We start from the raw sequence: 72,089 nt of genomic DNA, 5'->3' as shown, positions 1-72,089 counted from the left end.
ATCAAGAACAAATGCCAACATGAGTAACTGAGAAGTAGATAGGCATGGCGTGTGAAGCAGCTTAAGTTACTTAATAAAGGCAAGGTCTCTGAACCAGATTTTACAACAGTTAACATCCTTTCAGAGTATGCTTATGCAATAGCCCCATACCTGCAAATCATATACAACCACTCACTTGTCAAAACATCCGTACCTAAAAATTTTGAATTTGCACAAGTACACCAACGAAGAAAATAGGAATTATCCGTAGAATTACAGACCCATATTGCTAAAATAGATTTTCAGTATTATCTTCGAATATTTACTGTGTTCGAACATAATGCGCTACCTCGAAATAACCGATTTAGTAACAAACAGCCGACAAAAATTCATAAAGTATCATTCATGTGAAACTCAATTAGCTCTTGGTAGAACCTAGTGCATTGTGTGAGATAGTTCATGAGAAGTACGGTATGTAACTAGTGAGGACTGAATTAACAGTGGAGCAAACTGACAGCGTGAAAGGGAATGCGAAGGATTTGTGTTTGGGATATACTGAAGTGTGAAAGTGGTACAACACATTCTAGGTGGCTCTTCAGTTGAAACTTCCGGGCTGAGAGGCAGTGGTCGATGTATAAAATTTCCACCTAACGTTTCGTCTCCATCTGCGGGAGACATCTTCTGAGGTCGTCCGGCTACTGCAGTAGCTACCTCGAGCTCCTCTACTCTCTGCCCACCTCACTATATTCGCACGGGAACAGCTTAATTCTGATTGGCTGTTGATCCAAACGACCAGTCAGAATATTCCTTCCAGATCATTCTCACAGCAAAGCTTGGCTTATCCAATCACTAATCTGATAGTAATTAATGTCATTAAAACTTCAATTTATAGTATATTGTTTATTCAAAATAAGGGAAGTTCAAAATATTCTCCTATTTGGTAAATAAACTTATTCCGCCTCTAAATTTCATTCTGGTTGCTTTTATACAACAGGAAACTCACACCGACATACGTCATCTGAATCGTGGTTGCAACATAATTTTCCCACGGTTCGTTTGTACAAGGTCTTAAATAAAATGACATTGAGTTTTAATGTATGTCCCACACATACTCTCTCAATCATTCTCATGCACTCATACAAAAAAACCGTAAGCAAATAATAATTTTGAGAGATTTTTGTATTACGTAATGTAAAGTAACTAAAGTTTTGAAAAGAATTAATTTATTTTATGTGTTGATAACTTTGTAATGGCTTCAAATGATAATGAAAGTCAATTTGTTATTTTTCCTAACTGGGTTTTAAAATATAAGCGTCGGTTTGAGGACTTTTAGGTAATTTTCATTATCCCCAGAATTACAATAAATCAAAATCTGAAACTTTGACAGAATCATTCCATTAATAACGAAAGGCTGTGTACCAAATTTGAACAAAATCGAATAATAACTAATATGGATTATTTAGATAGGTAGAGGGTATGAATTTTCGTACCGACTGAATGTTACTCAAAGCAGTTCAGCGTCAGCTGCGCTGTGAGCAAAGCAAAAAAAAAAAAAAGTAGTCATCCTGCAGTCACCATACCAAACGGCTGCGTGCCTTACTGCAACGAATGTCATCTCGTAATAACTTGCTATGTTACAATTGGAGCACTGAGCGCAACTACCTATTTGTCTAACCCAGGAATTTACAAGACTTTTATAAACTGTCACCGCAAGAGCAATATCCTCGACTGCATAAGCAAGCCGCTAAAGTTAGTTTAGTGTTTGATTCAACAATGTGTGTGAACGTTTTCTCTACTCTTGTGAAACTGACGAAGTTCCGCCAACGTTTGGGATTAACAGGTCTGCGTAACTCCATGTGTTTATACCATAGTTTCAAAAATATTACATTTTCTAAAATCGAAATTTGTATAAGTTTACAAACATCGTAACGTAATGTTAAATGTCAGTATGTTATGCCTTTTTTAATTTTGATCACTGTATTACCACTATGTAAAGTATTTATTTAATCAAGTAATAAATGTAATTACTTCAGCAGAAAAGTAAAAAGTGGAAAACAGACACACATGATAAATTCCTGCTTATAGACGTATGCTGCAATATTCGTCTCTTAGTAGCTGCCCTGTGTTGCAAACACATCTTTCTAAATTCCTGTATGTGCAGCTTCAGCATGTAGCCATCTCACTCACACAACTGCTCGGAATATTGAAGTGGTGTGGGAAGCTGGAGCACTCAGCAGACTCGACTGCACTCGCGAACCATATGCATGCTCTGGCAAAGCAAATGTTGGACAGGCGCGCTTTATAGAGATGAAATGTATGTAAGTCTCCAAGATTGCAAGACCATTGTTACTGAATTAAAATCTTATCTGTTGTGAAGCCACGTTATACTGGGGGTGTACCATTGTCACTGAAGGTAAAATCTCTGTTGTGAGGCCACATTATACTGGTTGTGCTCTTCTGTAATGGCTGGGAACAACAAAGCTAAAGCCCATTGGCGTCGTCACTGTTAAAGTAGCATGAATTCTGTTGTACAACAGATACATTTCCTGAGCCCGCATAAAGGTGTTTGAAGCTGTCACTGGATGCCGAAAGCAGAGAAATAGGTCCTGCTCATGCCGCGTATCACAATCCCTATCTGGGACAAGCAAAGACTACCTGTGTTGCAGAAGGCAGGGCAACGCTCACAAGTTCTACAAAGAGTTGGGCCGAAATCAAGGAGTGCAAACAGCGCAGTATGACAGCACACAATAGATCATTCTGCGAGCCTGCCAGTACGAGCGATATGTGTAACATCAGAGCTTAGCCGTTTCTCAGCGTTCCTAGCACTTACGGAAAACGTGAAGACAAGGAGTGCTGACAGTAAGTGAGATGCTACCGTGGGGACACGTCCGCTGACATCTCTGGACAATTTGGAGGCATGACCAGATCGCCAACTGCGATAACGTTACGTCCACTTAAAATACCCCTATTCCAGAGGTCTCGGACGCAGTAGCTATTCATCCTGCTTACGTCTCTGATTCCGACGGAATGACAGTCTCACTAGTTACATGACAGCTCTGTTGGCGAATCGTGAAGTGTTGCGTGCTGTCGACAGACTTCGCCTCCGACAACAGAGTTAGCTGGCTGAAGTAGAACTTAACCACTGCAAGATACCACTGCTCTTTTTGTCACCTCAATGACTGATAATTTCCCCTGATGAATGGCCGTATCAAGCAAATTTAATGTAACTACTACAATGAGGGTCCACATCAACTGTTAAATGAAAAACACGAAGTATTGTGTTTTAGAAGTAGCTGGCTTCGTTGAATACTATGCAACTATCAGTTTTAAATATCTTAATTACGCCAATCTTGTTTGCATTGGGGCATCAAGCTTCGGATTAAGAAAACAAGCAGGTTCTATATGATTAGTACATTGAGCAATCATCTCAGTGAGATAGCCGTAGTGGCGAGTAAACAGATTACGTCCACACTGGCTAATTATAGTCATGTGACAAACTCACCAACACTTGCAAAATATGGACTGTTAAAGAAGAAGAAAATAAATAAGTACAGTATAACATGGCTATGTAAACAATTATTATTGTTCAAAATAACTTAGTTGCCAACATTCTAAGCTTACACATTGTGTAAATCTCTTTGTATCATAAAAGAAAACATTACTTGTCCATGTAAAATAAGTCCCAAATGAAAACTGTGTCTGTACTGACTGCCGATTACCACCTTCAGCCTGTTTTCCAAGGTGCCTGAATACCACCCTTCTGGTTGTACTGGGTAACGCCTACCTTTCTGTACACTGTGTCGGTCATGTGGATCCTGAACTTCGGCCTTCACGACACCGCCATCCATAATATTCTGCTGGCACTCGCTTAAGCGCACGTCCATCTTTTGCATTAATGGGGTGGACCACATGAGCTGTTGGTACGCCATGGCAGGCTCGCACCTGCAGACTCCAGTTCCAGCACCTGCATGACGTCACTGTTGGATCCTGACCTGCATAATGACCGAAGACGACTTGGTGCCACGTCCACATTCACTGTCACACCTGAGTGTGCAGTTCAACGCTTCATACTGTAAAATTACGTGTGAGAAATATGTATCGAGACTAAGCAGTTTAACTGGCGCCTTCAGGCATATGACAGTTGCTACAACAGATCCCAAGCTCGGCCTCCTGTACATGTAGTGTCGCAATCTCACTTTTTCAGCGTCCAGACGCACTAAAAATCCTGAACCGAGTTGTGGCTACCGTAGTCCTTGGTCATTTCAATCGCTTCTCCGACTATTTTTCCATAAATACCTGTTTCCTTAGGCAGCACATGTACATTGTTGAAATCACTGTCAAACCTACAGTTCTCAAGAAGTTCCGCTACAGCAGATTTCAAACATTGTTTTAGCTGTGTGTGGCATTCGTGTTCCTTAATATGTTCTTTAACAGTCCATCCCGTTTTCCCTATACACACGCTGCCACAGGCGCACATCATTTTGTGACATCCAAAACGTGAAGGTAGTCAGGTGCAACCGTTTTGCACCAGAAAAAAATCTTTAATTTCTCCATATCACTCATATGAAAAGGTTTCCAACGGGATTATGCTCGTGCGAAGGGAATTAACAGACGTTGAACTCGGAATGGCAGACTGAGCTACGTCACGGGACAATCCATTTCGGAAATCGTTAGAGATTTCATTATCCCGAGATCCACAGTGACAAGAGCGCGGCGCGAATATAAACCCCAGACATCACTTTTCACCACGAACAACTCAGTCGCAGACGGCCGTCATTTAACGACTGAGAGCAGCGTTGTTTTTGTAGTGTTATCAGCGCTAACAGACTAGCAATAACCGCAGGAATCAGTGTGGCCGTACGACGAAAGTATAGGTTAGGATAGTGCGACGAAGTTGGTGTTAATGGGCAGTGACAGCAGACGACCAACACGAGTGCCTTTGCTAACAGCACGACATTGCCTGCAGCTCTTGTCTGGGCCGGTGACGATATCGGTTGAGCCCTAGAAGAGCGGAAAACCGTGTTCTGGTCAGATAAGCACCGATTTCAGTTGATAAGAGCTGAGGCAGGATTCGAGTGTGGCACAGCCCCCACGAAGTCATGGACCCAAGACGTCAACAAGGCTCTGTGCAAGCTGCTGGTGGCTCAGTGATGGTGTGGGCTGTATTTACATGGAATGGGTTGGAGCCTCTGATCCAACTGAACCGATCATTGACTGGAAATGGTTATGTTCGGGTACTTGGAGACCAATTGCTCCCATTCATGGACTGCATGTTGCCAGCCTACGATGGCTTTTTAATAGATGACAATGCACGTTGTCAGGGGCCACTGTTCGAGTCTGGTTTGAAGAAAATTCTGGTCTCCTCGAACGATTAATTCAGCCACCCAGATCGCCCGACATGAATTGCATCGGATACTGATGGCACATAATCAAGAGGCCAATTCGTGCAAAAAAACTTCCAAGACGTTCGCATTTATGGATGGCTATTTGAGAGGCTGCATGGCTCAATATTTCTTCAGAGAACCTTCAGTGACTTGTTGATTCCATGCGACATGAATTTGCTCCACTACGACGGGCAAAAGGAGGTCCGATACGGTATTGGAAGGTATCCTATGACTTTTGTCACCTCAGCGTAAGATTCAGTAAATTTACCTTTTAATAAAACATTTTAAATCTTTCTTAGAAGAGAAGAATAATAATTTTCAATATAAATGTTTAGTTACCATTTAGCCAAGCTACTGTGTTTTGCGGATATCGTGTCAAAAATAAATTTGGGAGTAGCGATGAATTCTTTACGAGCTATGAGTATGAAAAATACAAATTAAAGTACTGTGATGTTTTTGGAAATTAATTGGGAAATGTAAGTACAACTTGTCTTTTCATCCGTGCTGCCGAGCTTTCGTTTCTTTTTATGGTGATTTAGTTTCGAGCTGAGGATCTACATCTGCAGCTACATGATTGCGATGCAATTCACATTTAAGTGCTTGGCAGAGGGTTCATCGAACCACCTTCAAGCTCTTTCTCTATCGTTCACTCTAGAACAGCGCACTGAAAAAACGAACTCATAGGTCTCTGTGTTCGAGCTCTGATTTCTCTTATTTTTTATGATGATCATTCCCGCCTGTGTAGGTGGGTGCCAACAAAAGATTTCCACACTCTGAAGAGGAAGTCCGTTATGGAAATTTAATGAGAGGCTACAGTGGCAACTACAAACGCCTTTGTTTTAATGATTGTCACCCCAATTCACGTATCACATCCGTAGCACCCTCTACGCTGTTTCGCTATAGTACAAAGCAGACTTTGATTTGCTTTACTCGCTACATTATCTATATGATCATTCCAACTTAAGTTATTCGTAACTATAATTCCTAAGTATTTGGTTTTAGCTTTGTGTGATGTATTGTGTAATAGAAACTCAGCGAATTGCTTATAGTACTTATGCGGATAATTTCACAATTTTCATTAGGTAGAGTCAGTTGCTACGTTTGGATCATACAGGCATCTTATCTAAATCTTTTGCAGTTTGTTTTGGTCACCTGACGACTTCACAAGACGGTACATGGCAGCAGCATCTGCAAACAAGCGTGAGAGTGCCACACAGATTGTCTCCTAAATCGGTTCTATAGATCAGCAACAGTAGAGCTCCACCTGTTTTACTCGATGACTTTTCGCCAGTTACTACAACCAGTGACCTTTGTAACAGGAATCCAGTCGCACAACTGAGACGATAGTCCATAGGCAAGCAATTTGATTAGAATTCGGTTGTTAGGTACGCTGCCAAAAGCCTTCTGCAAATCTAAAAGTAAGGGGTCAGTTTGACATCCCCTTACAGAAGCCAAAAAATCTACCGCGTACTTCAATGCGAGATGCTTTTAATACTTTCCACAACGAAACTCTGTCTTGGAAGCTGGTAGAAAATCCAAAGAGATTCTGGTCGCATGTAAAGCACACCAGCTGAAAGACATAATCACTGTGCGCTAACACTGCTGATGTTACATCGTGATAATAAAGAGCAAGTTATGTTTCATAAGAACGATATTTTTTGAGTCCATGTTGGCTGTTTGTCATTGCATCATTATCTTCGAGATAATTAATAATGTAGCAAAATGCTGCTGCAAATCGACGTTAGCGATATGTGTCTGTAATTTAGCGGATTACTAATATTTTTTTTCTTCAGTGTTTGTATGACTTGCGCAACATTCCGGTCTTGAGGTACGGATCTTTCAACGAGCGATCTGTGTATGCTACTGCTGAATACGGAGCTATTGCATCAGCATACTCTAAGAGGAACCTGACTGGTATACAATCAGGACCGGAGTCGTTTTCTTTATTAAGAGCTTTAAGCTACATTGCTACACCGTGGGTATATACTTCTACGTAATTGTTGTTGGCAGTTGTTTTTGGTTCGAATTCTGGAATATTTACTTCATCTTCTTTACTGAAGGAATTTCGGAAAACACGTATTTCGTAACTCTGCTTTAGAGGCGCTGTCAAAAGCAACGTCGGCAGTGTTAGCGCACAGTGATTATGTCTTTCAGCTGGTGTGCTTTACGTGCGACCAGAATCTCTTTGGATTTTCTACCAGCTTTCAAGACAGAGTTTCGCTGTGGAAAGTATTAAAAGCATCTCGCATTGAAGTGCGCGGTACATTTTGCGTTCCTGTAAAATTTCGCCAATCTTGAGGGTTTTGCGTTGTTATAAAATTGGCATGCTTTTTAGCTGCTTCTGCAATAGGGTGTTCTGACTTCTTTGTGTGCAATAGGGAATTAGTACTATATCTTATTAATTTATTTGGTATATGTCTCCCAATAGCCGTCGATGCTATTTCTTTGCATTTAAACCACATCTGATCCACGCTTACACATTCAGATCGGAAGGTGTGGACACTGTCTCTTAGGAAGGCTTTAAGATAATTTTTACCTGCTTTTTGAAACGGAGGTTATTATTATTTTTGGTAGTTTTGAATGTTACGGTACGCAGTCCCGCTACAACAACGTTGTCGTCACTAATCACAGTATCCGTCACGATGCTCCATATTTAGTCGTGAGTATTTGTTGCTAACGCAGGAGATCAGGCATATTTTCTCAGTCATTTACATTCCGAGTGGACAACTGGGCTAACTGTGGAAGACAATTTTCTGAGAACGTATTCTGAACGATTTCACTCCCAGGGTTACCAAACTGTGAACAATTATTCAGATAAAAGCATTTCTCCATTCTTTTATCCTTGCTTAGGACAACCAATTAACTTTGTCTCAACGGACGATGATCACAAAATACTTACAGCTGCTCACACGACACACAAGAAATGAAGGAAGGAAGATGATAAAAAACTGAGAAGGAAAAAAATTAATACACCTTGCGCAAGAAGTCAGCTTAATATTTAAAATATACTGCTCAGGAAACATTTTCTCAACATGGGCTTCCAACGCTCCCCCTTCTCTTCTTAATTAGTACACGACGCACATAAGATGCTCTTTAGTGTGTTATCTACTGTATTAACCCATGCGCAGAGCTTCCTAGGTACGAAAAACTTTAGTAGTCATCTACCGAGTCAGGAACACATGTAATCGTTTTATGCATATTGTATTACCTATATCATGATTATTATTACACAATCTCCAGTAAATTTATATTCTTTTCGTAACTACAGAGCTGAGCTGATTTCCATCTATAAGTAGCATGTATTTCCTTTGTTTTCAGGATTTATTATTCAATAAATAAATTGGAGAATTAATGGAATACCTAGTATTAATTTCAGAATAGTACAGTACTTCTTGCATTTCATTACAATACTTCGCTTTGAAGTTTATAGCATTCGACTACCCGAAAATAATAACGATAAGGAAGTTACTGGCTTGCTCCGACACTAAAAGGGGTATAGCTGCGTAAAAAATGCGTCATTAAAATAATCATGTATCCCGTCTTCGTCTACATATAATAAGTTATTTCCTTGGTGATACTGCACTTTTATGAAGCATGTGAATAAGCTTCCTTGTCGACAACATTGCCACATTTACAACTCACAGAAAAGTGGAAGATGAAATATGCTTCACTATCAAGTTATTTGAGTACATGGCTAATTTTTTCGACTTGTTCATAACTTTAGAAAATTCCTTCATCTATTAGGGGTCTGTTTCTCATTTCTTTTGTGCTAGTAAAACTCTGGCAACACTCTTCGCTAGTACAGACATTACGTAACACAGTTTATTCGTTCCAGACCATGCATCATAGTAATGAATGAAGTAACATCAAAAGTGACGCTGTGCGGAAAAGTTTTTAATTACTGTGTTTATATTAATGGTCGTACGCCAGGTAAACAACACGGAACAACGAATGAGCTTTCACATTAAGAATTTATAAGAAATTCTGTGAACAGCGGAAACGCGAAGAAAAAAAATATAAAGAAAGTAAGGTGCCACGACAACGACAAGGGCAGACGCATCGTTACCTGCAAAGTAGGCACTTCTACGGTGACGTCACGAGAGACCTATTACAAGAGATTGTTATTTCCTCGACTGGGCGTTTTTAAGGGAACTCATTATTAATTAATTACTTGCATGGAATGAATAATGCTTCATCCAAAAAAGAAAGCTGACAGGCGGTAATTGAACTGCTGATTACATGTCAACGACAGATAGCCATTTGGCAACTCTGTTGTACTACACGACAGATCAATCAAAAGGTTTCAGCTGCTAGACAGGAATTTGTAACTGTTCCCTTGCCTAGTACAAAGTGATGTCTGCGTGATTGTGCAAGGTATCCACGTAGTTAAGATTAAGAGTAATATTATACGTCGTCTCGATATTTCAGGTACATTACTCCTCATTATTTTTTTTTATATCGTAAGTCCTATGAAGAATACACTGAGGTGACAAAAGTCATGGAATATCTCCTCATATCGAGTCCGACCTCCTTTTGTGGGGCGTAGTGCAGCAACTCGACTTGGCGTGGACTCAACAATTCGTTGGAAGTCCTCTGCAGAAATGTTGGGTCAAGTTGTATCTACCAACGCTCATAATTCAGAACATGCTACCGGACATGTATTTTGTGCACGAACTGACCTCTCGATTATGTTCCATAAATATTCAGTGGGATTCACTTCGGACGATCTGGGAGGCTCAAAATGGTTCAAATAGCTCCAAGCACTATGGGACTTAACACCTGAGGTCATCAGTCCCCTAGACTTAGAACTGCTTATACCTAACTAACCTAAGGACATTACACACGTCCATGCACGAGGAAGGAATCGAACGAGTGACTGCAGCAGCAGCGCAGTTACGGACTGAAGCGCCTAGAAACGCTCGTCCACAGCGGCCGGCTTTTTTCTTACTGGTGTTAGATCTAAGAGGCGAACAATTTCCAGTCAATAATCGGTTCAGTTTAACCAGAGATCCCAGTCCATTTGATGTAAACACAGAGCACACCGTAAAGGAACCACACTAGCTTGCACAGTGCCTTGTTGACAACTTGGACCCATGGCTTCGTTGGGTGTACACCAGACTCGAACCCTGCTCTTAGCTCTTACCAACTAAAAACGGTACTCATTTGATGAAGCCACGGTTTTGCAGTAGTCTAGTGTCCCACCGATATGGTCACGAGCTCAGGAGAGCGCTGCAGGCGGTGTGCTGTTAGCAAAGACACTGGTGTCGGACGTATGTTGCCACAGCCCATTAACGCCAACTTCTCTGCACTGTCCTAACGGATATGTTCGTCGTATGTCCCACGTTGATTTCTGTAGTTATTTTACGAAGTGTTGCTTGTCTGTTAGCACTGACAACTCTAAGCAAACGCCGCAACACTCGGTCTTTAGGTGAAGGCGATCTGTCACTTCGATGTCTGTCGTGAGAGGTAATGCCTGAAATTTGGTATTCTTGATACACTATTGCCACGTGGATCTGGTAACGTTGAATTCACTAACAATTTCCGAAACGCATCTAGCACCAACTTCTCTTCCGCGTTCAAAGTCTGTTAGTTCCCATTGTGCGGCCATATTCACGCCGGAAACCTTTTGACATTAATCAGCAGAGTATAAATGACGTCTTTGTCAGTGCACTACTCTTTGATACCTTGTTTACGATTTACTATCGCCGTCTGTGCATGTGGATATAACTATGCAATTACTTTAGTCGCATCATTGTATTTGTCATTACGTGTGGTCTTAACGCCATAAGAGTTTTCCTTCTATGTCAGCTGTTTCGTATAAAGAAGATTTGATGTATCGCATTTGGTAGCCTTGAAATAAAAGGACGGCAACCTGGACAGCACACTTTTCGATATGACTTAGAAAAAGCACGGCTCAAGGCAATGTCCAAACATCACATGAGTACTGTACGTAAAGACAGTTGTTGTGTATGACGGCAGCATCTCGATTTTCCGCATCTCACCATTCCTACAAGTTGTGTTGCAAACGCTTCGTGAATGGTGTCATAAGACGTATAGAACAAAAGTGACAAATTAAATACAACTATTCGCCTTTGAAATGCGATCCCTTGTTCTGTATATAATTTTGACTAAGTTTGTAAAAGCGTCGGGCTCACCATATTTTTGATCCGATGAAAGCATTGACGTCGAGCGTCTTTGAATAACCGCCGAAATGTGAGGGCGGACGTCTATGCTACACGACCGTGTCACCATAATAATGATTTTCAGAAAAAAATTGATCTCGGCCACTCATCTTATGAAAACTCCAACTGCGTACACCATATTGTCGTGTGCGTTTCTGTCAGTATGTGCTGAACGGGACAACAGGCAACTGCTTTCTGTTTACCCACACTCTTCCGAATGGGAAGATTTTGGAAGTAATTAACTTGTGTACGTCAGTAACTGTAGCTGTTATAATTACTTGAGAGTGAATTCGATCGAAATCTTGCGTTATATAAAAAAAAATATTGGAGCTGCAGCTTGGTGTTTGCTTCCCACCGCATCGGGCACAAAGGCATGTGACACAGAAAAAAGGAGAAAAATGTGGTCTCATTCAACGCTGCGAGTGCCTCGCAGGTCAGAGAATGACGCAAGATGGTAGTGCAGTGTCGTTATCCGGAGACACCTATGCCGCCCAAACACTGGCACGAATGATGTAATTGGGTTCCAGATTGCAGCAGAAAATAACGGCAACTCTCTTGTCTCCTGCTTGAGGTCAAGAGGAGAACAACTGCTTCTTTTGGTGAACTGCAACATGTAATAAAATATCGCTGCTGACCCCATTTATAGCTCTGACTAGAGCTCATTACTTTCTCTCAGTGTACAGCTGGGTATAACGACTGGCAAACCAGTGTTTACTGTTTAGAGGTGTTTTTAGCCGTTACGAGGACAAACACCGGTGTGAGTTCAGTGAAAAGTGTTATATTGGTGGTGGAATCATGTGTTCTTTATCTTGGTATGTTTCGTCAAGAAGCACTATTATTGGAGGAACTGGAAGGTGGTAATTACTCACATTATAAGTGTAAACGCATTCTCTTACATATCTATAGTAAGTCATAAATTTCCATATAGCGTGACTACACACATTTTAACACCTTAATGTGGTTTCGTCATTACTGAGAGAGATACGTCTAGCCAAGACGAATAAACTGTCCAAATGCAAAATTAAAAGTAAAATTAAGAAGATAGGTGAAAAATTATTTAATTTCTTGTTACTAATATTAATGAGAACTTAACATGAAATGACGTTTGATTCCAAATCGTCTAATTTCAACCACTTTCCTACTCGGCCATTACTAGTTTCGATAAAATTTTACGTGGTCATTCACACATGTCCCCAATGAACATTCGCGAAGTTTGACCTTCCTCGAAGCAATACCGGCCGAAATATAATCACAAGTCTTACACTGAGCGAGCGTGAATTTCTGGCGAGTGTGAGCTATTACATATCGGCAGTATTTTGTAGGAAAAAGAACTTTGGCCGTCTTGTACAACGTTATTTGTTCTCTTAAGAGTAATAATGAAAATAATTTTACGAGCCATATTTAGACAGAACATTTTAGGCAAATTCACAACAAAAAGAAAAATCGGCACCCGAAAAAATTTCCAAGTTTTTGCTTCTTACAGCTCAGAGAATAAATATATGAAGAAAGCATAACTTGCCAAGTAAAAATCAAACAACACAAGGTTCTTATCTATAAAGTTCCATTTATGTACCAGTTTCCAACACTGAATAGCCTGCCTGAGTGGCCGAGCGGTTCTAGGCGCTACAGTCTGGAACCGCGCGACCGCTACGGTCGCAAGTTCGAATCCTGCCTCGGGCATGGGTGTGTGTGATGTCCTTAGGTTAGTTAGGTTTAAGTAGTTTTAAGTTCTAGGTGACTGATGACCTTAGATGTTAAGTCCCATAGTGCTCAGAGCCATTTTAACCAACACTGAATAAATTAAGTGCAAAATCTACGATGTTGTAAAAAGATAAATATGCGGTAATTTCGACCTCATTTTGCGAAGCCTGTGTTCCATAAAATTCTCATGACATAGCTCATTAGAAATACCATGGTTTTCAGCCACAAAACAAAGTGTATTTTATCATCCAACGCGAACTAACGATGTTAGATAATTTGAGTCAAGGTTGGGCGCAGAACTAGCGACACGACAAAATGTAAAACTTGAATTCTTATGTCTTGTAGAGTAAACGCATGCTGAACAATAAACATAATAAACAACAGTCCGATAGGACGGGGATATGTAAAACAAAATTTCATTCACTTACTATTTTTCAATAACCTACGAATTAATTTATAAAATGGTGCTTTTAGTGAAAAGGTGGAAATAGTGTATATTCGACACTTCTTTCACGAACGCCGTCTTCTTTCAAGCTAAAAAATGAGAATCATTCGAAACAGCGTGTTTTAAGTCCTGTCAGAACAGTGGGCTTAATTTCCAACAACTTCTAACAATGTTTCATAAATTGAAGCCTGAAAAACCAGGCTGCGAATAAAATTTTAACTTTGGCTACTCAAATCTCATTGATTAAAGGCGTGATAGACATGAATCATTGGACAAAAAAACTTAGAAACATAAGCATTTCCAGTATAAAATATCAGTCACGTACTGTTTTCCGAAGTTTTAGAAAACTAGTTAAAATTTCGCTTTCGCAAAAAATACAAATCCAAATCACTTACAATTTGTTTTAAGGAAATCTGTTTTTCATAATTTATTTCAAACGGGTCACAGTTGGAAAAAAATGGTTCAAATGGCTCTAAGCACTATGGGACTTAACATGTGAGGTCATCAGTCCCCTAGACTTTGAACTACTTAAACCTAACTAACCTAAGCACATCACACATATCCATGCCCAAGGCAGGAATCGAACCTGCGACCGTAGCAGAAGCGCTGTTCCGGAATGAAGCGACTAGAACCGCTCGGTCACAGTGACCGGCGTTTCATGCATCCAGAAAACCACGTTTGATTTTCCTAAGTATGTTAACAGTACCTGAAAACGACGGACACATGTGAGAGAATGTCTCACGGCTACAAGCCACATTGAAAGCTACCTGTTTCCCGTGTTTATTTGCATCTAGTTATTATTATTATATTGGCATGTAATATCTCACTATACTGCGTTGTTAAAAAAAAAATGGCTCTGAGAACTATGTGACTTAACAGCTGTGGTCATCAGTCCCCTAGAACTTAGAACTACTTAAACCTAACTAACCTAAGGACATCACACACATCCATGCCCGAGGCAGGATTCGAACCTGCGACCGTAGCAGTCGCGCGGCTCCGGACTGCGCGCCTAGAACCGCGAGACCACCGCGGCCGGCTACTGCGTTGTTCCATCTTGACATTATCACTACCGGTTCAAGAACAACCCAACTGCCATAAGGGTCATGCAATACCAGCCACAGGTGGGTTTCTCCATCCAGGTTCCCACGCCTGTAATTTGGTTTCTTAATGCACTTTCCAACGGCTTGGCTGAAAATTATTAGTTTATTGTTCAAGATACTGCTCAGGGCTTCCTTGGGAATAATCGCAGTCTGCGTTACATCCTTTTGTAGTTTATTACGTTGACGAGGGTCTGTTTCCAACTGTCAGATGTTGCGTTATTTCAGATCGCTTGCAACGCTGTAGGATGTCTCGACATGTGTTTATTCGAAAACTGACTGACTTTTTGTCGACTCAAACAAAGATAACCAAAATATATCATTTCAATTATGACTCAGCAGCACAGTATCAAAATTATAAGAATTTTGTCAATCCGTGCAGTTCGAAAATGATTTCACCGTTGATACGGATTTTTTTTTGACATACGCCGCCGAAAATCTCTATGTGATAGGACTAGTGGCAAAACTAAACAACTGGATGCTGCATGTTTCTAATGATAATGGATTTTGTTGTCAGAGTATCTAGCGCGAGCATGCTAAGTGTGAAATTAACAGAGCTCTTACTTAACTGATACGTTGACAGTACGTGTGATAATGAATGGTGGATCGGGGACATTATTGACATGCAAACGGATTAAAATGATGTACTAATAAAATATATGCACCCACAAGGCCCGGCTCCTTAATTTTATTTGCCCGAAAGCCTGGATGCATCTTAAGAATTTGTGCAGTTGTCTGGCGCGTCAGACGGTAGCGATCCGGACAGACAGCCCTATACCGCCGTAATGCTTTCACGGCATTACCTTTACATTCACGATATAAAATTAGTATATCCAACTAGTCCTCGTTAGTGTACATGTCTGCACGCTGCGACTGGTGAAGCAGAAATGAGCAGTCTGCAGCGCACATAAATAAACAGGCAAATATGTTGACATTCTGACACAGCGTAGTACGGGTGCTCTTCTTGGCGGTGTTTCCACCTCTAATGGCGTTGCCGGCCATTATGCTTTAACATCTAGGGCATTAGGACATTTCTCAATTTTCTTTACAACCGGTTTCAACGTCAACATTAACAAATGCTAAATCACTGCACTTGTCTCCTGAAGAGCTAGCGAACACAGTTACAAAATGTATACGGTTACATACTTGCTTCAGTATCTCAGTCGATACCACTATTAAAAAAGGGCATGGCCGACTTCCTTCTCCATCCTTCCCTAATCCGATGAGACCGATGACCACGCTGTCTGGTCTCCTTCCCCAAAACAACCAACCAACCACTGCTAAAACATTAAAAAAAATGGATACATTACCCTCGACGCTCTGCCATTTGCCGAAAACCGCGTTTCAACATGTATAACCGTTCACGAAATAAAAGCAGTTTTACATCTTACGTGACTCACCCTGTACACTACACAAACTTGAAACGGCCGAGACTGCACACGAATGCGGGAGACTCAATCCAGTCAGTCCAGCTGAGCACCTCATCAGATGGTTCATGTAAACTCCTGAAACCACCAGGGAAACCTCTGTTAGGGCACTGATTTACACTGGAGCTCACTGTCTCAATATGACCCGAGTCACATATAACGTCAGAGCAAAAGCCGCACTTGTGCACATTGTATTTGCACATGCCTTCTCCTGTCCAATATCTTGTAAGCTTCACCCACATCTCTCTAGTACGATGAAAAGCCGGAACATTAGCAGTTGGTTTGTCAATAAGTTCATGGTTCCGAGTCTCTCTGGTTTGGCACCCACGTTTCTACTCGGCGTCCCAGTTTAACCCAGTGCAGAAAATTTGGACTTCTCCTTGGAATCGTGGTCTTCGGGATAAGAGGCTCGCCTAGGGAGCGAGAGTAAGTCTTTCTGGATAGGGATTGTCTCATTTTCACAAATTTGCTAGCAAAGGTTATAGAGAGCAGCCTTTCGACGAAGGTGAGGTGGATAGATGTTCGTTAGTGTTGGCAGCCAGCACGTACGTGTAGACCTGACTATGCTTCTTATGATTCTCATAGCTGCATTCAAATGAACGTGAACTTTCTTCACTTGCGTGTTGCGGAATCAAAGTAGTGTACAATATTCTGCTGCAGAGTATGCCAACGCAAGGCATGCTCCAAGGAGAACTGATGTGTTTGCTCCCCAAGTACTATCTGGCAGCAGCCTTACTAGATTCACTCTTTATTGTAACTTTTTAACTGTTCTGGAAGGGTATTTATGATACGTCAGCGTTATGCCTAACGAGACACCAAGGTATTCTTGGTTATCGTTACACTCGATTATGCCAAGAGTGCCAAAACGCGCGCTAAGTTTTACTGATACTAAACGGTTAGAGATGGCATAATTTTGTTTTAGAAACATTAAGTTTAAGTCGCCATGTCTTAAAAGATTGACATAGTTTGGTGAGGCTCTTCGTCAGGTGTTCTTCACACACTGAAAAATCCCAATCTGAAACGAAACTACAAAGTCATTTGCTTCTTGGAATTTCGTGTGGTGATACTAATCCGTTCAGGGACACACTATACTGATGGCAGGGTGACAACCTTGTGATGTTGCTTCGTGGATGGTACCTTCTATGGCAGGAAGCGCGCGCGGGTCTTGGCACTCGCAGAACGTTGCACTGCGCTGACGGTCTCCGGCGCCTATTTAGTTGTTTGAAAAGGACTGTAAACAATGCAGTTGTTTCAAACGTAACGTTTTCTTCGTAATATAAAAATTTAATACTTTCTTCTGTAAACATTATGCCTTACGTATCTTCTGTATCTGTATCAATAACGCCTGTGTTAAGTCGAAAGTCATGTTACTGTGAATGCGACTTCGAGCTCTTACATGACAATGGCCTGAGAATAAGGAAGCTGGTTGGTAATTAAACAAATAATATTTGCAGAACATCAGCAAAGCGTTTCCTTATTGATGTTATTGTCTCTTTCTGTTAAGCACTGGTGGAGAATTCAGGTAATGTTAATTCATGCTGTACTTGGCCATTGTCCTGCGGCCATGCATTACATCTATCAAGTGCCAGTAGTAACAGATATTTTTCTGTACTGTTTGCTGAAGATAGTACTCCGAGTTGCTACTTCTTTCTGCTTTCCTTCAATATACCGGGTGATCAAAAAGTTAGTATAAATTTGGAAACATAACAAAACCACGGATTAATGTAGATAGAGAGGTAAAAATTGACACACATGCTTGGAATGACATGGGGTTTTATTAGAAGCAAAAAAAGTATTGCTAGACGCGTGAAAGATCTCTTGTGCGCTTCGTTTGGTGATGATCGTGTACTCAGCCGCCACTTTCGTCAGACCTCAGTCCGTGCGATTATTGGCTTCGGGGTTACTTAAAGTCGCAAGTGTGTCGTGATCGACCGACGTTTCTAGGGATGCTGAAAGACAACATCCGACGCCAATGCCTCACCATAAATCCGGACATGCTTTACAGTGCTGTTCACAACATTATTCCTCGACTACAGCTATTGTTGAGGAATGATGGTGGACATTTTGAGCAGTTCCTGTAAAGAACATCATCTTTGCTTTGTCTTACTTTGTTATGCTAATTATTGCTATTATGATCAGATGAAGCACCGTCTGTCGGACATTTTTTGAGCGTTTGTATTTTTTTTTTGGTTCTAATAAAACCCCATGTCATTCCAAGCATGTGTGTCAATTTGTTCCTCTCTATTTACATTATTCCGTGATTTATTCAGTTTTCAAAATTATACTGACTTTTTGATCACCTGGTATATGTAAAACGTCAGGACCAACTTCGGATAGGTGGCTTCTGTTGAGAGAGGTTTCACAAAATGTCTTTCCTAGTCTCCAAATCTTTCATGTTCCGACAACCGAATTGCCTTCCCTATGCCTGACTGATTAGCACACATTTCAGGAACGGTTGCAAGTAAGTATATGCACACCACTCTGTGTCAAGGATTTTATAGTATCTTTTCTATTTAATAATACCTTAGACTCACATAGTAAAAGGAAGAAGATGTTTGGCTAGGCGACTATTACCCCGCCACGCAGTCAGGATTTTCGTCGGTAACACGCTACCTGCGTGGCGAGGTGAACGCGCAGAAACTGGAGTAGCGAAGGCGGTGCGCCTATATAGGGACGAGGGTCAGTCGGTGTATCGGGCGCGCTGTGTACCCTGGCGGTGTACGGTCAGGCCGCGGCCGAAGGTCAGCCGGTGCCGGCGGCCACGCCCCTCACACGGCGAGCGGACACGGCTAGCTCCGATCCGTGCCAAACGGCGGACCGTTATACCGCGACAGCAGCGGCGAACGCACTGCTGCTCACGAGTTGGCTGCTCGACCAGCGTCAGAAAGCGACACGTCACCCGGAAACAAACTACCTTTGATGAAAGCCGCCCGTTTTATGTAAGCAACAGCGAATGGCTGTCGTTTGGCTAGCGATTTGCACAATTTGAAATTTCTAGTACTCCCTAAAGTTGCTAGTGTTCATCAAGATGAAAAAGACCGAAACTGCCATTGCATATTAGCGATGAGTGGTTAGTCTTCTAAATTGTCATAACCTTGGTCACTAGAATAAACGACAGGTGTCGAGCGCAGATGGTGTGTGAGCTGCGGCGACACTACTAACTATCTCGCCTCAGTGCACCACATAAAGCCTTAAGGAAAGACAATGCATACAGGGTATCTCAAAAAAATGTATGCACCCTTCTTACGACTGTAATACTAATATTTATTAAGTTACAGAAAAATTTCAAAATTAAAAATATTGGAAACAACTACAGAAACCAACCATTTTTCGGAACTGTTGGCCGTTGTGGTTCAGACACGCTTAGATAATTTAATGAATTACTGCGCTGGTAAACCCCTTACTTTATTTGATTTTCAAACAGCTGAGCAAAACTGAAAGTACTAAGACATTTCTGTCTTTACTGATTCTGATCATCACTAAACTGACACACAATATTTTTAGCGCAACGCAATCTGACTTTTAATAATCCCTACAAAAGAATGGTCCTGACTAACAATAACCTATACCTTTGATAAAGCACTTACCTCACAAAAATCTTCGTTACTAGAACTACTGCAATACAGCGAGCGCCAAGACTGCCAGCTAAATAAAAGATTCTAACTACTGAAGGCACTAACTACTGATAGGCATAGTTAGCAAATGAAAGATTTTGATAGAGAGCAAACAATGTATTTACCTTAATAGTGTTCAAAACTCATCATATATATATATATATATATATATATATATATATATATATATATATATATATATATATATATATATATATATCAGTTCATGATACGAAGTATTACAAATTTACTCTTTCTGATAGACACACGTCCAAGTAGTCCGCTTATAGTAACTTCTCAAAACTCTGGCATCTCTCTCTCCACATCCACCACTGCTGACGGCTCACCTCCAACTGCGCAACGCTACGCGCTGTTCACATCCAACTGCCCAACACTACAACAGCGAATATTTCAACGATGCCCACCACCCATAGACTGCACCCAGCACAGCCAGTGATTTTCATACAGAGCGCTACGTGGCGTTACCAAAATAAAAACCTAAACAGACTACTTACACGCTGACCGATGGAATTAAATAATTTTCTAACTGTCGCAATTGGTATTTTCGTATACTCTTTTTCACTGCTTTTAAATCCTTTATTGCGCCTGGTTTGTGCTATAAACATTGTGCTTCACATACCCCCATGGAAAAAATCCATAGGAATCAAATCTGGTGAGTGTGGAGGGTACTCGGTACTGCCTCTGCGTCTCCTCCATCTGTCCTGTAGCTGTTCGTCGAGGTAGACCCTTACGTTACGGTAGTGTGGAGGTGCTCCATACTGCTGGAAATACCATTCTTCATGCCAAAACGTCACTTCGACGCGTGCCATGGATTATGCCTGCAGTAAGCTCAGGTATTTTTCATTAGTCCTTGTACGCCCAAAAAAGAAGATCCAATCAAACCAAATACTGATAAACCACACCACACTGTATCTCCCTGTTGGTTCACGTGGTGTTTCACCCTCACGTAAAAATTTTCAGCAGCCCAGTAGGTACAGTTGTGACGAATAATTAAACCATTTCACTTAATACTTCCCTCATCACTCCAAACAACCATGTATGAAAACTGTCTTTCCTTGTTGAGACCACATATAAAATTGAATACTCGTGTCATGATCATCTTCCTTCTCAGCGTGAAGTACTCTAGAAATGAAACTTTTCTATTCGATACGCTTCGATATGCGATGGACGCTCATTTTTGGAACTCTTGTCTCATGAGTCACTTGCTGCACAGACGTTATAGGAGACTGATGAAACATTTGGATGACTTCTCTTTCTCTCGTAGGACCGTTGAATGATTGTGGTCTTCCTGACTGGCTCTTATTTTTTTCTTCCCTCGACTTAATTCGCAGGTGAGTATGTGGTAGTCATGCTGGTGCGTCTCTTTGAAACTTCATTTTGACCTGTCTTTGCACTTCACTTATGTTCTCAATCTTCAAGTAGCACTTCAGAATAAACTTCCCTTGCTCGAAGTTTAGCCTGCCTTCAGTCATTTTTCAACTGATCACACCTGATAATGGAAAAGAAATTGTAGTTATGAGATGTAAAAGAGTGTACACATTTTTTGGGACAGCCTGTAGATGTTTAACTTATCACACTTGTGAACTTTATCTATTAGTTAAAAACACCACCAAAATTTTCTTTATTTAGACACAAACGCTATCTTACGCTATGTAAGATATACAATGTAAAGACTCCACCCTTGCAATATCCTCACATGACCTTCCGTTACACTGTTCTTTCATAACCACTTGTTATTTACAGTGAGAAAAAGAATCTATAACCACTTTTTGAAAATGTTTTATTTTGAGTCACTCTGTATTACACTGAAAGAGAGAGACCAAGGGAGACGATCCTGTAATTCTCTATTCTTTTTCCATAATTTTCTAATTGAAGGCACATCCATGCATTATTGCGTACGGAGCATTGCTTCATTTCATAGTTAATTTTTTTTTCTTCTACCAGTCACTTCAACAATCGGCAATAGGATCAAATAATAGAGCTGTAATGTCATGGGTCAGGGTCGATATGAGTTAAATGTTTCGTTTGTCCTTGTGTCGTGGGCGTGGTAAGCTATCTGATCCCCTTACTATATCATAAATAGGATGATAGCCGAGCGAATGCAATGCATCGTGTAAACAGCTCATCACAACAACTCCATGTAAACTGAATGATCGGTGTGTTGCAACAAAAAAGCGTCACAGGGAGACAAACAAATTAGAAATGCAGATAAACTGGTTACATTTATATTTCGAGGATCGCCCAACCACGATCAGTTGTAGGAAAATTGTTTGTTTCTGAGATTCAGATCAAGTCTGAGTTTAATGTCATTTATTTATTCTAAGATCTCGACACGTACCACATTAAAACGGTAAGGAATAGGTTTCCAACGGAATGACCACAATGTCTCGTAAGATTAACTGAGAAATTACTCCAGCACAACATTTTAAAAGTCATCTAAAGTACTGAAACACAGAGCTCTCTGAGAACTCAGATTAATCAAGAACGTCCCGCTAACACTGTGAGAAGGTAATTCAGTTACATGGAGGACTGCTTGGGAAAGCAGCTAGTAAGGCAAAGTAAACGAGTCCACGAATCACTAAACAGCACAATAAATCAGCCAATACAATTAGCGTAGCAAATCGCGCAAACTCTGAGCTGCCCAGAAAGTTGATGGCGCTCGCGAGGATGGCCACCAGATAAAAATCACCCCAATCGGCGTCACCAACCTTGTGTCCCATACGGTGCCAGGACAAGAAGACTTGCTCCACTACGGGAGGGTCGCAAGTGTCCGAAATTATCCTTCTCTAAACCTACTCCCCACTGTTTAGAAAACACGTGAAGGAGATAACTCAAAGCTACTGCCAACGTGCTCACCGAAACGTTGCTTCATTTACGCGAACCTTGCAGAAATTTCCCATTCTTGGCTTATAGAACGCATCATAATATGAAAGAAGTTGGTATCAGGTCCATTTTTTCACGCCGAGGCTCTCTGACAGGTAACACTCATTTGAGTCGATAGCAAAAACTAGTGGGAAGGGCAACGAATTCTCTCACTGTGTCGTAGCAGAGCAGTGGCGGCCCCTTCTTAGATCGGCGTACAGGGAGATTAATTCGTCACGCTCAATGATGGAATGGCTCATCGCCTAATTTCCTTCAGAGGAGAAAACCGAATCTGGCAACAAAGAGCTGAGCAAAGGTTTACGGCAACCGATTTCTACATATTGAAATGTTCTGGAGACCCATGTCCCTAGAGCTCTGTGACTGATCTCCTGTAGTCAACACAGACCACAGGACGAATATCTGGGCACGCTCATTTCTTATTGAGGTACCAAGCCATTTACTCTCCTCAAAATAGCCGAGAAACAAGCAGAAAAATAGTCAAATATCGCACGGTGATAAGTGACCTGTCATGTCACGATGTTTACGTGTACAACCTTTGTTATTTCTTTACGGTAAATTCGTTTTTGGTACCCGATATTTTTTCTTATTGTTAGGTTCAAAACTAAGTCCTAAATCGACTCTGGAAGATGGCAGACACCGATCTGGAACAGCATCAGTCTTCAACTTCTATTTCAGAAGAAGATTCAATAGCCGGCCAGGGTGGCCGAGCGGTTCTAGGTGCTACAGTATGGAACCGCGCGACCACTGCGGTCGCAGGTTCGAATCCTGCCTCGGGCATGGATGTGTGTGATGTCCTTAGGTTAGTTAGGTTTAATTAGTTCTAAGTTCTAGGGGACTGATGACCTCAGCAGTCAAGTCCCATAGTGCTCAGAGCCATTTGAACCATTTGAAGATTCAATAGCTTAGTTTTCAAATAAATTTTATAATATAAGTCAACAAAATCTATTTAGCATGGACAAGCGTTAGCAATTGAAAAGGTATCGGTACATTTACAAGCATCTATTCGTTTCTGATTCTTCTAATTTTTCTTGTAAATCACGTGAAACTTAATTCCTAACTTTTTCGCTGTTTGCAGTGGTTAGTACAGCTTGCGACTGCACTTCAAAGCATTATTTTTCATCAAGAAAGTTCAAAACATGCTCTCAGAATCCTTCAACACTTTGATAGCTATAGAGAAGGTGTGCACTTAATCGACAGTCACCGAGACGAATATACATTCAACTAAACAAACTTGTACTCACTCAAAAACTCCATGACAGCGCAGTATGGCATTGCAGCGAGGGCTACAGGGCAGCGGCAGGTTCGGCTGTGATATCAGTTTTGTAGCTTCCTCCTGCGTGTACACTTCGTCTCCCCAACCGTGCCTCCTAGTAACATGATTGAGACTGACAGACAACAGTAAGAGGAACTTTGGCTGGTTGATCAGAGTGAATGTTCATTCCAGGAGACAAGAATGTTCACTGTAAGCAACAAAGCGGATAGCACTCTCTTACACTCCTAAAGTACCTAAAGTGACATTTTTCCTCATTCTCATCTAACAATTCTTTTATCAGCGGCGCTACCATCACGATGAAGTACAAACCATTATCTTTTAATTACAGTTTCTAGTGATGGTTCTTACGAAGAATGTATAGAGTAGTTAGTGTCGCGACACTCAATTCTAAATTCATGTTACACATAACCTAGTACCATATCACAGTAAGTTAACAAAACGCGGCGGAGATATCGTCACTAGACATGTGAGAAGAGACAAGTCCGAGTTTAATATATCATCGTTAAAATTTCATATGGAACTGTTGATCATATAACTCCACACTAAACAATCAGTAAATTAATTTCGAGATCCTGAACTACTTACAGATATCGGGTGAAACATCAAATCAAATTTACTACGAGTAGTACGCGTCATTCTAGATTACCTAGCATATCAAATGGAAAACTCTCCAACCTTAGCAGCTGATAAACTACGAGTCTTACAGTCTGTATTGACTGATGAAAAAGTAATTTTACGCCCGTAATGGGACGCTGAAAAGAAATTTCTATCGATCACCGTGGAACTACAGTTTGAGAAAAGCAGCTCTGACGCAAGAGAAGCAACTGCGCACAATGAGAGAAGCATCCAGGCGAGTTTTGCGCCTCTGTTTATAATGTGAAACTATTACGAGTGTACAAACCAGAAAACAGGTATAAGTGACGACTGAGGAAGGAAGCTATGGCTAGTCGCCTCTACATACATGCTTTAATCAGATACATGAGACCTCCCAACATGTAATTCGTCTTTCTCCGTCTTTCTGAGAAGCCCAGTGTTCTACGGTTGAGGTTAATTTTATATTGTGGCAACCGCTTCATCTAAGAGTACCACCTACACCCAAAGCCCTTATTATTTGTTGCATCTAGTCTAATTCCTGTTTTCCTCTGTAGCTTAGCTTCACAGAAGTTGTTCCCTGACAGCTAAACACGTCTCCTGTCACGCTGTCCCTATATTTAGTTACTGGTTTATACAATTGCTCTTCCTGCAGATTCTGCGGAAAACTTCATTTATCAGTCCGGATAATTTTCAGCATTCTTCTGTACCATCATATGTTAAACATATCGAGTCTTTTTGTTTCCAGTTTTTCGACAGTCCATCACTTACTTTCATATAACGCTGTAATCTAGGCACACTTTCAGTTCCTCAAGTTACGGCCTATGTTTGATACCAGTACACTTCCTTAAGTAAGGAAACTCTGCTTTTTATATCTCATAGTTGTCCGTCAAGCATTATTCTGATGATTCCGAGATAGCTAATCGCAATTACGCTACTCATCAACACTTTCGTCTTGCTTCGGCCTACTCTCGATGCATATTCCGTGTTCGGTAGACTGTGCTTCGCATTCAAAGGGTTCTGTAATTCATTTTCGCTCTGATAGCAGTTTATTCAGAGAATCCTATCACTGACATCCTTTACGCCGGATTTAGATTCTACTCCTGAACTTACCTTTTTGCTTATTCGATATAGAGTTTGAACAGTAGAGGAGTAAGTCTATAGCTATGCCTCAGGCTTTTTTCTTAATGCGAGCAGTTCTCTATTGGTCTTCCATTCTTATTGTTTTCTCTGGGTTCTTTTGTATTTCTCTTGCCCTGTAAAGTGTAACTATTTACCTGAGGATTTAAACCGCGTATTATTTTACGTTGTCGACCTTTGTCCTAGGTCGACAAACCCAAGGACAACATTATGATTATGTTTAAACTGTTATTCTAGTTATGAAACGTAACATCAGAGCTATCATTTCGTTGCTTTCACTTTCCGCAAAAACAGACTGGTCGGTAACTAACAGATCCTTACTTTTGTTTGACATTCTTCCAAAACACTGCTCTGGTCACAACCTTGGTTGTATGGGTTGCCAGGCTGAATGTGCAATGGTTCACGAAGTTATCACTCTCTAGGAAATTGTGTGGATAACATTCTTCAGAAAGTATGATGGAATGTCTCCAGGCTCCGTGATTCTGCAACTGAATAATCATTTCGTTGCTACAACCCCCAGTGACAGTTAAAAATTCCTCTGGAATGTCGTTTATACGTTTTTCCTTGTTTGATAATATACCTTCCAAATCACTGAAAAACTCAGGCTCTAACAGCGGATCTTCTACTTCTCCAAATCGAAATCCATTTATTCTTCTATCACAATATTAGTTTCTCCATTTCGTAGAGGCGTTTGGTGTATTACTTAAATATTACATGTTCTCCTTCTGCATTTAGCTAAAAGACTGATTTTATATATAGATTATATAGAGTGAGGTGTAAAGTACAACCATGTGATGCAGCATATGGCATACGTTTCAACGGACTTAGATCCGACCATAATAGGAAGATTGAGATATTAACGAATGGAAGCTATAATTATATTCAGAGTGTATTGCCTACTGAAATCTGTAACAAAAATGATTGGTACTCATTGTCTGATCAGTTACAGCTGCCGGTTCTAAGACTTTCATGCTCGCACTCATTCGTAATTCTTGATGGAGTTGTGGAATATATTACATGTATGCAGAAGCAAACTTAAATGGAATCGAAAAATTTTGTTTATTCATTTTGAACGGTGAGTCTTGGACGCTGACGCCATACAGCCGAAATTCTACTGCTGACCTCTCTATATGTATAGCATCGCAAGTGGTATTATTTGAGTTGAAAATTAACACATACTGAGTGGGCTCCGTTCGCTGAAATATCAGCACACGGTCCCCAGATTAATGTTACACTCAAACGAGAATCGAAATAGAATTTTAGGAAAGCAAACAGTGCTAATTATCTAATATTTATACAGAGGTAATGTTATACATTTGACATGTCGGAAGAGTGAAATAGCATGGAACTATAAATATGTTGAATGAAGCCACGGTGGATTAAATTTCTTTGAAAGACTCGGGCTCCATAAAATGTCAATCGCTGAGTACTTGAACTCGGTGACATGTAAAATTTCAATGTAAATTGGCATTTACATCGTACAGTAGAAGAGTCGATGGGAAAATGTTTTGCATTTATAAGGACGATGCTAATATTACATTAACCCTAAAATAAATCTTCTTGAAAAAATGTTGCAAAGTAATTTTAAGAAACACACATCACTCGAAAAGTCTGTGCAGTGATAACAAAATTCAATAACGTACTTCTGCCGCCACAGTCTACAAAAACCTTAGTGGAAAGCTTCTTGGATATTATTGTTCCCCTGCAGGCAGAAAGGGAAATGTAGTATTTTAAAAACAGTAATAAAAGAGATTGATATGCTTCAAATGAATGGTATATGAACCCATTTACAATTCAATGATGAAAAATGGATTTTGAATATATTTTTAAAATAGCACAAGGTTTTGATCAAGTAATTCACATTTTAATATTCAGCTTACCAACAGCAACTAAATACAACTTGTGATAGCTTTTTAATGGGATTTTAGTAAAAAGTGTCATACCTCAAACTTTTTAACTGTATGAAAACCTGATAAACATCCTTGAAAATCTGATTCATATCGTCCTTTTTAATTTTAATCTTGCTTAGGAAAGGCATTTGAGCTCCTTCTCATATTACATTCTGAGTAGAGGTTAGAATATTGTAAAATGTTTTCGCGGTCATAATACGGCTTCCGGAAGGAAGTAATATCACTGAATAATATACATTCTTCTCTGTGGAAGGTCATCCTCTACATTATTTCCTCGATAATTATGGAACAAATCGTTACACCTCGGCACCCTAAATGTGTATCTACCTGCCGTGGAAAATATCTGCATCGTAGAACAGCTAAACAACTTATATGAGCTTCTCTCTGTACTTTTTGAAGCCTAAAACTTTCCCTGATGTCTTGCCGCATAGATTCTCACTGTGTCTGCAACGTAATAAATCGTTCTTCCATCTTCTGACGAGGTGCCGGTGCCTCACAGTCCGTCTCTTTATACAAGCGTCAACGTCAGATCTTCAGTTCCCGCCCTTGTACTCCATGACTATTTTATGCTATACCTGAGGCATATAAGGAGGCTTTACCCTTAAGTCCCAAGCCTAGCGCCACCGTATCTCACGGACGTATGCACTGGCGAAAAATCTGGTCATCGTTCTAGGTACCCACGTGGGTCACTGTAATCACCACAGGCTTATTGGCTTATTCTTGATATTTTTACACCGTATCACTGTTCACCAGAGTTCCCTTTCAGGAGACTCTATCGTTACTGGAACAAACTTTCGAACATCATGTATCAAACTTGTTCTGTCACTGTTAAGGACAACGCACTGCCTTTATGATGGGTCTACGGTGGCGCAAGAAACATAAGGGCGAAATTAACTGTCGAACGATGCGCCACTGTCAAGTAACATAGGTCGATGAAACTTGGACAATGCGTAGAAAGAAATGCTACAATACAGTACCCTTCTAATAAAGGGTGAGTTTTTTTATCTTGAAAAGAAAACTAAATATCTCAAACACTGTGCATCGGACTAAAACACGGAAAAATGCATGTTCAATGTTATTTAATAAAGTATTGAACCCCTGCCCCAATCCGACTTTTTTGGGGGGGAGGGGGGGGGCGACAGTGAAATCTTAAATAGGAACATCCCATGTTTGTGGAATCGGATTCACCAGGAGAAAATATGTAACTATTTGTCTCACTTTAACAACATTATCAGTCATATTTTACGTCATGAACTCGGTGTTCCCTTGTACTAAATTTGGTATGTGAAGTTTATGACTTCTTTACATGTGTAAATTATGGGCAGAATGTTATTATAACTGCATGTGTAATCTGTAGAGAACTTGTACCCGATATGCTGTTGTGGAGGAGCTGGCGAACAGGTTTGACTGGGGTCCATAAATTCTAAGTGCAGCGACCAAGTTGTGTGAGCGATTCTGGGAAGCAGTGGATAGTACCTGCAGACGACTTCTGGCCATATCATTCTCCTACTTCCAATTAGGATCGGACAGGAGGGCGCCGGTTCACCAAACGTTTCACCTGGGTCAGGCGACCAATTGGTGCGATGTTGGTGAAGAAAACCATTTAGGAGAGACTGCTGTAAACTGATCCTTTATGCAAAAGGATGAGAAGTCATAACACTCCGTGCATTCTCGTGCTAGGAGCTCGGACAATATAGACAGAGTGGCTGGTGCACGTGTTTAGTGGAGAGAAGACTGTAACTCCCCTCACCTCTCCCGGTTTTTTAGCGAGCGGTGAAAATTTGTATTTCATGGGTGTGTCTGTCTGGGAAGTTTAACAGCCTTCATTCAGAAATTGGAAATGATCGGCAACGAAAGATTAGATCTCTCCGTAAATGACGGACTGTTACCACGGGAATGACACTTTCCTAGTCTAAAAATCTTCTTTTTTCAGACAAGAGACATCTGAAGTCGCCGATTGGCTCCTCTCAGGTTCTGCAGAGTGGAGGCTTACTCCTCAAGTGTGGGAACCCTGGTGCTGTATCTGGATTGGTACCATGCCAACAGAATACTCAAGGGAGGAGGTTCAATGAGAACAGGATAGTTCGATAGGTTTGTGCAATTTGGGGGCGGTTTCGTTTTTCCTAATTTGACTCCCGTACAGAGGCTTCGTGGAAAGTGGTGGTGATTCTTTGCATTCTTCAAGTTCTGGTCCTCCCCTGGGGGAGAACTTCAGGTCTTTCGCTTGTGGGTGAGACTGGAGGTCTGTATCTTGTGGTGGTCTAAGAGTCAGTGGCAGTTCCCAGAGGAACTGCAAATCACCTCGGACATATTGTGTGTCACGAGGGTGAACTTATTCGTCCTGAGTCGGCCGTCTGACGTTTGACAATTCGAGCACACAACGTCGTGCCTGTGGCTCAAAATGGTTTGCCCAAACCAGCAAACGGGTACACTTCACACTTAAATCTGCCGGGATTTCAGGTCTGGTATAGGGAAATTTCCTATGGGGGAATTTCCCAGGTCGCGTAGTTCGCAGGTTTTCACTGACGCGTCAGAACATTACAGCTGCCGCAGTGCACCGCTCCTCGCACATAGCGCGCCGTTTTCTGCTGACGGCTGAATCAACTTGAAGGGGAAGAATCCTGCTGCACCGGCGTAAGGTTGTTACATGATATTCACAGCTCCCTGTTCTCAGGTGAACCATAGTTTGTGGTATACTTGATAGTAGTTGACTTTATTTGAACAGAACTGGGCCTCACAGTGGAGTCATGTAAACTAAATCGCATTCCATTGTAAAAGGGATTAATTCAGGGCAGAATTTGTATAGCTTCCACGTCAACGTATACTTTGCCAATCAAACACCATCCCTTTTCTGAGTTGTGTCTGTCGCTTTCGTGTAACATTTTTCAGCTCGTTGTGGTAATAAAAGGATTAATAAAACTTGTCATGATTTTGTAAACTTAAAATACGAAACTGTTCTGATTCGTACTCCCTCAGCTATTCACATTTTTTATCTAGTGGTACATGGGTATACCAGCAATTGAAGGTTCTATCTTCGCCTGCAAGGTCGCCGTATGTCACCCCAGTTGAGAATGTTTCCAGCATTATTACCAGGGCACTCCAGCCAGCTCGAGGGTTTGGCGATTTGATGCGAGAACTGGAAAGAATGCGGTGCGGTATCCCTCACGAGGTCATCCAACAACTTTACCAGTCAATTCCAAGCCGAATAACTGCTTGCACAAGCACCAACGGTGGAACAACACGTTAATGACTTGCTCAATTATGGAAGATCCTCCTCTTAAATAAATAATCCATATTGTCTGATATTGTAATCATTTGTATTTTCTTAGGTGTACATAACACCTCCCGAATTTCTTCCCATGTGGATAATTCCTTCGTGCTGCAGCTATTTTTCCCTCTCTCTATTAGACAGTAATACAATAACAAAAGAAGTCTGCATTTATAACCGGGACGAAGAGGATTGAACTGGGTTGTTTAAATGAAATATATTTTACAGTAATTCAAATATAAATTAGTGAACATTAACATTGTTAAGATATTTATGCCATCCGGTTCTATTTGCACCAAAATCAGATTTAGCATAATGAATTATATAGTGCTAAAACCAATTTTAAATTAAAAATTAGCTTAACAAGAATTAAATCACAAAACACGGAATACGGAATACAAAATTAGCTCTCTGCTTTAAAGATGAGGATCTAGCTTGTCCAATTGCGAAATAAGTTTAGGCATAGGATCAGCTAGATCATCAAAGAGGATATGAACAAGATTCCAAATACGGAATATTAATGCAGGGAATTGTTACTTAAAGCTGCACTAAAACTGCTGACTGTGGCTACGCAAAGGAATAGGCCTGATCAATAAGATTACTTCAAATAGTAATCGATCCTAAGTAGATATAACTGACTCTGGAAGAACACAACAACATGACCGAATTGCTACCATGTTGAGGCAGCTGCGTCACATCAGTCAGCGCCACTTGCTCCAACGCAGACACAACTGGTGCATCACGCCGGGCTGGCTGCCGTCCAGTAGAACGCCGGCAGTAGAAGACTTCACTGGCGGCACGCACCCGCCCGCCTGGGCCAAGGCGAAGGCAAAAGCGTCCTTGGCATCGCCCATTCACCTCGTTCGGCAGCACCGCTGGGAAATGCAAGTTGAGCGTAGCCGGCACGAATTAAACGGTATCAGGCCCAACATGGCACATAAACGTTAAAACTTACTTGCGTGCGTTAGCATTTAAACACATTGTCCGCCATTACTTAACGGAAACTGTACCTCAATATACCCACTCCTAGTGGAATATACTTTCGGTAGCACAGCTCTGCTGCCACATACGGTATCTTTTCTGCCCAATTTCTGTGATTCGCTTTTTATAGTTGTCCGTTCTTCTCAACTTAACGTTATTCATTATCAGAGTATCTACATACTCAGATAATTTTAAATGCACATATTTATTCTTTTATAATTCACCGTCCTCTTGCTTCACGAACTGATTCTTCCTACACTACTGGCCATTAAAATTGCTACACCACGAAGATGACGTGCTACAGACGCGAAATTTAACCGACAGGAAGAAGATGCTGTGATATGCATATGATTAGCTTTTCAGAGCATTCACACAAGGTTGGCGCCGGTGGCGACACCTACAACAAGCTGACATGAGGAAAGTTTCCAACCGATTTCTCATACACAAACAGCAGTTGACCGGCGTTGCCTGGTGAAACGTTGTTGTGAAGCCTCGTGTAAGGAGAAGAAATGCGTACCATCACGTTTCCGACTTTGGTTAAGGTAGGATTGTAGACTATAGCGATTGCGGTTTGTCGTATTGCGACATTGCTGCTCGCGTTGGTCGAGATCCAATGACTGTTAGCAGAATATGGAATCTGTGGGTTCAGGAGGGTAATACGAGACGCCGTGCTGGATCCCAACGGTCTCGTATCACTAGCAGTCGAGATGACAGGCATCTTATCCACATGGCTGTAACGGATCATGCAGCCACGTCTCGATCCCTGAGTCAAGACAACAACCATCTGCACGAACAGTTCGACGACGTTTGCAGCAGCATGGACTACCAGCTCGGAGACCATGGCTGCAGTTACCCTTGACACTGCATCACAGGCAGGAGCGCCTGCGATGGCGTACTCAACGACGAACCTGGGTGCACGAATGGCAAAACGTCATTTTTTAGAATGAATACAGGTTCTGTTTACGGCATCATGATGCTCACATCCGTGTTTGGCGACATCGCGGTGAACGCACATTGGAAGCGTGTATTCGTCATCGCCATACTGGCGTATCATCCGGCGTGATGGTATGGGCTGCCATTGGTTACATCATTTACGATGTGTTACGACCCGTGGCTCTACCCTTCATTCGATCCCTACGAAACTTTACATTTCAGCAGGATAATGCACGACCGCATGTTGCAGGTCCTTTACGGGCCTTTCCGGATTCAGAAAATGTTCGTCTGCTGCCCTGGCCAGCACATTCTCCAGATCTCTCACCAATTCAAAACGTCTGGTCAATGGTGGCCGTGCAACTGGCTCGTCACAATACACCAGTCACTACTCTTGATGAACTGTGGTATCGTGTTGAAGGTGCATCAGCAGCTGAACCTGTACACGCCATCCAAGCTCTGTTTGACTCAATGCCCAGGCGTATCAAGGCCGTTATTACTGCCAGAGGTGGTTGTTCTGGGTACTAATTCCTCAGGATCTATGCACCCAAATTGCGTGAAAATATAATCACATGTCAGTTCTAGTATAATATATTTGTGTAATGAATACCCGTTTATCATCTGCATTTCTTCTTTGTGTAGCAATTTTAATGGCCAGTAGTGTAATTATTTTTTTACCTTCATCTTTCTCGTCACCATTACGTACATACTCTGAGTTAATATACGCTTCTGGGTACGCCGTACAACCCAGTGTCTGTGTTATCATGATGTAATCCAGCTACCCTTCAGCCCAGATATTTTTCAATCAAATGTCATTTTCTCGTGATTCTTCACTAGTGCATTTACTACTACTAGCTGAAGTCTAATGCATATTTCAAGAAGTCTTTCTTCCCTATCATTACTACTAATGAAACCTTATTCCTTCATATCTCTCTCTTCCATTCCTTCCACCAATGTAGCGTTAGACTTTGGTCTCCCTTTGCGTACTGAGCTATTTGTTCAAAGCTATTGCGTAATCTGTCTCTTCATTTTCTGTCTGTGAAGTCGGTATGCACATCTGAACTGTTGTTTCTGTCATTTGTTTTCTGTCGATTCTGATGAAAAAAATCCTGTTATTGAACTCTTCACAGAAACTGGCTCTATGCCACACCTTCCTGTTCCTAACGAAACCTGTTCCCTGTTAAATCATTTTCTGCTGCAGTTGGTAGTATCCTATATTCATATGATCAGAAACCTTTTTCCTTTTTCTGTCACTTCATTAACTCCTTTCTACATCTACACTGTTCATTTGCATTTGCCATTTTAGATTTTGTAGGTTCCCTACCACATTATAATTTCTGAAAGTCCAGAATCGTGGAATGTTAACCTATCGTTGATTCGTCAACCTTTTCCTGATAGTCGCCTCTCATGGCATCCCCTCCCAGAGGACCGAGCTGTGGCTTATCCAGAATAGTTAACTAATCGAGAGAGCATTACACTGTTTCGGAGACACCTCGCAATAATTGTTAAAAAAGTGAATTAACTTTAGCTGTCTCCCAGGAGCAATGATACCTCCGATTACTTACGTGATACTAATAGGTGACTCAGATGTCACTCATGAATGTAAGAAGACTTGAGGTAAACGTCCCGTTCACAATTAGGTATTAGATGCGAATTTGAAACGCCGTCCCTCAGGGCGCTTGCCTAATCACTGCACCACCTGTCTTGATAAACACCTATCAGTACCCAAACAGAGCTACTTTCAAAATTGTTCCACCACAGTACTCATTTTAACTAAGCACACCCTAAAGCGAAAGTAAGTAACTGCTGACACTAGTGAACTGCTCAACCGGTCTCATGGTCAGGTTTCCTTTTTAACGGAAGAATCTATCTTTGCCGAAGTTTATCAGAGATCTCTAAGCGACAGTTCACTAGTTTTACTTATTTTATCTACCACTCGCTATAAGTAAGCGGACAAACACCAATAACGATGGAATAAAAGATTACGTGCCCGCCGCTGGGGCTGCATTATCAGTGTGGCTGAACGCCACTAAAGAGGCGTGGCTTCGATTCACAGCCGGGTTGAATATTTTTTTCGCTCGTGTACTGGGCGTTGTGTGTCCTCATTATCGTTTCATCATCGTTGACACGCATGTCACAGAAGCTGTGTCAAATAACAAGTCTCTCTGAAAGGCGATATGCCATACGCACATTTCAACAGATTGTTTGACCTGATTTCATATACATATTGACAAGTCGAGGACGAGGGAGATTACTGCTTACACTATTGTTCTGAGTTGTAGATCCAAGATTTTTTTAAATTACCATATGTAACTAGCGATTTCATTACAGAGGTAACTGAAGTAATAGGAGCAGTTGAGTTTGAAACCCGAAAATGGAACAAATCGCTAGTTCTTGCATACGCTAGTCTAATTACAAGCAATTGGATCATCTGAGTATAAATCTTTTACCAATAATTTTATTTAAGAAGTTGTACAAACCAGAAACAGAAATAAACTTTATTGATTGGCGACTCCATGGAGTGCTGTGTGCACCGCGACCATATACGTGAAATTAGAAGGAAGGTCAGCGTTGGCCGTAATATTGATGGTTTATTGATAGCAAAATCGATTTTCAATCACACAGTGATTATCTTCAGTGCTGTTGTTTACAAATTAAATTCATAGGCACTGGTATTATGTTATTATCAGTAACCAAAACTAAAAAACGATTGCAATAAAGTTGTGAGACCTTAACTTTTCCAGGCGAATTGAATGTTCAATTAACTTACGGGTGTGTTGCCGGGTGACGTCGTCGACCACTGCCGATATTTCGACAGGAACACACCCTGCCATTCTCAAGGCACAACTGCAAGGATAGTGACTATCGATAATTCTGATGTTGGTTATCTTCGGTTGTGTGTTAACTCTGTAGTTACTTGTTCTGTGTGTGGTATCTTCCTTGTTTCTCTTATGTGAACCGAGGTATTAAATTCCCTTGCAAGTTGCTTCCTTCTTGCAGATGTGCCTTGAGAATAGCAGGGTGTCTCCTATCGAAATATCGGCGGTGGTCGACGACGTGACCCGGCATCAAACCCGTAAGTTATTTGAATACAACAAAATTGTTCATTTTAATCTTATCAAATGGTTATTCAGACGTGCACAAAACGAACTAGTAGAGAGAGAAGCTATTAAAGAAGAGAAATCCCAGCTCATACAGCTTCCGTAATCTTTCCATGCCTAACTGAACTGGAAAGATAAGTGGCAAATATAGCTACAGGAAAAGAGATCGACGTATGTTCAGTACAGTGGACCATATCAGTAAGACTAAGCAGGACCAGAAGATTCTTCAGATAAAATATGTGATGTGTGTTACAAGTGCATGAACATACGCAAGGAAAGAATCGGACCAGTAGACTTTCCCTGATACACTGAAGATCTGGACGCAGAATGACATATGAATTATGTTATATTGTGATGCAATAAATGTTATCTCCACGAAAATATACCTAATCGAAGCGCTGAATCCTAATTCCAAATAGTACGCAACAGTTGGAAAATAATTTGCACCAAAAGTTTGTAAATTCACTAATGTATAATATGAAGTGTATTATAAGTAATAGTATAATCTAACACGAATCAAAATAAGGAATAGAAGAATCAAATCCATCGCAATAAACATGCGTCCGCAAACAAAACATTTGGGAGATAATTGCCAATGTGCTTTCCATTAGGTCCCTAATTAGGCTTCGTTTTCACCTAAGGCCCACGTTGATATACCAATACATTTCGCTTCTGACGTAAGACGCCGCATAACGCATCAGTATGGACCGAGACGGGTAGCTCGAGCACGCCTTCTATCGGTTCTGCTCTTGTTGTCCTGTTCACCGAAATCCAAAATCCAAAAATCCAATTTTTGAATTATCCCTGTTAACGTAAACTCCACGTCTGGCGTCCATATGCTCCTCTCGTATTACGAAAGGTCCCCTTAGAAAAATTATGATTGACTGCGCTTGTAAACTTCTACGTTATTTGATTATCAAAGAGCTCGGCAAAACTGAACGTACTCAGACAGTTCTCTCTTTACTGATTCTGATTATCACTAAATTGCCAAACAATATTTTTAGCGCGACGCAATGTGACTTTCAATAATCCCTACAAACGAATGGCCCTGAATAACGATAACCTATACCTTTCATGAATCACTTAATTCACAAAAATCTTCGTTACTCGAACTAATGCAATACACCAAGCGCCAATACTGCCAGCTAAATAAAAGATTCTAACTACTGATAGGCATAGTTAGCAAATGAAAGATTTTGATACAGAACAAACAATGTATTTACCTTAATAATTTTCAAAAGTCATCAATTCATGACATCCATATTTACAAATTTCCTTTTTCTGGCTGACACACGTCCAGATAGTCCGCTTATAGTAACCTCTCAAAACTCTAGCATCTCTATCTCCACATCCACCACTGCTGGCGGCTCACTTCCAACTGCACAACGCTACGCGCTGTTCACATCCAACTGCCCAACACTACAATAGCGAATATTCCAACTATGCCAACCAGCCGTAGACTGCACTCAGCACAGTCAGTGATTTTCATACAGACCGCTATGTGGCGTTAGCAAAATGAAAACCTAAGCAGCCTACTTACACTATTCACTTCGACTCTAAATTTAATGTTCTCAAAATCTCAGTTAAATGATTCGTGTTTTCACGGGAGATAATTAACTGATCTGAGTCTTTCTCTTCTCTCTCTCTCTCTCTCTCTCTCATTCACTCAGTCTGTCTCGTTCTGCCTCTTGCCTTCTGCCAATGCGACAAAATACTTCAACTGTTTTTGGGTGACAAGAATCAACAATCTTCTTCTGATGCCGAGCTGCCTCAGTAGTGATTCATTAGTTCGCTATGAAGTCCATGGCATTCAAAAGAAACGACTGTAGCCCCAAATTTCCAGAGCATCAATCTTGCAACGATCAGCCATCGTATAACTTTCTCCTGAGTAGGTTACGTTAAGGAAGATTAGAATTAGGACGAGGTTGAGCTTTTTGTCTTCGCCGTGGTGGAGGCGTCTTTCCAGATGCGAGGAAGTTTGCTGTAGAATTTCTCTCAATGGAAATACCACTGCGGATCTGAGACACGCAAGCTCCAGTATCAGTGAGAACAGATCCAAATACTCGAAGCCACTGACGTCCTCATATCCAGCAATTCTTGTGATGTCTACATCTACATCTACATCCATACTCCGCCAGCCACCTGACTGTGTGTGGCGGAGGGTACCCTGAGTACCTCTATCGGTTCTCCCTCCTATGGAAAGAAGGATTGTCGGTATGCTTCTGTGTGGGCTCTAATCTCTCTGATTTTATCCTCATGGTCTCTTCGCGAGATATACGTAGGAGGGAGCAATATACTGCTTGACTCTTCGGTGAAGGTATGTTCTCGAAACTTTAACAAAAGCCCGTATCGAGCTACTGAGCGTCTCTCCTGCAGAGTCTTCCACTGGAGTTTATCTATCATCTCCGTAACGCTTTCGCGATTACTAAATAATCATGTAACGAAGTGCACTGCTCTCCGTTGGATCTTCTCTACCTCTTATATCAACCCTATCTGGTACAGATCCCACACTGATGAGCAGTATTCAAGCAGTGGGCGAACAAACGTAACCTACTTCCTTTGTTTTCGGATTGCATTTCCTTAGGATTCCTCCAATGAATCTCAGTCTGGCATCTGCTGTATCGACGATCAACTTTATATGGTCATTCCATTTTAAATCACTCCTAATGCGTACTCCCAGATAATTCATGGAATTAACTGCTTCCAGTTGCTGACCTGCTATTTTGTAGCTAAATGATAAGGGATCTATCTTTCTATGTATTCGCAGCACATTACACTTGTCTACATTGAGATTCAATTGCCATTCCCTGCACCATGCGTCAATTCGTTGCAGATCCTCCTGCATTTCAGTACAATTTTCCATTGTTACAACCTCTCTATACACCACAGCATCATCTGCAAAAAGCCTCAGTGAATTTCCGATGTCATCCACAAGGTCATTTATGTATATTGTTAATAGCAACGGTCCTATGACACTCCCCTGTGGCAAACCTGAAATCACTCTTACTTCAGAAGACTTCTCTCCATTGAGAATGACATGCTGAGTTCTGTTATCTAGGAACTCTTCAATTCAATCACACAATTGTTCTGATAGTCCATATGCTCTTACTTTGTTCATTAAACGACTGTGGGGAACTGTATCGAACGCCTTGCGGAAGTCAAGAAACACGGCATCTACCTGTCAATCCGTGTCTATGGCCCTCTGAGTCTCGTGGACGAATAGTGTAAGCTGGGTTTCACACGACCGTCTTTTTCGAAACCCATGTTGATTCCTACAGAGTAGATTTCTAGTCTCCAGAAAAGTCATTATACTCGAACATAATACCATGTTCCAAAATTCTGCAACTGATCGACGTTAGAGATATAGGTCTATAGTTCTGCACATCTGTTCGACGTCCCTGCTTGAAAACGTGGATGACCTGTGCCCTTTTCCAATCCTTTGGAACGTTACGCTCTTCTAGAGACCTACGGTACACCGCTGCAAGAAGGGGGGCAAGTTCCTTCGCGTACTCTGTGTAAAATCGCACTGGTATCCCATCAGGTATAGCGGCTTTTCCTCTTTTGAGTGATTTTAATTGTTTCTCGATCCCTCTGTCGTCTATTTCGATACCTACCATTTTGTCATCTGTACGACAACCTAGAGAAGGAACTACAGTGCAGTCTTCCTCTGTGAAACGGCTTTGTAAAAAGACATTTAGTATTTCGGCCTTTAGTCTGTCATCCTCTGTTTCAGTACAATTTTGGTCACAGAGTGTCTGGACATTTTGTTTTGACCCACCTACTGTTTTGACATAAGACCAAAATTTCTTAGGATTTTCTGCCAAGTCAGTACATAGAACTTTACTTTCGAATTCATTGAACGCCTCTCGCATAGCCCTCCTCACACTACATTTCGCTTCGCCTAATTTTTGTTTGTCTGCATAGCTTTGGCTATGTTTATGTTTGCTGTGAAGTTCCCTTTGCTTCCGCAGCAGTTTCCTAACTCGGTTGTTGTACCACGGTGGCTCTTACGATCTTGCTTGGCACATACTCATCTAACGCATATTGTAAGATGGTTTTGAACTTTGTCCACTGATCCTCAACACTATCTGTAATTGAGACAAAACTTTTGTGGTGAGCCATCAAGTACTCTGAAATCTGCTTTTTGTCACTTTTGCTAAACAGAAAAATCTTCCTACCTTTTTTAATATTTCTATTTACGGCTGAAATCATCGATGCCGTAACCCCTTTATGATCGCTGATTCCCTCTTCTGCGTTAACTGTTTCAAATAGTTCGGGTCTGTTTGTCACCAGAAGGTCTAATATGTTATCGCCACGAGTCGATTCTCTGTTTAACTGCTCAAGGTAGTTTTCAGATAAAGCACTTAGATTTAACTGGATTCTTTGTCCCTGCCACCCGTTATGAACGTTTGAGTCTCCCAGTCTATATCCGGCAAATTAAAATCTCCACCCAGAAGTATAACATGGTGGGGAAATCTACTCGAAATATTTTCCAAATTATCCATCAGGTGCTCAGCCACAACAGCTGCTGAGCCAAATAATTGAGAATAAAAATAAAAAATTTGTGTCTTCGATTGCTTTTTATTAAGATATCCTGTACTATCGATGTGTTACAAAATGTCAAAAATTATTAATATCATCTTCGTCGCTCGCGTTTTTTCATCCTGAAACTGAAGTAATCAAGTCTGTAGCCATTACGGCGAACCGCAATTATCTCTTTGGTGCCGGCCGATGTGGCTGAGCGGTTCTAGGCGCTTCAGTCTGGAACCGCGCGATCGCTACGGTCGCAGGTTTGAATCCTGCCTCAGACTTGGATGTGTGTGATGTCCTTAGGTTAGTTAGGTTTAAGTAGTTCTAAGATCTAGGGGACTGATGACCTAAGATGTTAAGTCCCATAGTGCTCAGTGCCATTTGAACCATTTTGTTAGTTTTTCTGCTACCTACTACGATGCCATCATACCAGTCTTCAAGGAACTCTCTCATAATGAGCTCACTTTATGCATTGAACAATAGTGGAGAGAGATTGCAACTTCTCTCACCCCGGGATTGGTGGAAAATACGTCTGAGAAGGTGTTACTGATTTTCACTGTCGTTGTGTTCAAAAAGTACAGTCGGCTTTAACTAGCAACTTGGAAAGAAAAGTTGTTGACGGTCGAGGATGACTTCACTGTAATTCAGCATACAAGTTAGCAGGAGTCCACAGGGTTTATTGTAACAAAATTGTAAGTTTCTCTATCATAAAAACTCACATATGATAGAAAATTATGTAAATAATTGAATAAAATCATGTTTTCTTTGCATTTATGGATATTTATTTATTAATAATACTTCCTTCATATTGACACAGTATTCAAATTTATGATTAAAACTGTGATGTTACATTTGTCCACAAATGTAAGTCGGTGATCAGGAGTATATTGTAACATTTTCATTTCCTGTAGATAAATAAACTGGAAGCAGTCTTGATCGCACGTTTTTTTAAATTTGGTGACCGGTTTCGATCTTATTATAATATGAATGAGATTTTCACTCTGCAGCGGAGTGTGCGCTGATATGAAACTTCCTGGCAGATTAAAACTGTGTGCCGGACCGAGACTCGAACTCATATCTGCGCACACTCCGCTGCAGAGTGAAAATCTCATTCTGGAAACATCACCTAGGCTGTGGCTAAGCCATGTCTCCGCAATATCCTTTCTTTCAGGAGTGCTAGTTCTGCAAGGTTCGCAGGAGAGCTTCTGTGAAGTTTGGAAGGTAGGAGACGAGATACTGGCAGAAGTAAAGCTCTGAGGACGGGATGTGAGTCGTGCTTGGGTAGCTCAGTTGGTAGAGCACTTTCCCGCGAAAGGCAAAGGTCCCGAGTTCGAGTCTCGGTCCGGCACGGAGTTTTATTATAAGATCATCTTCAGAACATAGATGGCTGCCGGCGGCGGTGGCGTATGGCAACCCTCTTGCTTGTGGTTTGTGGCGTACTGCCAGTTGTATTTTAATAATATATTCTTCAAAATACATTAGGATACATTATTCGTGTAATAACTTCCCTAACTGTTTTTACGATCCATTGTAATTTGTAACACATTCAAACGAACTTGGTAACTTTGAGTTTACTCGTAACGCAACATTCGTTAGAGAAGCAGGTAGTAAACATAAACATGAGTCCACTTCGAACATAACAAGACAGGAATACTTAATATCAACTTCTTCAAGACCATGCTCAACTAATTATGAGAATTAAGAATAAAAATTAAAAATTTGTGTCTTCGATTGCACACAAGCTAAATTATGCAGTAATTGACAAAACAACGATTTCTTCTGTGGGGATGGACTGTAACAAGCTAGAAGCGCCACTGAACACATAACGGCATATACGCCACATTAGGATCAAAGCTGATTAGTCCAACAATAAAGAAAAATTTAAATTGCATCCTACGTGAAAATAAAATGCATTAACTAACTTACATTTTGAAGTGCTAGATACAATTAATTCCCTAACATCGAAATCGGTAGGAAAATATTTCGATTTTGTAACACACTTAAAACAAGTCCCACTCTCTTACTCAACCAACTCACAGTATAACACCCGCCTTCATCCCGGAATTTGCGAAATTACAAGTTAACAATGACCGTGAATTATGAATTTTGACCCGTGTCGGGATAAGGCATCCGAATCCGAAGTAAATGATTATTCCGCGGGATACAGGAGACATTATAACTTGATCGTTATTGAATGAGTGATTTCATTCAATAACGATCGGTAAATGGAATAATAGAAATAATTTGGAAATAAATTTTGCCAGTGGAAATTTTGCCGAAAGAGATAATTAAGTTGTAAAAGCAATTAAAAAATCGGTCGCCAGCTCAACTGATGAGCGCCAGTACTGTTAAGTACATGAATAATTGTGTCAAAAATAAAGTTTACCTATTTTTAGTGCAGCAGGTAGAACGGGAACTTCTCCGTAAAAGCTGTGTCAGGCTCAGTAGTCATACAAAATAATGTCATAACAATCTAACTACACTTAAACATTAATGGTTAACTTTCAATAGGTATTTTGACAGTTATTTTGTTCTTAATTTGTCAGCTAAGTGCAATGCTGACAGCACAGATAATTATCTATCGAGATTTTGAATAATGGACTGTCATTCCGTCTTTAAAATTACGTAATTTATACTGTTTAATCTACTGATAATGAAATATATTGCCAATAATTGATTAACTATGTTTTGAATGATAATAATTAACAGGGCGATTGTCAGGTGGAATAAGCTTTATAGTTTCATGAAATATCCTTGAACAACCTTCAGCTGAATATGCATTGAAATAAATCTTAATAATCAAATTTATTACTTCAGTCTATTACTACGGTTGGTGTAAACTTATTAAGTGCAACAATTAACTACGATAACCAATCGTTCAAAACAGTCTGAAATTTACTGTTCATCGTCTATCCAAATAATTTTATAGTTAACGTATTTTCTCTTGATAATGGCGTGACACACTCGGTTCAATGAGGTAAGGATCGGAAGGAACCTACTTGGTGTTACTGTCGGGTGGAATGTAACTGCGACACTTCGATTATAAAATGCTTGTTATTAATTGTTCAACTTCAGAGAAAAGCACAGTCACTGGCAGGCCTTCTACAATTTTATCCTGCGAAAATTACGTAGATCTTACTTCCCTCGTTGTCGGTGGATCGACGGAAGTCCACGGTAGCGACACAATGTGGCAACGAGTTTTTACTGTTGCGACTTGGGCCCACAGTGCGCTTCACATTTAAGCCCACGTTTCTTCAGCACTATGCCCATTAATCCATAATAACTTGCCCGGCCATGCTCCCAGATATGCCGACCATTACTTTCCCGTCGTACTTAGATCCACACACTAGCCGTTATATGTCACACAGCTAGGAATAGCAGCACTCGACTGTACTTCTTTTACTCCGAGCACGGCGTCACTGCTACTACTACCGGCTGGCGCGCTCCCGCGCCCAGTGGCACGACAAAACAATCTCTCTGACTTCAACGTTAACTAAATGTGCCCTGACTTGCCAGTGTTAAATATTACATAATTTAAACATAGTATTTACAATACATATTTACACTAGACAATACATCGTATACAAACAGTTTCATGTGTTAAGTAAGCGTAAAAATTCATAGCAAGGACTGCGTTGATGCGTCACAACAGGTGATCATCTACCTGCTTTGCTACCTTCCTTATGGAGGATAACTGAAGCCTCTCTCGACATATGGTGAATTCTACAAACGGTATTTGTCGGTAAACTGAAGATGCTGCAATTGACCTGTGTTACTTTTGTTCCCTGACTCCACTATCTTTGATGCATACGTTTCAGTTTCGATAGTTCTAAACACATTTACACTCAAATGACGTAAGTCACGGAAAGCGACATGCACATGTACAGGTGGCGCTAGTATCGCTTACACAAAGTATTAAAGAACAGTGCACTGGCGGAGCTGTCGTTTGTACTCAGGTAATTCATATGAAAAGCTTTTCAACGTGATTATGACCGCAAGAAAGGAATTATCAGACACTGAACGTTCGAAGTTCAGTTGGAAATAGAAGCATGAATCATTCCATTTTGGTAATCGATAGTGAATCAAAAGGGTTCGAGCGTGGTGCAGTCTCCACACGAAACCATGGACCCAAATTGTCAACAAGGCACTATACAAGCTAATGGTGTCACCGTAATGGTGTAGGGTGTGTTTACATGCAATGGACTGCCACCTGTGGTACAACTGAGCCGATCCTTGACTGGAAATGGTTATCTTCGGATACTAGGAGGCCATTAGCAGCCATTCAAGGACTTCAAATGGCTCTGAGCACTATGGGACTTAACTGCTGTGGTCATCAGTCCCCTAGAACTTAGAACTACTTAAACCTAACTAACCTAAGGACATCACACACATCCATGCCCGAGGCAGGATTCGAACCTGCGACCGTAGCGGTCGTGCGATTCCAGACTGAAGCGCCTCAAGGACTTCTTGTTCCCAAAAAACGATGCAATTTTCGTGGATGACAATACTCCATGACACCAGGCCACAGTTGTTCACGATTAAAGAACATAGCGGACAAATCGAACGAATCATCTGGTCACCCAGACCGCCTGACATGAATCCCATCGAACAGTTATGAGACATAACCGAGAGGCCGGTTAGTACACAAAATCCTGCACCAGCCACACTTTCGCTATTATGGACGGATATAGAGGCAGCATGGCTCAATATTTCTGCAGGGGACTTCTAACGGCTTGTTGAGTCCTTTCAACTTCGAGTTGATGCACCTCACCGGGCAAACGGAGGTCCGACACGATATTAGAAGGTACCCCAGCTTAGTGTAAAAATGTAGACATATAAAGAAAATTAGACAGAAATGGGCTAAACGGTTGCATCTACAAAGATATAATGTGAATATTTATTGGAATTATTTGTAAATGCTTGTACCATGTATTCGGTGGTGTGAAGGATTTCAGCCGGTCATCACTTACTATCACGCACAAAACTTCATCTCGGCACCTGCCACACATGTGATTTGTTTTCATCTAAAAGTCAATTTGAAAGTAAACCACTAAAATATAACAATTTTGTTCGCTATCAGAAGGTGGCACTACGCTGGAACCTGCAGGGCTTCCATTATTCATTAGTGACCTAGTACCCATTTTTATAGAGTAGTAGTATCGATGTAAGAACTAGGCACTTTGTACTGGGCTAATCAATAGTGAAGAATCTGAAATCCAATAAACAATTACAGAAACTAAAGTCCACCAACATCTCACGACATTCATTGCATCAGAGTGACAACCGCCACGGAGCTAGATACTGTGTTGAGCGGGCCACTGCCCGGCCCCAAACAGCAGCTACAGTATATACGAGCTGACACAGGGCTGCCTGCTCTAGCCCGCCCTGAGGTCTACGGCGCCTTGCAGGTTGCTGGCTCATTTGCCTCTGGACCTTATCTGCTCCGCACACGCCCGTCATGAGTCACCTCTGCCTCGGAAAACGCCGTTATGTTTATCACTCCGCCTATAAGGACTTGCCTCATATGTACTGGAAGCAGCCTACGTTCTCAGATACTTTTCATATTTTCTTCTGTGTTATTTACCGAGTGCTGCGGAATAGGCAACAGGACACTATGACGAAAATTTAGGTAATATTTTTCTCTGAGGGCCCACACAGCCTGAGCCATTTCATACTTGGATGATATTGAATAAATCCCTGTTACGCAATTTAGCTAATTTATTTAAATAAAAAGGTCATCACGTCACACGCGCACGGAAAAAATATCGCAACAACAAAGGAGCTGTGCTACATAAATGAAAGTTGGTAAGGGTGTTTCTAGAAGACGCCTATTCAAATTTCGCGCCAGTCGCGTTAGAGTTGAGCTAGTAGCATCACTTTGAGGATGTAAATCACGACTGCTTTAAATACACTCTGTAACGGTCGTGAGCGGTAGTTGCCTTTGAGATTGGACGTGGTGAGTTGTTGATAGTCAAGAATGTCTTTAATGCCACAAAGACGTCCTTACCACACCTCACTGAGTGTGAAATAGGTCGTGTAATAGGGCTACAAGAAGCAGGATGTTCCTTTTGCGATACTGCACAAAGACTTGGCAGGAGCGTAGCCACAGTACATGATTCCTTGCAGCGCGCTCACGAGTACGTACAGTAGTAAGAATACCGGGCTCCGGACGGCCATGTGGCACTACCGAGAGGCTTTCGGCGTATGGCTCTGGCTCATCTTACAGCATCTGAATCAGCAATTTGAGCAGTAGGTGGCATCACAGTGACACAACGGTTACAAACCGATTACTTCGACGGCAGCTCCGAGCCAGACTGGTCCACGTTTGCGACCTCAGTTGTATCAAACGAAGCTCATTGGAGGGCGGAATGGAGGCCTCTTGTGTTTTGTGATGAAAGCTGGTCTTGCCTTAGTGCCAATGATCGCTGTGTTTTTCCGAAGGACGTCAGCTGAAGGACTGCAACCAACCTGTCTGTATGCTAGACACGTGTGATCTATACCCGGAGTTATCGTTTGGGGTGTGAATGAAAGGGCTGATCGAGCAGCCAAGGAGGCGTGTCGTGACCGCCAGGTCTTTCAGTGTGCTATCCCCCTGCATGCCCTCACCTCGCTGTTGCGGTATAAAGTCCTGTGTCGATGGGAAGACTAGTGGCTAGAAGTGACCGACAACAAGCTCCGAGTCGTCAAGCCCACAACTCGGCCGTGGCGTACTTCCTTCCAGCCACGTCGACGGGATGACGTCCTTCTTACTCGTCTTCGCATCGGTCACAGCACTATGACGCATGGATTTTTACCCCGGCGAGAGGACCCTCCGATGTGTGGTGCTTGTGGCGTGCAGATCACGGTGCACCACATTTTTTTGGACCGCATTTTATTTGCTGACCAGCGGACTGCAGCGGAGTTGCCGGTGGATCTGCAGTCTATTTTATGCAATGATCAAACGAATGTGGTTCGCGTTTTAATGTTTTGTGAATTGTCCTACGAAGATTTAGGGGAGATGTTTTTAATGATTCAACAGGGCGGCTGGCTCACCAAAGCTTTTTGTAAGTGGTTATCCAGTCACATTTCCCTGTGCTGTTCTTTTAGCTCTTCTGTGTTTTGTTTTCCCTCTGTTTTAATTTCTTGATTAGCTATCTTGCCTCCTCATTGGTTTTAGTGCATGTGGGGGTGCCTCTGCGATAGAGTAATTGTGTGGTCATTCCGTGTGCAAGCGTGTACGACAGTTTTCGTTTTGATCCACATTAGTTTATATTAATCATTGTCATGGCGCTGATAACCTCGCCGTTGAGCGCCCATAAGATCCCCAAACCACACACACACACACACACACACACACACACACACACACACACAGACAGACATTTCGTATGTTAGCAGGAGCACTCTCGTTGTTATTCCACACCCACTGACTACAAATTTGTACATCAGTCTGGTGATTCGACCTGTTGTGCTGCCATTCGTGAGCAGCATTCCAGGAGGTGCTTTCCAACAGGATAATGCTCGCCCACATACTGCTGATGTAAAACATCCCCTACAAATTGTAGATATGTTTCCTTGGCCTGCTCAATCACCATATCTGTCTCTATTCGACCACATATGGGACATTATCGCATGATAACTCCAGCGTCATCCGCAACCGGCATTAGCGATCCCTGTCTTGACCAGCCAAGTGCAGTAGGAGTGGAACTCCATCCCACTGTCTAATATCCAGTGCAAGTACAACACAATGCGTGCTTCCAATATTCTTGTGGCTACGCGGTTATTCGCGTACCAGGATTTCACGTTTACTATGGCTTAACTCGCACTTACTTTAACCGGTGGTATTGCTAAGTTAATCAGTTAAAAATGTTATACAGACAAATGTGTTCCTGAAATTTCATTACTCTACGTTAATTACTTTTTAGTGTTGCAATTTTTCCCGAAAGTGTTTATTGGCTACTTCACAGTTGGTAACATTCAAACAACCATGTATGGTCAGATAATTTATTTAACCATTTTATTGGAATTTCGTGATCAGAAAGTATGAATATTGGTTCATGTAGCTAGTGCTTAATTTGTTCTTTAGAAGCGTTAACATTCTATAATTGCTAAGCTATTATGACAAATATTTCCAACTCAGTAGTATGTCTGACGTAAATGTAAAGACATTAAAAGCTATGATGCTTAATACAGCGTCACTGCTTCCTTTCTTGTGTAATTTTGATGTGAATGTTATTTCCATATAACGTGGAATAAAGGATACAAAAAAGATAAAGATTGAAATTTTCGTCGATGTCCTGATCATTAGGGACGTAGCATAACATCGAGCTGGGAAGGTTCGGGGGAAGGAAATCAACCGTTCTTTTCATAGAAGCCATCCCCACGTACCTCCTAATCAATGTGAGGAAACTATGTTGTTGTTATTGTTGCTATTGTCTTCTATCTGAGGACTGATTTGATGCAGCTCTCCATGCAAGTCTCTCATGGTCAAGGCTCGTGATCTCTACGTAACTACCACAACCTACATCCATTTGAACCTCCTTACTGTTTCCAAGCCCCATGGTGAACCTAAATCGATATAACCGGATGACTTTGCATTTGAGTCCAGTGTGTTAACCCTGTGACTCCCGGATTCTGGTTGCTACAGTAACACAAACTGCGATTTTAAACACAAGAATATGTAGAAGGACAAACTTCTGACATGTTCCAATTCCTCTATACTCAGTTCTTTTTATTATCGATGTTGGATTAATGGTATGTGATTTTTCAGATTATGCTTGGGTTCTGAGTGTTGTGGTATTTTCCCATAACTGTCTGCAATATGTATTTCGAACTGTAAAATATTTGGGAGTAACCATCCGAAGCATTATAAAGTGGAATGAATCCATAAAACGAAATGTAAAGAAAAAATGATGTACATGGATCACGCATTGACACTACTGCTGATAAAATCACGAGAAGTCTTCTGACAGAGAGACGAACTTGATGAACATGCGCAACACGAGTAGTAAAGTCCCAGCGGTAAATATCCAGTGGTTAATCACAAATACTGTAACAGAACAGTAGTGAATCTTGTGGTATCGTCGAGTATCAAGAGCAGCGCAAGAAGACATGGCACAGCAAAGCGGTATCGCGAGGCGCCAATGAAATGCTAAGGAGAAGCTGTGCCTCCCGCCCCCTCTCCTACTTTCGAGGCGCCACCTCCGCGCCTCTGTCCAGAAGGAGCGTCGCCAGAGGCCAGGAGGTCAGTACTGTTCGCGGATCCTGCCCAATTCAGAAACTTCCTATCGGAGTAACGTCGTTACGTTGCCTACTCGACGTGACACATCCCGTGTCAACTGTCGGGGGGTGAAGAGTCTTCCACCCCCTGTGAACTGTGCTTACACGCCAACGCTATTGGAATTGTGTCAACAATGGTTACGAACTTGCGTTTTCTAGGGGCTGTAGTGAAGTCAGAGTATGACCATTCCGAACTTGAAACAATTCGACACTCATTAATCGTGGCTCATTTAATGTTCTCTGAGCCGCAAGACCACGTGTGGAGTTTCATCGCTACAGACGAACCTGGCGAGCAGAGATAAGTTCTATTGCTCTTAATAAGGTATTACTTATTCAGGGTGTTGTAATTAACTGCATTATTGCTATCCATCTCAATGTCTAAGAAGCCGGACACAACAAGATTTTCCGTTCAGCTTCTAATGTGTGGCACAGGAGACGGCATGAGACTCGGCGATGAACATAATGCCCGCATTTGTTCGTTGTGGATGGCCGTGGAGTCTGAAGGAGATCCGCCACCCGGTGGTTCGTCGCTATTGTGCTCATCGATGTGCCATATGCGTGCAGGTGTGCGTCCTCGCACACTGGAAGTTGCTATGAAAGAGACATGGTCTCTCCAGTGGAAGATCTTTGGTTGTCGCACCAAAGACATTGGGTTATTATCAACACAAAGCAGTTGGCAAGGCGTCACTGTACATGGCCAAGAATGGATTCACAGTGTGCATTGTGTGCAGAGTATCAATCCACTCCTCCGCAGCAGTACGTTGAGTGGCCACCTCCATATGTATCTTGGCAACCCCTGCACATAATTTTTGCTGAGCCAAATTGGAACATAGGCAGATAAACGGTTGCCGATGCGTACAGCTAGTTTCCCTTCATCGTCCCAATGAAGTCTACCACATCAGTCAGCTTAACTCAGGTGATCATGTCGGATGATGGGCTGCAGTTCACATCTCGAGAGTTTGAATAGTTTCGTGCAGACAACGGTATTCTGCATACCATTACGGCGCCCTTTCATGCGCAGTCGAATGGCGAAGCCGAATGCTTTGCGAGGACCTTCAAATCACAGATGGATAAATTGCGAGCCACCCACATACAGAACCAGGCTTTGAAAGCTTTTCTGACGTGCCACTCCCTGCCCAGAACACTAAAATTACCAGTGGGGCTCCAGCATGGCCAACGTCATAGGACTCTTTTCCATTTCCTATTTCCACTGCAGAGACCTTATGTTCCTCCTTTCAAGTACAGTTTTGGCACCAGAATTCCAATATCTTTTTCGTGTGTTTGTCAGGGGTCGCAGAAGGAGAAAAGGTGTAGCGTTACAGATGTTGGCCCGTTCCACCTACATTATTCCCAGACCGATGTGGTTGCACAGGCAGCATCGGAAACAGCTTCGGTCAACCCATTCAAGAGATTCTGTCATCCCCATTTTGTTCACAGATCCAGCACATAGCCATAGCATGCAGCAGCCAACATCAAAGTGGCAGACGTCGCCTCCGGCAGCATGACTGTCTCTGCAGCCTGTGGCGCAGCCAGCAATGGGGTCGCACCAGGTCGCTCAGCGACACCCTGGAGGACCCAGATTTCTCCAGCAGCCTGACTGTTGCATCGTCTGCCTATGTGGCTACGGTCGTCGAAGAGCACCCTGTGGTTGGTTTCCCAGTCGGCTGTTCCAGTCACATGCAGGGTGAATACCAGGGTGTGGGTGGATGCTCGGCGCCCACTTAAGTACCGGCACCTGACTAAGCAAGTGCGTCAGCTCTCCGTCCCCTCCCCCGGCCGTCGTGTTCCATTCCAATACCAGATGTTGCAGTGGATGTTTGGGGAGAGGAATGCGGTTTCGTCGAATATCGAGAGCGGCTCAAGGAGTATCGACCACCGCAGAGATATTGCACAGCAATTTGGTATCACGAGACGCCAATGAGACACTAAGAAGAAGCTGTGCGTCCCGTAGTTGCGAGGCGCCACCGCCACGCTTCTGCCCTGAGGCCAGGAGGGCATTTCTGTTCAAGGTCAGATCCTGTCCACTTAGAGAAAGTTCCTGTCGGAGTAACGTCGTTCTGCTGCCTACTCGCTGTAACACAGATCGTAAAGAGACTTCTGTCACGTGTGAACTACGGCTACGCCCCAACACTAACAAAACTGTGTCAACAAGTGTCTGTGGACTTGTGTTCTCTAGTGACTGTAGTGAGGACACATTACAGCCATTCTGAACCTTTATCAATTCTCCATTCAGTGATCGTGGTTCATGTAGTGCGTTCTGAACCGCAAATCTGATTCTGAAGTTTCATAGCCACAGCCGTGTTTGGCGAACAAAGAGAAGTTTCGTTGTACTTAATAAAGAATGTTCAGAATGTTCTATTTAATTGTATTATTACGAGCCACCCAGTATCCACGAAGTCTATTTGTGTACGTGAAACACGATGAAGTTATCTGTATCAAAACCCTACAGCAACCATCCATCCTCAGCAATTCCCTAGTAGATACAAACCGCTGGGAAACCTATTTCAATCGGTCCTCCTTCCATTTCACTCTCGTGCGATCTATTAAAAATATGTTTGTCTAAATACCTCTGTATGTATCCTAATTCATTTTTTAAACACTGAACCATATACACTTTATTGTTGGCGACAGTGTAGGGACTCAGATTAATAGTTCTCCAGAGCAATAGTCACAACGAACTCTTGCTACTACCCCTATAGTTACGCTGTGATTTGTATAGTATCTCCACGATATCGGATTCCGACTAGAGTATATAGCATACACACTGCACAAACTCATACTCTTTACTTCCTGTTAGTGGATTGTGTGACCTATAAGAGCAGTCAAATGAAAACGTGTTGGAAAAAGTAAGTAAACTATTAATTATTTCAGAAATAATCGCCGTAATTGTTAATACATTTATCCCATTGTGATATAAGACGGCCAAAGCCTTCATGAAAAAATGTTTGTGCTTGCTTACAGAACCGTGATTGTACCTGGCCGAACACCTCGTCATCCAAAGCAAATAGACTGTTAGGAATATCTCTCTCCAGTTCTCCAAAAATATGAAAATCACATTAGGAGGGTTTGGGACTGTATGGAGGATGTGTAAAGGCTTCCCTGCGAAACTTTTTCAGTGTATTGGAAACAATATGGGCAACAAGTGGCCAACATTGTAAACAGCACTTTGAGATCGTCATATGTTGAAGTGTTTAAAGAAACTACCCCAAAAGTCTGCATTAATTAATTATTTTGGATCATTAATTACGGTAATTTATTGTGAAGGGGGCTGATATTGACACGTGACATGTATCAAGTTACATACTGACCTTGAATATAGCTCACGCAATTGCCTCAGATGCGCGGATGGTGATCTTGAGATAAGTGCATTATCTGACCCAGAACTGACACTGATATACTACTGAAAGCCTCTTACTTAACCTTCGTCCACCGATTACTGTTTCTCGACAGGTAGAGTACATAGGCAGAGCTGAATAACGGGAGAACTATAGGTCTCGAATGAAAGATACTGCTGTTCCTCACAGATTTGATTAGTTACTGCTAAGACGTTACAAAAATTTTCAACATTGTTCCGCGGATGGCGTTAAAAGGAAACACGGTGAAGTTCGAAAAGGCTTAGTGAGAATATTTTGAGGCTGCAAATTCCAAGACGACCAAAGAAACTTTTTACCTGGATTCACACACGTTTTGCGAAACCATAACATGAAATCAGAATTAAGAGCATTCGGCCTTAGGGGAAGGTCAGGCGTTGTTGGAAAGTGGATTGTATCGGACAGGAGCTGTTTCCAAATTCTAACGCTAGTGGCAGAACTTTTCGCCCACTTCGGTATGAAGTTTCAAGGAACACGAACGCCCTCCTGTTTTTGCATCAAAACAACAATTTATTAGCTGTTTCTATTGAGTTCCTCGGTTCACGTACTTAAATGTGGAGTGTCCTGTTTTTTTCCTAGTATTTAATATTGCATTTTTTGTATCTTTCATACAAGTAATATTATTCTTTACATTTTAGGCTGTGACAATGCACAGCCTAAGTGATAATAATGGAAATCCTAAACTACCGCAGTGGGATATTTGGGCTAAGCTAATTATGGTTGTAACAGATAATATAGCAAAATACTTGAATTTTTACGATTTTCCTTTGAAATGTAACTAACAGAAAGCCATGACATAAAATGGAATGAAAATAATGTGAAAGAAGTCGTAAAATAAGTCAGACTTTTTGAAATGACAACCAGGAAAATGAATGAAAAATTTTCAGTTCCAAGAAGTGCACTAAATGATAGAATTACAGCTTTAGGGAAAAACAACCTTCGATTTTTTCAAGAATCGAACTCCCATGTACGGAACAGCATATCTCACTAATTGTCTGTAGTACAGTTATATAAGTTGGAGCCGGCCGCTGTGTCCGAGCGATTCTAGGCGCTTCAGTCCGGAACCGCGCTGCTGCTGCGGTCGCAGGTTCTAATCCTGCCTCGGGCATGGATGTGTGTGATGTCCTTAGGTTAGTCAGGTTTAAGTAGTTCTAAGTCTATGGGACTGATGACCTCAGATGTTAATCCCATAGTGCTTAGACCCATTTGAACCATGTAAGTTGGCATTCACATTCAGTGGATAATATTTGAAAAATGTTAAGAAAACAGAGTTCACAGCAAATAATTAATAAATTAAATCGCCATACCCGATGCTACAGTTTTACTAGATGAACAGCGAAAATGTATTGAAAAATAAACTTTCCTTCTTTCGTCATTTTGTGTTATTCGTGGGAAAGGTGGGGGGCGGCCTCTTGTCAGCAAGAAAAAAATTGTTAATGGCTTGAAAATATATGAAAGCCTTTTGCAATTTTCTTAGTGCTCTTATTATCAAACACTGGATATAATCCGGGTAATTTGCGCGCCATGAATCAAGATATATACACAGTTTCTAACTGAAGTACTTCACTTACTGTGATGAAGCCTTAATATGAGATTGTATTTATTAATGAGTAAATTAAGACAGCATTTTAAATTTCTAATTTCAGCCAGTAGCCGTATGAAATACTGCGCCAGCAAGCCGCTAGACAAGCAGCCTGCAATTGGGACCGTGCACCGGCTTATCTGTTTAGAAACGTAGATAAGCTTCTTATGAGAACGTTCAGTGATGCACAGCAAACGAAACTGTGTGATCATGTTAAAAAATTAAATATCCAGCTTATACTTTTGAGTAAAGACTTCTTCAATCTAGTGTAAAATATATTGTACAGTACAACAATAAAGCATAGGTCCACTAAGACAAAAATGAAGGCGAGTAAACACTTTTACTGTAAGTGTGAAAATACATGAAAACGTAAGCCTGAGAGTAGCTCCGTCCACTAGTATTTAGGAAGGAGAATGTTTCAGCAAGCAACCAGTTGACCTGAAGTAGCTGGGTGGATGGACAAGCTCAAGTCAATCACGTAAAGATTTTCAACGTGGATAAAACGGACGTAATTCGCGTCCATATGAACAGACTTTAAGTCATGTCTGTGAAAAGGAAAGTCAAGTAGAGAAACTAACTTTAACAGAAAGAAACGGGTACCGCCCCCCCCCCTCCCCCTGTTACTCTCTATCATTACCTCTGGGGACATGCTTCCACCTGTATTTTTAGTGTTTCCGGGTGCCAAAAAGATAATGATTCGAAAAAGAATGCACCGGAAGGAAGGATTTGATGCTCAACGGAAGGGATGGACAACTACCGTGGGCATTCTGATGTGGCTAAAACTTTTTAAGGGACCTAGTGAGAAAGATGAGGCGTGCTCAAGCTGGATGCGATAATATTCAAAGCTGAAAATTGCCCTAAACGATGTATCTGAATTGGTAAATTTGGCCATTTCTAAGATATGTCTAATATAACTGACAGAGACCGTTGCCAAGTGCACTGATGTTCTGCTACTGAACGAAAGTGTCTGGACCATCCAATGATTTTCAAGACACTCAACGCTTCCATCACTGCTGAACGTACATATGATCAAGATAGATCGATCATAAATCATAGGTTAATGATAACGTTTAATTTCTCTGGTCCAACTGCTTCGTCACAAGATGACTGGATTCAGTGCCACACTTGTGATAATTGGACCCGGGAGAATAGTGCCCACATAGAGATGAACTGTCTCTTTACACACTTTTTCTACATGTTAAACCTGTTTCTTTATATAGGCCTATTGTGTTGAAAACTTAAACATAATAGAACTTACTGGCATATGAAACCTGCGTGTTGGATCGACACTCGATCTCGGGACTTTTGTCCTTCGCGGGTAATTACTGTAACGAATGAGCTACCCAAGGTCGACTCACGACCGGTCCTCAGTGTTACACATCGGCCAGTACCCCATCTCCTATCTTCAGAACTTCACAGAAACTCTCCTGCAAAACTTGATGTATTAATACTACTGGAAGAAAGGATATTGCAGAGACATGGCTGAGCCACAGCCGGGTGGATATTTCCAGACTGACATTATCATTCAGCAACGGAGTGTGGGCTGAGATGAAACTTCCTGACTGGTTAAAACTGTGTGCTGGACCGAGAGTGAAAATTTCATTCCTTTAACATAATGATTTTATTATGATTTTTTGCTTATTTGAGTCAACTTTCTACTGTCAGGAAAACTTAGTAGTAAGATAAATAACTTCTACTTACTTAAGTTTAATATTTATAACTACTTATGGTCGTATTAAATCGTTTTCTAACAAAATGTCTTTTTCACACATTGGAATGTAATGTTAGATACACCCCAGCAAAAATTTAAACGACCAAAATGCAAAGCATGGAAAGAATATAAAAGCGTTGACGAACATATATTTTTTACGACATCGAGTTTTATAATACTATTAAGTATCTGATCACGGTAATCTTTTGCGTGAAGATTGTTTCATGACAACCTCCACAAAAATGTGATTACGGAAAAGCTTACTTGTCTGATATTATCTTACAGGAGTGGCCGTGCAGTTCTAGGCGCTACAGTCTAGAACCGAGTGACCGCTACGGTCGCAGGTTCGAGTCCTGCCTCGGGCATGGAGGTGTGTGATGTCTTAGGTTAGTTAGGTTTAATTAATTCTAAGTTCTAGGCGACTGATGACCTCAGAAGTTAAGTCGCATAATGCTCAGAGCCATTTGACCCATTATCTTACCATCCTCTAAATGGAGGCGTACCAGCAATTGTCCTTTTCGCCCTCCGTTCACGAAAGGTGTCGGAAGCGCAGGAAAGACATTATCACATTATACTGATTCTTCTAGCACATTTCAAAACAGGATGTTGTACAAACACAGATGTCATTGTAGTTCATTCAACAAAATTCGTATGATGTTACTAACCCAGGACACCCCGACATTCAGTTGCCTATTAAGGTTTCTGTTATTTTAGAGCATTGCAGCTTTTCTCCCTACTAATATTAGTCCTTAATTTCTATAGATCAATGGTTGAGCACAGTTGACTGTAATAAGCACCGAAGCGTAATATGTTCCAGCCATTAATGTTGATGGCAGTGAGGGGAGGTATGGGGCTGTTTCCTCTTCACAACATATTCTTCTCGAACGTCACTAGAGCTTTTTCGTGATCCATCCAGACAAGCAACAACCAAACGTAAAGCAGAAATGTCTCTTAGGCGATGATATCAGTATAATCACTTCAGCCGTGGCTAACACCGAATAAACATAAAAATAGCTGTTCCGTCAAAGGCTGGATTTATTTGTGAAATCAAACAGCATTTAAAAAGGTTTAGCGCTATTTGTTCATGATGAACGGTATCAAGAATTAGGACGGTCGTCTTCTGATCCTCAAAAATCCTGTTGTTGTACGTCCTCTTCCATTATGACTATATCAGAGTTGTATAACAACAAGTTACAGAAGATCAGAAAATGACATTCTTAAAGGGTAAATGGAAATGTCGTGTGGCGAGGGCCTGCCGGCGAGCAGACCTGATCGCCTGGTGCAAGTGTTTTGAGATGACGCCACTTCAGCGACTTGCGCGTCGATGAGGATAAAATGATGAAGATTAAGACAACACAAACACTCAGTCCCTGAGAACGGAGAAAATCTCTAACTCAGCCGGGAATCGAACCCGGACCCACTGACATAACAAGGCGGCGCGCTATCCACTCAGCTACGGTGGCGAACAGTCTTAAATGGTGGGAAGGTCGTCAGGAATAAAGAGTATTCAATGCGATCTTGGCTACTAAAAATTTCTTCACGGGAAATGTAGATCGCTTTATGCAATCTCCGATTTGAGAAGCTTTAGTTTATTTGTGAGGTCAACAAATATTTCAGCTGCTCGATTGCCATGAACCATGACTTTCCGGACGTAGTGTGAGAAACATGCGAGTTATAAAGGTCGTTCAAAAGAAATGATCCGGGGGCATAATTACAGAGACCAGTACCAGTATGTTAGAAGTCTTGACCCTGGCTGTTGAGACACTTGTCCCACTGTGACACAAGGCGGTGAATGGCTGTCTCATAAAATTCCCAGGGCTGCGATGTTAACCAGTTTTGGACGTACAGCTCGACTTCGGCGTCAGAGGTGAATCGTTTGCCCCTCAGAGCCTTTTTAAGGGGACCAAAGATAGCGTAATCACAGGGAGAGAGGTCCGGACTGTATGGAGTGTGGCCGAGAACCTCCCATTTGAATTTCTGCAGGAGTGTCGCGACTGTGTTGGCCATATGAGGCTTTGAATTGGCGTGGAGTAGAGTGACCCCACAGGTGAGATTGTCTGGTCGTTTGGTTTGATCACTTGGCGAAAGGTGGTCAAGGTTTGCGAGCCACGCTAGGCATTCATTGTTGTCCCGTCCTGCAGGAAGTCTGAGTTCAAAATATGTTCCAAGGATCTGTAGATGGATATCAAAGATATTTACAATAGTATTGTGGATGACTTCTGCTACCCCTGTAGATGGGTGTGACATGTGCTTTCTTCGAACTTCCGCGGGCAGTGTTTCGCCCGAGAGATCTGCGTATGATTAAAAGACGGCCTAAGTGAGCTATTAATCCTGTTCAGCATCTGGAAGGGTTACCATAGGGCTTTGGAGCTTTGTTCAGTTTTAACAATTTCATTTGCATCTCAGCGCCCTTGACACTAGTACATCTGTCACTCATTTGTGATATGATGTGAGAATGTAACTGTGGAAACACGTCTGAATTTTGTTTGCTAAGGAAAACCTGAAAATTGAGTTCCCTGTAGCTGAAGTTGGCTGCGCTGAGAAATGTTACGCAGCCATATAAATAATGCAAATATGACCTAGGCAAAAAAGAAAGAACCGGATGTTGACAACTAGGCAGTAAATGATTCTCTTCCTGTAGTTAGTATATTTAGAGAAAGGTTTGTAGTTGATGTGTCACAGTAGAGAGAACAACGACACCTACTGTTCCCCTGAAGCTGTTTTCTGTATTTGATTATATCAACTACACAGATGCAGAATCACAGAACACAACGCCTGGTCACGTGAACACACACACTTAAACACACACACACACACACCCACACACACACACACACAAACACACACACACACACACACACACTATTTTATTCTAATATTTAGCCGGGGCAATGGATAACTTGTCCTAGGTGCGCAGATAAAAATTGAAACAGCACGAATCCCCCCAGTCCGATTGAGCTTTTAGCGAAATTTCTCTTGAGTTTTCAAGCGAACTGCCGGACTGGAAATGCCCTCGCAAATGTTCCCAATGCGGGATTGCCTCTGTGCACGTTCCAGATTGCTGAGATATTTTTGCTAAAATGAATAATGTCTTACTTTAGCCCAGTTTTAAGCTGCTGTTGCTAGATGAGAGTGAAATGTAAAGCCGGCAGGAGTGGCCGAGTGGTTCTAGGCGCTACAGTCAGGAACCGCGCGACCGCTATGGTCGCAGGTTCGAATCCTGCCTCGGGAATGGATGTGTGTGATGTCCTTAGGTTAGTTAGGTTTAAGTAGTTCTAAGTTCTAGGGGACTGATGACCTCAGAAGTTGAGTCCCATAGTGCTCAGAGCCATTTGAACCATTTTTTTTATATTAAAAACAAAAGCCTTATCGTGTTTCGCTACCGTTGTGTCAGTGTCAGTACCACTAGTACAACTAAACTCTCGCAATGCACAGCGAATTTCACTTTCGCGTGGGTAGAGAGCTCTACTCGATATTATCTACGTAATGGGGCAACAACACGGCACGTGGCATGTGCAAAAGTCTACAATACGAATTTGGAGAAAACTCATCAAATTATTTCAATGATGTAATAGAAGAAATAGTAGATTTCGAGTAGAGAAGCCACATTAATGGCAACGGCGTGTTTATGGCGACTTCAACTAGGCAGAAATGCACGAAAAAGGGACGTATTCTGGTCAGGCATGTTTGCATGCAGACAGTAGTTAGTTACAAACTAAACCAGTTAATCCATCGACGAGGTTTCTGATGATGATGATGTTTGGATTTCCGGGCGCTCAACTGCGCTGTTATCAGGGCCATACAAATTCCCAACCTTTGCTCAGTCCAAACTCGCCACTTTCATGAATGATAATGAAAGTGTGAGGACAAGACAGACACCCAGTCATTTCGAGGCAGGTGAAAATCCCTGACCCCGCCGGGAATCGACCGCGCGACCCCGTGCACGGGAAGCGAGAACACAACCGCGAGAGGTTTCTGAGGTTTGATGACGCGGCGATATTGGTGTTCCAATTCTCTGGCTCGGTGTGCATATAGCGAGTAAACAAAGCAATCACTGTGAACAAGAAACTCCTCATCTACTGCAGCGGTTTATTCAGAGAGACACTTCCTTTGTGAACCTGTCTGCTTCCCTAACCTCGCAACAGGCCGGAGCCTGTCAACAGCTGGGGGCTATTAAATGTTTAACAATAAGTCAGGTAAAACTTGCTTGCATTCTCCCGGGTGAAAGGAAAACTGCAGCATTTCTCACAGTGTGACATACGCGTCCTAGACGTAGACCAGTTCTAGGAGACCGCTCCGGAAGGCCACCTGCAGAGGCGGGGACCACCGCCCATGTGTCCGGTCAGTATATAAGGCGGCAGCTCGCCGTCTGGGGCACAGTCGAACAGACAGCCAGCAACCCTCTGCTCAGCAACATGAAGTTCTTGGTAAGTAGCTACTGGCCAACGCCTTCCTGTAGACATCAGTTACGGTTGTCGGAAACATAGGCACCAATCAATGTTCTGCCTCCGGCGTTGTCGGAAGAGACCAAGATCTTTGCCGCATAGTGGTAGGAGCGGAACTAAATGGCTGCGTTGAGTTGTAGAAACCAATAATGGTTATACCAAGGGAGGAATAAATTGAAAGTGCACCAGAATCGTTGAGCGAGAACTAAAACTCCGAAGGTCTCAGAGTTTGCTATCGCTACGCCGTGTAAATCCTCTCTATGTAGTTAGGCGATAAACTGTGTGAACAAGAAACTCTTTAAAGAAGATTTTAAATGTACTGCGAAGTAGAAGCAAAAGAAAAGAAAGTAATGAAATAAATTCTAAGAGTATACCAATCTTTTTCGTCATTGAAAGGAGCTCAAATTATTCCACTAATCGCACTCAGTATTCGCTCCAGGATAACAGCTACCTAACTAGCGCAGTAAGCTGTTCTGGTTGGCTGAAATTGCAGTATTTCCGTTGATGTTGCTATTTTTTATTTAAGTGAAAATGTCACTTAACCTATTCAATTTGATACACCTCAGTCGCTCGTCAACTTAACTCTCTTGTAATAAGCACGGAAATATTAACTCTGTTTGAGATTCTTGGCGACAAAACTTGCCTTCCGCCGTGGATTGCTATTAGAGTTTATCGCCTCAGTTGCCTCTACTAGTAGCCAAATAATAATGGATGGCAGCCGTAGGAGATATTGTACAGCAAAAACAGTGGCGAGTTGCTCAGGAGTCGCTAAATGAACTCAGGAACGATGCTGAACTACCGAAACGTACCACAACAAGTGATGAAAGATAGGCGTATGGGTAAGCCGTCGAAACTAGGGATCAATCGTCCGAGTTCAAGTAAACTGGATCGCTGAAACCGAAAAAATCTCGGCAAGCGCTGTCGAATATGAAGTTATTGCCCACCGTTTACTTCGATTTTAACAGCATGGTGGATCACGAGTTCTTGACTTAGGTCTGACGATTAATAAGGGGTACTGCCTACAAGCTCAGCGTCGTATACAGGAATCAATCCGAGAAACCTCCCGGATTATTGGCGAAACAATTCATGGCTTTTGCACACCAGTAGTGCACCTGGTCACACTTCATTGCTTGCTCGTGAACTTTTGACGAAAATCAATACTGTAATGACGCCCTAGCGTCCCTAGTCACCAGATATGCTCCCGTGGGACTTTTTTCTATTTCCAATAATAAAGAGAATTTTAAAGCTCTGTCATTTTACAAGCTTAGATGAGATAAAAGCACCTTGCTGAAAGAGCTAAGTCTATCTCAAAGATTGATTCCGTAAGTGTTTGGGGGATTGGAAGAAGCACTGATATAAGTACGTAACATGTAATGGTGACTAATTTGAAGGAGATAATTTAATGTAAACGAAACAAAAAAATTGTTTCCAAAAAATGAAAATTCCCGATATTTTTGAACACACCTTGTATAATGAGCTCCGCAACCAAATACAAGACATTACTAAATTGTTCTCTCATAGTATTCCTTATTAATATAACACTATTCTGTTACCCCACCCTCACAAATTTTCTCAATGCGATGGTTGTTAATATGTTCATCAGATGGAAACGGCGACTTTTCACACATTTGTGGCCGCATTTGTCACTTATTAAAGTTGTTGGTTTTTCACTCCACCACGATCCAGTCTTAAACATCTAAAACTACAGTCAAGTAAAATATTTAATATAAACTAAATAATGCTTTAAGGAAAGAAGCATATACTAGATAATATATTATCAAATTCAGTTCTCTCAAGCTTTCGTGTCCATTTCTGTCAGTTCGCAATACCTTCCAACTCTGCAGACACTCTTTCGCAGGCCATAGGCCATTCGCATTCGTTATGACGGACTAAGAAAATTACACCTCTAATAAAAAAAAAGAAAGAGAAAAAAAAACCTGGTGCCTTCCAGAACGTGGTGGTTTTGAATTGATGATGGTCACAGGAAATTATATTATGTGACCATATTCCTTAGAGCCTCTTTTTCTCCATTTCACAAACAGATTTATGCAAATCTAGCCAAGTTCACAGATTCCAGGTAAACCTGGGGGTTCACAAGCACATATTAATTCTGCATATCCAGGAATCTCGAGTAGACCAATGTCAGCTTTTTTTCGCAGGAAACACGATGTTGTTTCCAGATTTTCAGCGTCTGGGTAATAGATGTTGTAGTGAGTACGGCAGTTATGGGTGGTGCTGAATGTTGGGAGATTAGGAGCAGACTTCTTGGGGCAACAAGTCCGATTCCTGTAGAATAGACGTGTGGGTTTGCTAATGGGAAGCAGGAGCAAATACAGCAACCTCAGGCTGGAACTAGTTGATCCATTTCCCTTGCACAACGAACAACTTAGTGATTAAATCCTCGAACCCAGCAGCTGTGGCGTGAGAGGGGAGGCGGGGGGCTTGTAGCGGTTGGAGGTGAGCAGTCCCAGTAGGCAAGCAGATCGGCACCATCTACTCTAGAGGTGCAGACAGGCTAGCACATCCGTGCTGTGAGCAACGTGTGCCAGCGCCCTGCCGCAACAGCTTCTGGTGTGAGAAGCGGTAGCATGCGGGGAGTGAACCCTGAACACAACGTTTGGCTGACAGCACCTGACTGGTGGCTAGAAAACTCCTAGTTCAACCTTTGGCCTGTCAAAGCTACTGTTGGACCATAAACTGTGCGGTCCCGTAGAACGATGTACGCTGCACTAGGGAATAGCAGAAGAGCGATGGTGCTTGTCCATTGTAAGTAGTCCCTGACTATACCCGACTTGGCAGCCAGTGCTTGCACACAGCAGATCAGACACCACACAGTTTCACTGCTGAAAATGTGTCCCTGATTTTCATTACACCAATGATTGCCGGCTAGCCACTCATACAATTGCACTGAGGACATCCGTGATGGAGAAATACAGCGACAGTTTGATAAATTTCCGGGTTAGATTCCTGACAGGCCGTCAAATTGTAACGTTCCTGCTAGGTTTCAAAGACGCATACCCTCTAGAAGTGGGTTTTAACATACCCTGAATTTCGAGAAAAAGCCACATTAAATACGGTGTCTAGACCCATCAATCAAATTAACAATTTGGTAGGACCACAAAGAGTTTGTAGAAAATCACCTAGCAGTGAACTGCATCTCGTGCAACTATTTACAATCGTCGCAGTAAAAGGAAACTGAATTTAAGTCAACATAGTCCAATATCTCACCAAAATTGTCACCAAACATACTAATGTGTAAAACTAAATGGCTTATAACGCCTGGCAGTACAGTGGGCATGAGGACCGAGTGTGTAATAAACACACAGATACAAGTCATCAAACAGTCATATTTCGTACAGGATAAAGAACAAGGTCTCTGACACCTACGTCAACTTCTGCACCTATCTTTTTGCTGAAAACACGCAAAGAAATGCAAAATACAATACTCGTAGTGATTATTACTCTTGCTGACATAATTTGCGGTAAGAAATCCCTGATGATTTTATCAGTTGCTAAAGGAAATTACTAGGTTCCATATCAAGTTATATTATTCCATCTACTGAGTGCTAGTCGGCGTAATTCGCCTAAATAGAAACATGAGTGTCCGGGAAACTGATTCGAAAGAAGATTTGAATGTAAATCCACATACCGTAACTGATTCCGAGCAAGTAATCCAGTCACTTTCGTTCGTGTCTTATAAATGCTCAGAAAGCATGTGGCACACAGAATTCCAATAAATAATAAAATAAGGAAGATGTAATCGGTACAAGTTGCAAAGTGCGGACAAAAGTTCATTGATAAGGAGCGTGATAAAATTGTACTACAATGCGGAAAAAATTTTAGCTAGCAGATCCTGTATCGAACCGCGAAACATACACTCCTCACAAAGACACAAAGAATGAAAATCCACATGTGAGACATATTTCCGATCCATGAAACTTACAGTGACTTCACGAGGCAAATCAAGAAAACACTTGCATATGAACCACACTATTACTGCAAATCATGATATTAGCAAAATCGTATTGCAAGCGAACCCAACCTGCAGGCAGCTAACCTACATATTATCACCTCACCAAGCAGAAAAACAGCAACCAGCAGCCCTAGACCCGAAAACACGACCGACTTCCATCGCGGCAGTAGAGAAGAATACCTTCCTTACACTCAAGCTCGAGCATACACGGCAAGACGAGCTTGAGTTGATTGGCAGGCAAGGCTCACACACAGATAACTAAGTTGTTTGGGATCGATGCTAGTTACAGATTTTAGGGAAAAATTTTAATACACGAAACGATGGAAATGCACAAATAGCCAATTAAATATTAAAACTGCTGTGTAATAGGAAACTTTGAAGCTGTTTGCTACAAACAGCGAGGCTCCAGCAGCGGCAACTTGCATCAGTCAGCGGCGCTATAAACTGAACAGCCAAAGAAACTGGTACACATGCCCAATATCGTGTAGGCCCTCGCGAGCACGCAGAAGGACGCAACACGACGTGGCATGGTCTCCAATAATGTCTGAAGTCGTCCTGGAGGGAACTGACACCACAATCCTGCAGGCTGTCCATAAGTCCGTAAAAGCACGATGGGGTGGAGATCTCTTCCTAACAGCGCGTTGCAGGGTATCCAGATATGCTCAATACTGTTCATGTCAAAAGAGTTTAGTGGCTAGTGGAAATGTTTAAACTCAGAAGAGTGTGCCTGGAGCTACTCTTTAACAATTCTGGAAGTGTGGGGTGTCATGCTGGAATTGCCCAAGTCCGTCTGAATGCACAATGGATATGAATGTACGCAGGTGATCAGGCAGGATGATTACTTACGTGTCACCTGTCAGAGTCGTATCTAGATGTATCAGGGGTCACCTATCACTCCAACTGCACACGCTCCACACCATTACCGAGCCTCGACCAGCTTGAACCGTCCACTACTGACATGCAGGGTCCATGGATTCTTCAGGTTGTCTCCATATCCGTGCATGCCCATCCGCTCGATACAATTTAAATCGAGACTCGTCCGACAACACACCATGTTTCCAGTCATCAACAGTACAACGTCGGTGTTGACGGGCCCAGGCCTGGCGTAATGCTTCGTGTCGTGCAGTCATCAATGGTACACGAGTGGGCCTTCGGCTCCGAAAGCCCGTATCAATGATGTTTCGTTGAATGGTTCGTACGCTGACATTTGTTGATGGCCCAGCATTGAAATCTGCAGCGATTTGCGGAAGGGTTGCACTTCTGTCACGTTGAATGATTCTTTTCAGTCGACATTGGTCCTGTTCTTGCAGGATCTTTTTCCGGCAGTAGCGTTGTCAGAGATTTGATGTTATACCAGATTCCTGATACTCACGGTACACTCGTGAAATGGTCGTACGGTAAAATCCCCATTTCACCGCTGCCTCGGAGATGCTGTTGCTCGTGCGCCGACTATAACATCACGTTAAATCTTGATAACCTGCCATTGTAGCAGCAGTAACGGATCTAATAACTGGACCAGACACTTGTTGTCTTACATAGGCACCACCGACCGCAGCGCAGTATTCTGCCTGTTTACGTATATCTGTATTGGAATACGCATTCCTATACCAGTTTCTTTGGCGCTTCAGTGTATTATTGACGTAACGAACACGCCAGTGGGTGGCGAGCTGACGGCGCGCGTTGCCTGCCCGCAGATCCTGGTCCTGGCGGTGTGCGTGGCGGCGGTGTCCTGCCAGCAGCAGCAGCAGCAGCAGCGCGAGAAGCGTGGCTTCTTGGGCGCCGGAGTCCTGGGCGCCGGAGTGCTGGCCGCCCCCGCGATCGCCGCCCCCGCCGTCGTCGCCGCCCCCGCCGTCGCTGCCGTCGCCCCCGCCATCGGCTACGGCTACGGCTACGGCTACCACGGCGGTGTGCACGGCGGACTGATCCACGGCTGAACACCACCTCGCTAATCTCCATGTCTTTCTCGTCTGTGTTGCTGGCGTCTCATTAAAGCAAATTTTTGTACAATACCATATCGTCTCTTACGTCAATCTTCCCTTTTCCTCATTTGTGGATTACTGGTATCATAAAAAGGAGAACTCAGGAAAAGAATGTGAGCAGGCAAAGATAAATAATTACTGTTGCAAATCATAAGCTGCTGCTCCAATCTTTAATACCAGATTCCGTCGACATCCAGTTTTCACTGAGAAAAATGTATTCATTGCAATAGCGGTAAGAATAACATGTCTAATTACCTAACATTGACAGAAGAAGAGCGATCTATATATTAATGCAAAAAAAGCTTCAAAAATACAAATTTTATTACCCAGATTACAGTTGATTCATACACTGATTACTAGTTTCAAGAAAGTCTCATTGCCATCTTCAGTGCATCGGAATCACGAATTGTTAAGTCCCTACATATGGCACATTGTCATATGACTATTGAACACATGGAGGTAAACTCACAGAAAGACCCTCTCAACCAACACTAAATACACCAAAATAAAAATCGTAACTATATTAGCAACGCGCAGAAGGTATCAAATACATCAGATAGAAAACATTGACTGTTGTCGGATGGATTTATGTTGAGAACGGAGCCTGTTAGCAGCCGTACAGCAGTGAATGCGCTCTTCTGGTGCATTTGACACCTCTGTACCTTGCTGACACAGTTATACGTTTTATTTTGATGTACTTAGTGTTGCATGGTAGAGTCTCTTCTGCGAATTTACCTCCATATGTTCAATGGCAAGAAAAAAAAAAAAATGGTTCAAATGGTTCTGAGCACTATGGGACTTAACATCTCAGGTCATCAGTCCCCTAGAACGTAGAGCTACTTAAACCTACCTAACCTAAGGACCCATCCATGCCCGAGGCAGGATTCGAACCTGCGACTGTAGTAGTCGCACGGCTCCGCACTGAAGTGCCTAGATCCGCTCTGCCACCACGGCCGGCTTCAATGGCCAGGTGGCAATATACCACACGTAGGTTTTATAATTCACGTATCCGATGATCAGAAGATGGCAATAAAGCTGCTGAAACTAGTATCAGGATGTCTATAAACTGCGATCTTGGCAATAAAACTTCTATTTTGAAAGCCATTTTTACAAGAATAATGTATAGTGGTTACGCACTGACGTCTTCAAGCAACTAGTCATTTTATCTGCGCCGTCACAGTGCATTATTCACTTACGAAGTCCGTCATAAATTATCTATCGCAGTTTAAAACGGACAGCGAGGTCCATACCTACAAGACTAGTAGGGAAAATGACCTTTATTAGTCATTAGTAAATCTGTTAGTCGCTCACAAAGGAGTTCAATGTGAAGGAAAAATGTTTTGATCATTTGCGCAATAACACAAAATCTCTGGCAGGCAGAAAAACAGACTTAAAATACAATCTAAAATCATTTCTCCTTTTTAAGTCCTTCTATTTCATGCTCTAATTCCCAACTGAAAACTGGTGTAAAGAGTAGGGGTCTCCGTAATAAAAAAAAATGGAGTGAGTGGATCAAAAACGAGTTTAAACGGATGTCATCTGACTTCCGCTACGACCGAATACAACGAGCAATTCCGAACAATAAATAAGTAAATAAATGAAAAAACGGTATAGCGCCTCTCTTATTAGAAACCAAAACACATTCCGTCCCGGGTTCGAAACCCGCCACTGTTTAAATTTTTATTAATTATCTCCATTGGCGCTCGAAGACTTCCGGCATAAGAAGTCACCCTCAGCCTGCCAAAGGCATTGTCAAAGAGGGCGGAGGAGCGTACAAAGTTCCAGGGCACTACCTTGTTCTAGGGGTAGGAAACTGCCCCTAAAGGAGAAAGAATCAGCAATGATCAGCGGCATGAGGATGCAGAAGGCAATGGAAACCACTGCATTAAAGACACGTAACGTGTATCCACAGGACATGTGGCCTGTAATTGAAAAAGTTTCATAATTATCTCTCGACTGGCAAAAGATTCCCAAGTATTCCCCATTCAGATCTCCGGGAAGGGATTGCGAAGAGGGAGGTAACCATGAGATAAGGATTGAACTACCGACGAAAAGATAAAAGACATGGAATGTCAGAAGCTTGTTGGTGGTAGAAAAGCTACAAAATCCTTGAGAAGTGAAATGCAAAGACTAAATCTACATTACTGTCCATTAAAATTACTACACCACAAAGATGACGTGCTACAGACGCGAAATTTAACCGACAGGAAGAAGATGCTGTGATATGCAAATGATTAGCTTTTCAGAGCATTCACACAAGTTTGGGGCAGGTGGCGACACCTACAACGTGCTGACATGAGGAAAGTTTTCAACCGATTTCTCATACACAAACAGCAGTTGACCGGCGTTGCCTGGTGAAACGTTGTTGGGATGCCTCGTGTAAGGAGGAGAAATGCGTACCATCACGTTTCCGACTTTGATAAAGGTCGGATTGTAGCCTATCGCGATTGGGGTTTATCGTATCGCGACAATCCTGCTCGCGTCTGTCGAGATCCAATGACTGTTAGCAGAATATGGAATCGGTGGGTTCAGGAGGGTAATACGAAACGCCGTGCTGGATCCCAACGGCCTCGTATCACTAGCAGTCAAGAAGACAGGCATCTTATCCGCTTGGCTGTAACGGATCGTGCAGCCACGTCTCGATCCCTGAGTCAACAGATGGGGACGTTTGCAAGACAACAGCTATCTGCACGAACAGTTCGACGACGTTTGCAGCAGCATAGACTATCAGCTCGGAGACCATGGCTGCGGTTACCCTTGACGCTGCATCACAGACAGGGGCGCCTGCGATGGTGTACTCAACGACGAACCTGAGTGCACGAATGGCAAAACGTCATTTTTTCGGATGAATCCACGTTCTGTTTACAGCATCATGATGGTCGCATCCATGTTTGGCGACATCGCGGTGAATGCACATTGGAAGCGTGTATTCGTCATCGCCATCGCCATACTGGCATATCACCCGGTGTGATGGTATGGGTTGCCATTGGTTAAACGTCTCGGTCACCTCTTGTTCGCATTGACGGCACGTTGAACAGTGGACGTTACATTTCAGATGTGCTACGACCCGTGGCTCTATCCTTCATTCGATTCCTGCGAAACCCTACATTTCAGCAGGATAATGCACGACCGCATGTTGCAGGTCCTCTACGGACCTTTCTGGATACAGAGAATGTTCGACAGCTGCCCTGGCCAGCTCATTCTCCAGATCTCTCACCACTTGAAAACGTCTGGTCAATGGGGGCCGAGCAACTGGCTCGTTACAATACGCCAGTAACTACTCTTGATGAACTGTGGTATCGTGTTGAGCTGCATGGGCAGCTGTACCTGTACATGCCATCCAAGCTCTGTTTGACTCAATGCCCAGGCATATCAAGGCCGTTATTACGGCCAGAGGTGGTTCTATGCACCCAAACTGCGTGAAAATGTAATCACATGTCAGTTCTAGTAAATATATTTGTCCAATGGATACCGGTTTCTGATCTGCATTTCTTCTTTGTGTAGCAATTTTAATGGCCAGTAGTGTAGGTATAGTAGGGGTCAGTGAAGTGAAATGCAAGGAATACAAAGAATGCTGGTCGAATTATTATAGGATAATATCAACAGCAGCAGAAAATGTTATAACGTGAGTAGGATTCATTGCTAATAGCAAGGTATAGCAGAGAGTGTGTTACTAGGAACAATTCAGTGATAGGTTTATTCTTATCAGAATCGTTAGCAGGCCGACACCGACAACAATAGTTCAGGTATACATGCCAACGTCGCAAGCTGAAGTTGAAATGATAAAGAAATGTATGAAGATACTGAAAGGGAAACACGGTATGTAAAGGTAAATGAAAATCTAATAATCGTGGAGGACTGGAATGCAGTTTTAGTGGAAGGAGTAGAAGAAAAGTATGGGCTTGGAGCAAGGAATGATAGAGGGGAGAGACTTAACCGAGTTGTGCAATAAGTTTCAGCTAGTAATAGCGAATATTCAGTTCAAGAATCACAACACGAGAAGGTATATTTGGAAAATGCTGGGTGATACGGGAAGATTTGAGTTAGATTATATCATGATGAGACAGAGACTTCGAAAACAGATATTGGATTTTGAGGTGTATCCAGGAGCAAATATATGCTCAGATCACTATTCAGTAGTGACGAACAGTAGGTTGAAATTCAAGAGATTAGTCAGGAAGCATCAATACGCAAAAAAGCGGAATACGGAAGTACTAAGGGATGACGAGATATGCTTGAAGTTCTCTAAGGTTAGAGATACAGCAGTAAGGAATAGCTCAGTAGGCAGTGCAGTTGAAGAGGAATGGACATATCTAAAAAGGGCTATCACAGAAGTTGGAAAGAAGAAAATAGGTACAGAGATGATAACTACGAAGAAATCATAGGTAACAGAAGAAATCATTCATTTGATCGATGAAGGAACAAAACTCACAAATGTCCATGGAAATTCAGGAATACAGAAGTACAACCTGAAATAAGTAGGAAGTGTTGGTAAGCTAAGACGAAATGCCTGCATGAGAAATGCGAAGCAATCTAAATGGTTCAAATGGCTCTGAGCACTATGGGACTCAACTGCTGAGATCATTAGTCCCCTAGAACTTAGAACTAGTTAAACCTAACTAACCTAAGGACATCACAAACATCCATGCCCGAGGCAGGATTCGAACCTGCGACCGTAGCGGTCTTGCGGTTCCAAACTGCAGCGCCTGTAACCGCACGGCCAGTTCGGCCGGCGAAGCAATCTAAAAATAAATGATTGCCGGAAGAACTGACTTCGTATATAGGAAAGTAAAAGCAACCTTCGGCGAAATTAAAAGCAAGGACGGTAACATTAAGTGAGCAACGGAATTCCACTGTTAAATGCAGAGGAGAGAGCGGATAGGTAGAAAGATTACATTGAAGGTCTTTATGAGGGGGAATATTTGTTTGAAGTTACAAAGGAAGAAACAGTAGTCGATTTAGAAGAGATAGGGGATCCAGTATTAGAATTTTGGAGGACTTAAGATCAAATAAGGCATAAGGGATGGAGAAAATTCTATCAGAATTTTTAAAATCATTGGGGGAAATGGCAACAGAAGAATTGTTCACGTTGGCGTCTAGAGTGCATGAGTCTGGTGACATACCATCTGAGTTTCAGAAATATATTATCCCCACAATTACGAAGATTGCAAGAGCTGGTATGTGCGGGTATCCTCGTACAATCAGCTTAACAGCTCATGCAACCGAGTTGCTCACAAGAATAATATACAGAAGAATGGAAAATAAAATTAAGGATGCGCTAGATGACGATCAGTTTGGCTTTAGGAAAGATAA

The 72,089-nt window shown here is 42.0% G+C and overlaps 1 protein-coding gene across 3 annotated transcripts; it reads left to right on the top strand.

The window, feature by feature from the left end:
* Positions 1-12,174: 12,174 nt before the first annotated feature.
* Positions 12,175-66,809, top strand: LOC126412718 (cuticle protein 63-like). Of its 3 annotated transcripts, none has more exons than XM_050082450.1 (3): positions 12,175-12,402; positions 56,665-56,749; positions 66,492-66,809. In XM_050082450.1, exons 2-3 carry the CDS (start codon positions 56,744-56,746, stop codon positions 66,729-66,731), a joined length of 246 nt encoding a protein of 81 aa, XP_049938407.1. In that variant the 5' UTR covers positions 12,175-12,402; positions 56,665-56,743; the 3' UTR covers positions 66,732-66,809. The 3 variants fall into 3 exon arrangements, with proteins under 3 accessions (XP_049938407.1, XP_049938416.1, XP_049938397.1); XM_050082459.1 differs by having other exon boundaries at positions 12,191-12,302; XM_050082440.1 differs by lacking the exons at positions 12,175-12,402; positions 56,665-56,749 and adding an exon at positions 60,747-60,806.
* Positions 66,810-72,089: the final 5,280 nt, after the last annotated feature.

Source organism: Schistocerca serialis, chromosome 1 (assembly GCF_023864345.2).
Source record: "Schistocerca serialis cubense isolate TAMUIC-IGC-003099 chromosome 1, iqSchSeri2.2, whole genome shotgun sequence".
Taxonomy (NCBI): domain Eukaryota; kingdom Metazoa; phylum Arthropoda; class Insecta; order Orthoptera; family Acrididae; genus Schistocerca; species Schistocerca serialis.
The sequence above is the reverse complement of the archived record's forward strand: the minus strand, read 5'-3'. Positions and strand labels throughout refer to the sequence as shown.